The 72,089-nt window shown below is 42.1% G+C and overlaps 2 protein-coding genes across 6 annotated transcripts in view; one reads left to right on the top strand and one right to left on the bottom strand.

The window, feature by feature from the left end:
- Window positions 1-23,782, top strand: part of DENND1A (DENN domain containing 1A) — a 214,828-nt gene extending 191,046 nt beyond the window's left edge. Inside the window, exons 20-24 of one of the 5 annotated variants that reach the window (XM_059828993.1) lie at window positions 3,755-3,814; window positions 8,373-8,461; window positions 18,325-18,453; window positions 20,976-21,231; window positions 22,147-23,782. In XM_059828993.1, the coding sequence (XP_059684976.1) occupies window positions 3,755-3,814; window positions 8,373-8,461; window positions 18,325-18,453; window positions 20,976-21,231; window positions 22,147-23,469 (1,857 nt within the window). In that variant the 3' untranslated portion in view covers window positions 23,470-23,782. The remainder of the gene's footprint in view (window positions 1-3,754; window positions 3,815-8,372; window positions 8,462-18,324; window positions 18,454-20,975; window positions 21,232-22,146) is intronic. The other 4 variants (XM_059828994.1, XM_059828996.1, XM_059828995.1 and 1 more) reach the window with 4 other exon arrangements.
- Window positions 23,783-32,697: 8,915 nt separating this feature from the next.
- On the bottom strand, window positions 32,698-60,161 carry CRB2 (crumbs cell polarity complex component 2). The gene is made up of 12 exons (XM_059829064.1): window positions 59,387-60,161; window positions 56,873-57,068; window positions 56,202-56,341; window positions 55,516-55,698; window positions 54,449-54,562; window positions 42,506-43,453; window positions 41,113-41,669; window positions 40,072-40,237; window positions 38,353-39,220; window positions 36,586-36,702; window positions 35,984-36,110; window positions 32,698-32,925 (listed from the first exon to the last, which is right to left on the bottom strand). Exons 1-12 carry the CDS (start codon window positions 60,159-60,161, stop codon window positions 32,698-32,700), a joined length of 4,419 nt encoding a protein of 1,472 aa, XP_059685047.1.
- Window positions 60,162-72,089: the final 11,928 nt, after the last annotated feature.

Here is a 72,089-nt window from a genome sequence, read left to right as displayed (position 1 = left end):
CAGTATCTTGCCACTTGCAGAGAAAAGTACCAGCTGTTCTGGGGGAGAAACAAGAAACTTTTCAGTACATAGAAGCAGAATTTTAACTGTTGTCTGAGGAAAGCTTCTCAAGATGCTGATGCAACATGACAGTGAAAAAGCAGCTATCCATCCTTTCTTTTGCTGGCAAATCTTGGAGCAAGGTCATGAATTTGAATGATGATTTTTTTTTAGGGTCAATCCATAAGGAGTTTAGATTATGACTCTTCAAAGCTATGGATATATCAATAAATTGTGGCTGGACTGAATTCCACCTGGAATTCAAGATGTCAGTCTGTGTGGCATTGATTTGTCATGTGATCACTTCAGTAAAAGAAGAGTTCAGTCAATGAAAAGGGAAGTTTGGAAGAGCAGCAAGATGAATCAATGCTGATACCAATAGAAAGCTTAGTAAAAAGGAGAATTCTGGGAAGAGATGACTGCAGGTATGACATCATAGTTGAGCTTATGGTTTTAGATTGTGTTAGGAAAAAGGCTATCTGAAACACAAATAATTAAGTAAAGAAATATTTTTTTAAAAAATCTATGCCACTTCACAATCCCCAAATAAAATGGAAGCTGAGGTAACTTCAGTAAGTGTAAATAACTCATGCGTATATAATAAATCTTGAGAAATTCTGTCTTCTGTAGTCCTTGGTCCTGGAGGTGAGTAATGAAATGAGAATCACAGCTCATATTAACAAAGAGAGTTTTTGACCCTCTTGAAATGAGAGAAAAATTGAAAGCAACATGGGCGTACGCTTCTCAGAGACCAAGAGGAAAAAAGAATACGTATATATAGTTTTGAGTTCTAGGCCAACATCATGATGTTTTAAGGTCTGACTTGTAATTGTTGGTCAATTAGGACTAACAGGAGTAAAATATTAGTGCTGGTTGTGGTTTGGCTACAGGCAAGGAGTACACAATGAGACGGTAGTCCTATTAAATGCCTCCACATTGTACTGGAATAGCTAATGCTCTTGCTCTTTTGTGTACTCTCTGACTTGTGTATGGATATTCTTCAGTCCACATTAATAATTCAGCTGAAAAGGGTACTGATACTGGTGACTCTTCTAACACAAAGCGTAGTTTTCAGATACCCCTGAATATTTACAACTTGATTTTATTGCCATTGTCTAATCAAACAGTGATGTGGCAGATAATTAACAAATCCTGTCGCGCATTTTCTCAGAAAAATATTTTTCCTCCAGCGAGTATGTGGGTGGGTAAATACAGTTCAGTTGTACATGTCCTTGCAATGACTATAATCAATGTATTGACCACCTCGCTGGGAGGTAATCCTCAGCTACTGTGTTGTCTGTCTGTCTTGCTCTCCGAAGGGCCTGCCTTTGTCACACTTTCTTCAGAAGCTTTAATAATACTGCCATTGGTTCATCAGTTAACACTGTTGATGCTACAGTCTTGCAGTGTTTCCTGAAAAATTATCCTGGTTTTGCTGTAGAAAGGAAAAACTGATTCCCAAATCAAAGAAGCTTCTAGGGCTATAGTATGGTGTTTGAAACAAAAAATCCATGTTCAGTGATATGAACTAATACTGAAGAAATTATAACATCAACATGTTAAGTAACATCTTGTAATTCTTATATCAATAAAACCAAATTTGTCCAGAATTAAAATAGTAATGGAAAATAAATAGTGCTCAAGACACTGCTAGCCATGGCTTTAGGAAAATACCTAAATTTCCCACCTAAATAACCTACTTGAGAATTTTCTAATGTAGAAATGTGCACAATTTCTAGGTAAGTAAAAGAGAAAAAATAACAAAGGGAAGTATGTATGCAGGAGGCATAAAAAATTGGAAAAAAGAAATGAAAAATAATTACATCTTGTTCTTCTGCTTCATCAAATACTTTGCCTAAGTTGCTAGGTAGTAAGTGAATGTCTTTTAAGTAACTAGAAAAGTGCAAATTTCAGATTTTTCAGCTGTTCCATTATGCTTCTGAAACATAATAGAAAATAAGTATGCTATGTCACATAACAGAAGCTAAATATATTTTAAGGTTGTGCTCTCAGCCTGAGCAGATAAGACAGGAAGATACACAGTGGCATAACTCAACTTCTGTGACTGAATTGAGAAATAGAAGGTACAGAAGAGAAACAGTTCAGTAGGGCTAATGGCAGCCACCTCAGCTCACCACCTTGTCATTTCTCTCTTTGTTCTCTTTGTTTTCATACTTGCTTTCTTGGAAAATACAGAGGAAAGCTATCACATGGAATAATTCTGGCCTCAGCTCTCCATCCCAAGTGTCTTTTTTTTTTTTTTTTAACTTCTCCCTCCCCTCACCCACCCCAAAATCCTGAGCCAAGTACATGTGTGCAGTCTGGCACTCCTTCATTGACAACACAAGTAAGGAGAAATGAACCAATGGATGCAAAAATATACTTTAATGGGCAATTTGAAAGAAAAGTCTGCAGAGATGCAAGAAGAGAATGAAAATAGCGTGAAAAAGGGTAGGCTGGAGTTGTACTGTTACGCAATGTGAGGGTAGTTGATAGAGAATGTGTGTCAATCTAGCATGAACACTATGCTAGTAAGAAGTTAAGACCTGCTGAGACATAAATCTGGAATCTTTTTTGGAGAGAAATACAGTAATCTGTGTAAGCTTTCTTTTTTTTGTCCAAAGAAGCTGACTCCCACTGCCAGTTCCTATCCCTTCTCTGTATGGCTGATGGGTTTTTGTCTATGGAAGCCACCATGGGCTGCGGGCAGTGATGCAGTCGCCGTCGTCTGGTCGAGCAAGTGTTCAGAAACGTTCCCACGTACTCCTCTACTTCTCTCTTGAAGTGCTAATATGTGTACATAAGCTGCCACAGAAAGGACACTAACTTTAATCCTCCTCTCAATATCAGAGTTGTACTTTAGGATGGTTTTATTTAGAATCTCGTTAATTGTCAGTGGATTCCTTGTCTAACAGACTATACCTTAAGATGCCATCTGTGTGAGGAGAGTCATGCTGCTGGCTCAGTCAAAAGCAACTGGGTTGGAATAGCTCCAGTGCTGTTACAAAGCAATGAGTTGGCCAACTGCTAATTTAAAAAAATGAGAGACCAAAATAGGCATCTTAATGCACTGTTCTGTCTTCATTAGAACTGTTGACGATGGGGCTTTCAGTTTTCTTTACAATGACGGCATGTAAATGCATTTAAACTTCGATCCAATACAGTATCTAAACATGTGCTCATCTTTAAGTGTATGGAAAGTTTAATTGACTTAGGGGTTTTTCCCATGCTCTTAAATGTCTTTGCTGGTTTGAGGCCTTTACCATAAGTTTTCACAAGCACTAAAATCACTCCTGAGATTTTAGTGAAAGTTTTTTTGAATACCCTGCTTTGCAGGATTCTTTCCATTTGCATAAATGTTGTGTAGAACACTTGGACCTCAAGGTCCAAGAATCCACCTTGAGCATCTTTGTCGTCTCAGTAAATTTTGGATGATCTGGTCTGGAGTGCTGATCGTGCTACCTTTGGTTTAACATAAGCTATGTTAAGCCTACGTCAACAGGCAGATATAGCTACCTTTCCTATTGTGGCACTTTGCAGGCCATGAGGTTTGTCACTGTTTTGGAAAAAAAAGAAAAGAAAAATTTCATTTTGTGAGGTGAGTATGAAGTTAAGGTAAATCATTGTGTTGTCATCCACTCATACTGCTTTTGCCACAAAATCAGAGGTGTTTTCATGTAGGTGACTATTTAATTTAGTTTCCACTTTGATACAGCAGCAAAGACTCCGTCCACCTCGGCCACCGCCTCCAAAGATACAGCGTTCATCTAGGCCCGTGAGTAGCTGGTAGTTTTGTTTCACTGCCACAGCTTAACACTGCCTGAATTACGCTCTTAGTAGCATTACTAAACCTTGGTAGTTTGGATTGTCAAACTTTGCAAAAAAGCAATGTGTGAATTATGCTCCTAAACTCACTTCTTCTCTGCTGCGGCACAGCCCTGGGACCTGCATTTATTCTGCTTTTCTTTGATGAGTTCTGCAGCTTTCAGTCAGTTCTGCAGGTAACTGATGCTGCTGTTGCAACATTTGTTTTTACTCATTTGCGGTGATTTCTTAAACAAAAAGTCTTGCTAGGCTGGCATAAGTTTTTAGCCAGTGAGCTTTTGAAGACTTGCACTAAACTCAAATATGAAAGGAAGCAGAAGTCTGAAGAGAAAGTATTTATTGTCTGCAAGTTATGCTTTAAATTAATTTGAGACACTTAATTTTTCTCCATGGAATAGATGAGTGAATACATATGAAGAAAGCAAAGTCTATATTTGGGCAGTAGAACATTAGTACCACATTATGGATGATATACATATATACTTTATGTTCGTTTAAAATGCAAGCTGGGACTCTATGTAATTACATAGTATAAAAAATGTAGGCATGGCATGTTGGCCGGAGGAAGTGACTCTTCCAGAGAAGAACTACACAGAAATTATTCTCAGTGCAATACCTGTACTTTATTAGGCAGGGATACCTTATCTCAGCAGTTTTTCATTCAAAACACTATCTGTAGGACAATTGTTATATACTAACTATGCCAGATGACTTTAAAGCTGGAGACTGTGCTGGATCTGCACTAGTGAATTTTTTTTTTTTTTTTCAGTAGTACAGGAAAGTGGTACCAGTTTAGAAGGGGTGTTGTTTTTTGCAACAGCCTTGGGAGATACTTAGCGCTTGCTATTCAGGACTTTTGCTTTATGAATATAGTTCCCCCAAAAGGCAAATCCATCTTACTCCTTGCTTCCTTATACATACATGTATGTGCATAAGAAAGAGAGAGATGCAAGTTTTCAAATCTAATCTTGCTAAAACTTGTTAAAAATATGTTTCGGATGAGCAGGCCACTGGTTAACAAGTGCACTTGGGTGTGTGTTAACTTTGGATCTTTGGTGCATGTTCCTGTGTTACATGTCAATAGCATGCGTTTCTTTTCCTCCCTCTTTTTAACTCTGGGTGTTTAGCTTAACAGAGTAATTTTTATGGATTTCTGCACTGAAGATTTGTTTTCTGTGTTAAAAGATAGCATTGACTATGCTCATATGTGTTCTTTTAAAGGTAATTGATATGGGAGAGGCTCCCAGATATGTTACACTAGGAACAAACTTTCCATGGTACTATGGGGTTCCCATAGTGCTTCATAGCCCTCTTGGTTTGTGTTTGTCATGTGTATGAGGGCGCATTGCGATTCCTCTGTACAAAAGTTGCTAAACGGTATTGTTCAGATTGAGTAATTTATTACATCAAAGTCTTACTAAGACTGTCTAATCTCCCAGCTGTAGTGCATTAATAGTCCTCGCTATGTGTGTCAACTGTCTTTGCTCCCAATGTGATTGATAAAAGGTTGGAAATGTACTAATAAAAGCTCCTGTTGCATTCATCTAGCTCTGTCAGTAAGTGGAACAGAAATGCTTCGTTCATCAAGAGGAAATTCAAGATAAATGTAAATTATTATAATCACTCCCAAAAATATGCTTGTACCAAATATACATAAATTTGTTGTTGTTCAGAACTGTTATTTGGCTTTTAATAGTTGAAACACATTTTTGTGTGTGTAAATAATACTTTGTGCAGGCTGCTTTTTCCCCTCTCTTAGCCTTGGCATCTATTACAGAGGTGGGTATCGGCAAGTAATTTATCCTAGCCTTTTACAGCAAGCACTGAAAGAGGAGACCAGGTCCCTCTGCTTTTCCAACCAAGTCCACATAATACCAGAATGCCTTAGAAATACTTCCTGTTTTGAGAATATATCTGTTATGAGGAGGAATCCATGGGCACTAGTCCTTGCAATATGAGTCATTGCTAATAATAAAAACAAAAACACAGACCAAAGGAAGGTTAAGGAAGCAGAGCAGGTACGTTCTTTACATTCTGCTGTTTTGGAAATGAGTTATGGTGGTATCATGAAAGAGAGAGGGTTGTTGCTTATAATTAATAGAAATCTGTTTGGATTAATAGTGGCTGTTTGGAAACTTCATTCAATTAGAAAAAGTTAAAATATAATAATTATGCATAAAGTTGATGGTGACAGTAATAAGCACATTTAACCCTTCTGTACTGGATGTTTACCTTTATTCTTTTGGCTGTGTGCTCATGTAATTGGATTTCTTTCATACTTTTGCATTTGATAAGCATTTAACCCTGCCTATTTGGCTACATAAGGCTCAAAATCCAGCAAGGAATTGGCTTGATTCCTGGCTTTTCCCTGCAGTCCCCCAGGAACAATGCCCTAAATCCTACTTAGCATGTCACCCTGCACTTTACTGGTCTGGGGGCCCCCTGGAGCCATCCAAAACTCTCGTCTCTCTCCCTCATCACCATCACTCCCCCAGGGTACCACCCAAAAGGTGAAAGTGTTCACAGCATGATGACAAGCCAGCTTTACACATCATCTTCCAGCTCGGATTTAATTAAATAGGTTTCTTTCTTCCTCTCTTTTTCTCTTTCTCCTTCTCGCTCTTTTCTCCCCCCAATTCCTCTCACTTCTCTCCCCCTCTCTTGCATGCACTCGCTCTCTCTTGCTCTCTCTCTCTCTCTCTGTTTTATCAACCCTAATGAAGCAGTATTCTTCATCGATCCTGCTGATTGCCAGCCCATTCCTTTTGTTTGTTGGCACCGAGCCATTCAGCCGCACTCTGACAGCTCAGCTCGTCTAATTAGCTCTGTTGTTCTTTTCCCCATGTTTCACCACGTTGCAAGTTCAGTTGAAGTTGCCACAAACTTAATCCTTCCATTCCTGCCATAAATTCACATTCTTAAGCCGTCTTTATTGTAGAGAGGAGCAGCCTTGTGTGGGGACTGATCTTCGAGACCTTAACATCTGACCTTTTTATAAGCCCTTTTTCCTAAGAAATAGTGGCAACACATCTCTGGATTTCTTCATCATATCTGCTGTAGACCATTTCCTTTGAAATGAAAATTCAATACAATAATCCTGCTACTATCTTCTGCATACTGTTGCGTAGTGCGGAATCACTACACACAATTCGGTGACTTTTTCCTGGCAAGAAAATTTGAGGTTTATATGCTTGGGGGGGGGAGCCCAGAAACACCCCACCCTCCAACAAGTCATAATTAAACAACAACGAAAACTTGCTGAGTTGGGGGGAAATCTGCATCTATTATATCGTTGCAAACAAATTCATTAGTCATGCAAAGAGCACTTAGGTTGTAGCTTTTAACAGCTTCCTTTATGTTGTGGCTGTTAAGGGAGCACAAGCTCAGGGAGGTCAGAAGTTGAGTTGTATTCCTAACTTTATTTCATGGCTTTGGGGATTTCTGTTGAAACTAGCATTCAGCTAAGCCAACAAATCAGACTCCATTTCAGGTAAGGAAGTTCTTTCCTAATAAAAAATGGAAAGCTTGTTTGTACAGCCTGACCCTGATGCTGCAAATGTTCATTCCCACATTTGACTCACAGGGATAAATAAGTTCATCAATGGGATTACTCACTAGTATAGGTAGGCACATACGTAAACTTTGCCTATATAGTGATCACATGTGCTTATTCCTTTCCATGAAGTAAAGCTTGTTTGCTTGGGGAGTTAATGCAAGTAAATTAAGCTTGATTTCTCAACATTAGAAGGTGATGGATATGTTATTTAAGATTGGATTGGCAGCATCATCATCTTCCACAGAAAACCTTTGGATTTTATTATAGACAACAAAAGATACACTAACATAACATTAGTGGTGATAATGATAATATGTCTGGCAAGGGTTTCTGTTCAGCTGCTGAAAGGAAGCAAATTTTTAATGAAGAATGAGCTATGTTTTTCATGTTATAACAGTTATTCTAAGTACAAATTTTCGATGTTCCCTTTCACACAAGTCTTCACTTGAGAAGCTGGGTTCCTATGAACAAGAGGACAAAAGGATCATGATGTCAGAGCGGAACTCCACTTTTCAATATAACGTACAGCAACACACAGGATTTTCCAACTTTATCAACCAGCTGTATAAGGGGAAGCTCACGTTTAGGGAATCTTTTGTCAGAAATTTAGCCTGTACCAAACTGGACAGTGGAACAAATTTTTGTTGTTTTGCTAATAGCTAACCGTCAATGACAAGCAAAGTTTCATTTGCTATTCGAAAACATGTGGGTTTTTTGTCCTTAAACAAGCTGTGGGTCCCTTTAGTTTATATTCATACTCTATGTTCATTGGTATATTTATATTCATTTGTAGCATTGCTGTGGCACAAAAAATAAAGAAGTTTAAAAGCAATTCTAAATGGAAGATACCTTTAAGATAACGGTGGTTATGCATATTTTGTTGTTTATGTCTGTTGATTGATCAGCCTGAAGTATTTGATGAAATTTCTGTGTGTGTGTGTGTATGTAATAGGTTCGCCCACCAAGACCTCATGTTGTTAAGAGACCCAAGAGCAATATTGCTGTGGAAGGGCGAAGGACTTCAGTTTCTAGTCCAGAACAGTAAGTATTTTGCTGCTCTGTTTCTCTCTAGTTGCGCTGTTGTCAACAAACAATGCATACAGAACTGGAACTAGCCAAAGGAGACATTAAAAATACTACAGATGAAAGTAATTTTTTAATTAACAAAAAATTTGGGTTTTAATTTTTGGAGCATTTTAGAGGAAGTGTGAAAAAGCAAGAAACCAAAGTTTACTTATTGGAAAATTCTGGTTTGCCAAGTTAGACATAATCTGATCAGGCTGTTGAGTGAAAGTTTTCAGGTTTTGGAGTTTTGTTCATTTCTTTGTTGTTTTGTTTCATTTTGAACAATGCTTTAAATGAAATTGTTAGTCACATCCCTGCAAATCCACTGTTCTTGCCAGGCTTTACCTGGAAGGTATAGAATTGTTTGGTTTATAGTGATGGCAGTAAGGGTTGTGTCTCATGCTTGTTAGAGTCCCATTAACAGAAGGTCTGTAATGAGCTCTATAGTGAAGGCTTGTAGAGCTTAACTGTCTTGCAAAGTACTAGCAAATTTATCATCTCTTTAGATTTGACTATGAAGAAAACAGGGGTAGCGTGCCAAGTAAGTTGTACTGCTGTAGCCTACTGCTTGTGTAGAAAATATTTTGGTTTCCAGCATCTCTCCTGTTCATATGAACACTATATTCTGTTACCCCAGAGAGATTTTTTTCAGAGTGTTTCATGAATGTCATATATTAATGTACTTTTTACAAAGACAACAATACTGTGTATTGTTGCAGATACTCTTAATGCGTTGCATTAGCTGAGTTAAACAACAGGCCATCAAGTGAAAATCTAAAAAGAGAATGGATATATTGAACCTTGCCAACAGAGCCCAAAAGACACTACTGTGTCTGACAAATATACGTGTAGGCTGCATCAATATCATCAATATGCGTTTTGGATTTAAAATTATTTGGATTCTTTGGAGTGTGGCTACTTCAACTGTTCAGAAGTACGAAAGATTCAACAGCACTAAGTTCTGATTGGATACAGAGAATGGTAATAGCTGCACTTCTTAAGGGTCCGAATAAGCAGGTTGCCTCCTGTCACTTCGGAATTCGGGAAGCTTAAGAACTGTGCATTTTGCCTGGGGCAGTTGATCTTAGAAGAAGGTGTTGTGAAAAACGTGGCTAGAGTAGGGACAGACCTGCTTGGCACTCCAGAGGAAACCACTGAGCAGTGAGGTAAGAACAGCAGGCAACAGAACCAGTATACATTTTCCAAGTCCCATGGCAAGATTAAACTGGTATTCCCCACATGTCAAGCATCTTTGATGCTGTCCTTGAACAATGAGTGGAATAACATTTTCCAAATGTCCAGTGTTGTGGCAGTGCAGCCTTAGCATGGGAAGTCACGCTGGAACTGCTCACAGACTACAAGCAAAAGACTCGGGGGCCACGAGATGGTTGCACTGATCTAATCTGTCACAGAGATTTCTGCGTCATTCATCTCTACCTGCAGCACAAACTGATTGCTTACGTCGTGGCCACTTCACATTATGTGTTAAATGTCCCAGCCTGTGGTGGCTTTATTGTCAGTAAAGTGAACTGCTTTAGCTGGTGCCCAAGATTACAGAATATTTGTTGTATCTGAAGATACTAAAATCCCGTAAAAAGAAAAATGGTCCGTTTCTTTAAACACACCTTTTTCCCCACATGTGTGCCAGTTCCCTGTCACCACTGTTTATGAGGGAAAAAGAGGTGGAGGTTGAGTTTCCCCCCGTCCCCTAAAGTTAAGTGCGTGGCTAGCTTTTTCCCAGCCACCCTACGATGGGGAGATATTCTGGCTTGCAGCTAAAATGAAGGGTCACTTTTAAATTCTACAGGTTTATTTATCCATTTTATAGTGGAATTTGGTTGCCCTCTTGTGGAGTAGATTGCAAATCCTGCAGAAGGGTTTGTGCTGTTACGGGGCGGTAGCTGTCCCTGCACAAGGACTATAGGAATTTTTAAAATAAAAGTTTTTCTTAATATTTAACATGATGGCTCACTGCATGTAGGTGAAGGATAATTGAGTCAATTTAACCATTATGTGTGTTTCATATGAAGGATTATGTATATTTGGATTTGAAAGCTGCTTGATATTCCAGTGTGGCTTACTGCTAACATGTATTTTCAATTCCTGCCAGTATCAGAACAGAAATAAACATAAACATGAATGAGAAACATAATATTTATACTAATGCTAGTAATACATTGAATTACAATTATTTTACTTGGGTTTAATTTACTGCTGTTAATTTTAGTGAGTCTTTACAATTCAGCTGTTTTCACAGAGTAAACTATGAAAATTTTTTTGTGAAAATGATTGACAGTAATCTACAAAAGATAATGAAGATGTTTTGTAGCTGTAAACAGACTCATTTTTCTTCATGACCGTTTTACCAATTTTTTCCATCTTTTAAATGTGGAAGAAAACCAGGTAATGTTGCTAACACCACTGACACTTGCTATGTGGTACCAGTTGTGGTCTCTTCCTGATGTTTCACAGCTTCAATACTTCATCCGGTTCAAATGCTGAGTCACAGCAGGAACTGATGTATTTTCATTCTTTCCTGTCGTCAGCTTCAAGTGGCAAAACAAACTTTGACATAACTGCTTCCAGACAGTTAATTGTAGAATATTGCACTCAACCAGATCTCCTGTAAGGTGTCTGGTTAGAGTGTTTTAATAAAAACAAGTTGGGGCAGGGGGGGAGATGGGACACTCGCCACGCACCAATGATGGCACTGACACTACAGCTGTGATTTCAGAAGTACAAGTGGAGGAAATATGGAACCTTGTGCTTAACTAAAGCTCAAATAAATGGTCAGTAATCCTGACCTTTTTCCTTACTATTTATCTCAAAATGACATTTTGAATAAAGGAAAAATATTTTATTCAATAGTAATTAAAGATAGGATTTTCAAGAAATTTTTCACAAACTTTCTTTTTCTGTTCCAGTAAGAAATAATCTTCCTATATTGTTCTGAAATGAAAACATACTTGTCTCTAATTTGCATTGTCTTCTGTCTCTTGGATAATACTGAAATGAATGAAATCACCAGAATGTGTATTTTCACTCGTGTTACTTGGTAGCATTGGAGTACCCTTACTGCAGATCAGAGGAGATTCCATGAAAGCAGCAGCAGCGCTGAGAGGGTGCTTTTCTTAAACTAACCAAAATATTTAGCTAAATTGCACTGGTTCCAAAACTAATTATTAGCCAGTTACTTCTCTCAGGTGCTCATGTGTGTGGGAGATGTTTGTGAGGAGGAGCTTCTGTTCTATGAGAAGTTTCTTTCTGTATTTAAAACTAACACTAACTTTTTGGTCTTGAATGACTCCATGAAGGCTTCAGGGGCGTTTCCCAGCGTATCTGACTGATTAGCTCAGACTGTAACTTTGGCATCCTCCTCCCAGCCGGTGGAGGCAGGATCCCCAGGGCAGCGTGCCACTAACCGCTCCGCCAGCCTGACACCCAGTGAACTCATTTCATAGGGCGGCCTCTTTTCATTCGTAATGTTGCACATCATCTCTGAAAAGTAAGCCATTATGTAGGCATCCTTTCAGTTGTTACATTTATTAATGCATTTCTTATGATATTAGAAATCTGAATCTTCAGTTACATGAGGTAATTTTTTTAATGTGTGTAAAAGAAAAACATTGTTTTGGGGGTATATGTGCTCATTTTCTAGTCAGTCTTCAATTAAAACACAGGAGGGCAGGAGCAGTGACTTCAAACAACACCCAAGATTATTGCTCATGTCTGTTTTTAAACCATTATATTTAGAAGAGCTGGTGGAAGAACTATTGTTTCCCCCATCAAACTTTTCAGTGAATTTTTTTTCTATTTCAATAGAAAGTTTATTTTTTTACAATTTTATCAATAATTCAAGGTTTGTGATGTTTATGATTCTTAAAAATCTGTCATTAAAGCTAAAATGTTTAATTTTTTAAAAAACTTTTTTAGTCATAAGGTAACAGGAAGAATTTGTAGATGAGAGCTCAGAAAATGCTGGATTACCACCTGGGGCAATCCTACACACGTGGGACCTGCCTCCTTAAACACAAATTAGGTGTTCACAGAAATAAGATGTTGCATTTTTAACAGATAGGCAGTTTTTTGAGGGCTCTCTTTTACACCTCAGCAAGATTTCCTATTAAATGTAGAATAGGCTTCCAGAGTGCTCTATAGGATCCGTCTTCTGTAACTACTGACTAGCTGGCTTCCAGGGCATGCAGAGTGGGAGAAAATTAAAATAGGAAATCAGAGGGTCAGGCTCACAATTAACAGCATGTCAAAAGGCTCTTGGGCTGGCTAAAGCCATGTCAGTGCTGCAGCAGTTCATTATGGCTTTCCAGAAGTCATGTAGGACTTAGTAGAGAAGCTAATGGCTTTCCCTTATATCATATGAATGAAAATAGGCTGCCGTGCAATAGTGGGTTATTACCCTGAATTTAGTACGAAGTCAGCATGATGGCTGTGTTAAATGATACAGGCTCGTAAAGCACATTAAATTCCAGTTGTTGTAACCAGGCTCTCAGAGCTCTGCCACACAGCATTTGTGTATGGTAAAGGTTTTCCATGGCACCACTGCAAGCAAGGATCTCTGCTTAGGAAGAAAGCTAAGCCAGCAAGTACCTGTATGAACAAGGATGGCTGGCCTCGGAAAGAAATACTGGAGGCTATAGCAGACAAGGCTTGCTGCGTACCCTTTGGTTCCTCTGCCTTGGGAAAACTGGTGTAGAGGAAGCTAGGTACGATGAAGGTGGTGCCAAGAAAGCAGATGCCCAGCAAAGGGACAGCAAACGGGAAAAAACTGTGCGGAGGGCAGTCAGGTTTTGTGGCAGGTCTTGCCAAACAAGAACTGTAGCACAAGGCTGGCAGGGCTGCCCTTTGGGAACCCCAGTCTTCCCGGCTCTCCCACCTTTCCAGTATGATGGTTTACAAGAAACTTTAATTTTGGGGCCTATTTCTGCTGGCTGCTTTGGAGTGAACCTACTGAATGTATGCAGCTTGCCTTCGAAAAGAGATACGATATCTGCAGGGGAAATTGGTGAATAGATCCTTAGTACCCAGTAATAGGACAAAAATATGAAATGACTTTGTAGAATCTTACATCTAGATCTGTCAGAGCAGGCAGAGGTGTGATCCAGCTTGTTCCCACTTTAATTTCTTTGTTAATGTTTTCGACACTCTAGAAAATTTGTAAAAAGTTCATTAAAACTATAAAACAATTAGCTACCTTCCTTTACTGGGTGTAGTGATCACAAGCTGTTGGTTTTGTTGGATGACTTGTGGTATGAATTTTTTTGTTGTTTTAATTTAAAATAGCCTTTATGCTAATGTTTTTGGTTTTTTGGAAATCTCCTGCTCCTGTGAACATTCACAGTATACGAAGTGACACTTTAAAAATCAAGTAGATATTTTAAGATTTTTGTTAGCTCACACTCGGATGTACTAACTATTCAGAATACGCAGGAAGGAATTCCAGTGATAGGTCTGTGCTTTGTTCAGATTGAATAGTTACTAGGTAATCCCCTCAGTCCCAAGCCTCCTAGTTTACCCTGGCAAGAAAAAGCCCATGCATCCAAATCCCTCATTCTCTTCATTCTACTGTCTAAGAGGGACAAATTCCTTAATTCCCTAGAGCTGCTGTATAGCTATTCTTTAAAAATATATAGTAATAAAAAAAAAAAATCCTCCCTCAAATTTGGGAAGCCTTTTTTAGGGGGATAATGACAAGAAGTCCATACTACCCCTTTGTACCATAATCTCTATAATCAGGAAAAAGCAACACGGTTAATAAAATACACAAATTTAATTTTCTCACAACTAGAATATCTTTAAAAATTATTACAGAATTCTCCTTATTAATTCCCATATCCTGTACTCACATTTTCTCTATGTATTTTTTCTATCTCAAGTACATTTAGGTGTCAATTAAATTTGAAATATCTACATTTGTCAGCATTTCATTTTTGGCCAGTGTGATGTGCTGCTGATTTGTCCATGCATCCTGACACATGAAAAAAGCTCCTGAGATGCAGATCTTCCTCATTAAAAAAGAAACCCATACTATCATAATGGTACGCAGAGCCATGGAGCGCATCCCCAGCTTTATTGCACTGTGTTTCTGACATGATATTTAAAAAGGAACAGCCACGGCTGTCAGTACTGTCATATGCTAGTGCTAACCGAAGACATGTTAAACTAAACATTAGAAAGAGATCAGCAAGTCATCTGCATGGTAACTCAACGAAGAGATTAGGTAGGCAGGAGCTGGTGCAGTCATGTGGAGATGATGAGGGTTGTAGCTGTGACGGACACATCCTTTTTTCCCTCTAAGGCTGCAGCAGCGCCTGCCTTGTAGCCGGGCTTGCTGTGACCTGCCTTTTCAGAGACAGCTCTTTGTGTATGAAATTCTAGCAAGTGGTGGGTGGCAGACTGCAGGAGAGTTGCCGAACTGGGTTAATGAGGGAATAGGCACTTTTTTGGGATTCTACTGCCTCAAGCTAATAAAAAATTTAAACATGGACAATTTTAGATTGTTCATCCCTTATCGTGGACCAAAATCTCTCACACAGCACCCCAACAGTGAAACTTAAGTGCTTGCTTTTTTTCTAATTATGAGATCCCACTTTCATTTAAGGAGTCTGCAACAGCAACAAAACCGGTGCATATTAACTTGCTATATATTTAACCTTGTTTGCACTGAGCTGCACTGAAGTGCAATTGATGAGCTAGCCAACAAGATCCTACCTTGTTTCTTCATAGTCTGTTCCCAGTTTATTTAATATGTGCACACAGACACAATGCATTTGAATTTAGCATAGTGTGAAGGCAAACAAAAGGTATCAGAGGCAGTTCTTTAAGGGCAACTGCACCAATACATTTGTTATATGCAGTTACCAAATGTTTAGTGTATCAGCAAGATATGCGGAAATTCAGTATCGCTCTTGATGTCTGGAAATAAGTTAGAATTTCTGGAATCAAGCTAAATGGTAATTTACTCTCCTAAGACAAAAAGACGTGTATATAAGTTCAAAAAAGAAATATTTTTAAAGTACCTTTGATTTCTGATTTATTTTAGGTGGAGCCCTTTGTTAATGCAAATTGAAATTTTTGGATAATAGTCACTTTCTTAAAAAAACAAAGTTAAAAAAAATGTTACAGCAAATTTTTCCTAATGCAGTGGCACTACCTCACTTTCCCTGGATGCCTATTATAGCAGAAGAGAGGAAAAGAACAGCTATACAACAGCTTTAATTGGAGTACCACAGACTATGATTTAACACTATCAGCTGCATCCACTGCCACCACGACTTTAGACTTTTTATTAATTAGCTCTGACCTGATTGTGAATAAACATTTATTCACAGTGGCAGCTCGGGCCCTCTTGAGCTGTCAGTTGCAGTGTCCAGCTTCTCTTTTTCTGACCTAATCTTTTAGACTGATCTTTATAACTTTATTATGTAGTTATTTAGTGATTGAGACAAAAAACTAAAAGAGTGAAGGCTGATTAGGAATTCAAGTGCCACTAGAGGTAGTTTGTTAGTATGTCTGTACTATAAGGCAACAAATCAAATTCTTTCTTTCTATCCATGCTTTTGGTCCTGTTCTGATTTCAGTATATCCTCATCTTATCTATAATGTACATAGTGGTGTGGTACATTTGCATTGCTCTACAATGTCTACAGGATCAGGACCTATCCTTTGCTTACACTGAAATAACAAATTTCATTCTGGACCTCAGTAGGAGCAAAATTAGGATCCCATCTCAGTTGTGTATTGCTTTGTGTCATTCACAATGTGTGTTTTGATTCACTGCAATAACTAGGATATTATCAGTGATACGTGGTTGATAAAATGAAGATGTTTGGGAAGAGACCTCATTCGGATGGCTAGAAACAATGTTGGCTTTTATGATCCTAGTGATTTCTTTTCCGTTGTTCTAGTCATGTGGGGAAGAAAAGAGAGACCTGTAAATGATGCTCTCTAGCAACATCTATCAGTGTTCATCAGTGTTTGTCTGTCCATCAGACAGATAAAGGTGGTTTATAATGCCGTTGAAAAGAGGTTTTCTTGGGTTTTTTTCATTTCCACTCACACACACTTAGATACGCCAGAATGCAACTGGAATGGGGAGAATAAATAAGAAACAATAAATAACTGTTAAAAATTGAGTATATGTTTTATTGTAAGTGCAGATAATTTTGGTGGCTCTACACAATGTTGTCCTAGAGTTTTAGTAGATTGAAAAGCCCTGGGCTGTGTGTAGAGGCCTCTGATTAGTACTGGTAAATCTTGATGTGCTTTTACTGCTTTCAGTTAGTTGTGAAGCATTTGTCTTAATATTTAATTTGTGAGAATATGTTTTCTATAAGGTCTTTTGCCATCCAGAGCTTCAGTGTTTCAGAGGGGAATGAACAGTGGCCCTTGCTTCATACTTTCCTAAAGATTAGGATATTTTAGCATTACAAATGAGGCGATACTTGCTATTAATTCCTTCATAATCTTCAACCTCTTTGTTCCAGTATATCTCTGCTTAAGTACCCTGCTCCTGTACTCTTTCCTCTTCTGCTAAAGCTGATAGTGCATTTAATTGTTTAAAGCAGTGATATAGCCACTTCTGAATTTGCTCCAGTGGGAACAGTGAATCTTCTGCTTCACCAAATCGCAGAACCACAGAACGATAGGGGTTGGAAGGGACCTCTGGAGATCATCTAGTCCAACTAGATGCAGTTGACTAGATCATCTAGTGCAACTTCATGCAGAAAAGAGTAATTTACTGGGTTTTTGGTTACAATGAAGTGAAGCAACTGATAGCTACAATAAATAATAGAAAAAAAAAATTCATAAATTCAGCAAGCTTTTTCTTTTATCCCCCAACCAGTGTATGTTTACCCAGATCTACCTAGGCATGCACAGTTAGTTTTACATTCACTAAAAATTCAGGCATTGTCTGCATTAGGTACAAGAACAAATCCTGCAGATCTGACCTCTGTGTATCAAATAAAGATGACTAATATGTTCTTGTCAAAAGTCTGCTGAAATGCTTTTGGTGGTGGTTGGGTGTTTTTTGTTCTGAGTTTTGGGTTTTTTTGTTTCTTTGTTTGTTTGTTTTTAATTACAGCTAAAGTGTGTTTCCAGAGGCACTTCTGATTTTAAGAAGTTTTCATCTGAAAGGATTTTTGTTCCAGGCTGCTGCTAACGAGTTCGTAGATTGATAGTTACCATCCTGCGGTGCAGGAGAAATTAGCTTGAGTCTCTTTTCTGCCAGACTTTGAAAGTAGCTAACCATTGAGGAAAGAAACATATGCACCTTTCTTGACAAACTGCATTTCATATAAATCCTCGGACAGTTTTGGTTTTATTCTAGTGTGAAGCTATTTCAGATCTCAAAAACTGATACAAGTAGGGATTGTTACCCTCACGTCAGCACCCCTCATGTATCAGACTGTCAGTCTAAGTATCTATAAAGCAGAGAGGTAGATCTAATATTTGTTTGCTTGTAGTCAGAGCTCAGAGAATCTGAGGAGCAAAGATGTATTTCTAAAGAACTAAAAGATGCCCAACTCTCTAGAAAATGTAGTGGGGAAAAGGTGGGTTTCCATACTGGCTTCTTTTGCAATATGGGTGTGATTGCAGGTCTCAGTACCTTTCTCGACTAAGCGGCACCCTAGACATTTTTAGGGGAGTTGTATTTTCTGCCTGGAAAGTAGAGCTCAACTCTTACCTGCAGAGCTCTTTCCGGTGGCAGGCAGTCACGTTCAGGAATGATTTAGAGCCTACGAATCACTCGCTTTCTCTCTCCTCTGGAGCTTTGAATGTGACAACGTGATAACTTCCTTTTCTCTTCCTGTTTCCCTCAGCCTTGTAAAGCCTATGCGACACTATACAGTCTTCCTCTCTGAGGACTCTTCTGATGATGAATTTCAGCAGGAAGAGGATCCTGTCTCTGGCTTCTCTGAAAACTTTTTCTTCTCTGCTCCTTTTGAATGGTCTATCCTTTATTCTTTCATTGTATTAACTCAGTCTTCGAACAGCGGGTTTTGCATTGGTCAGGGTGCCTGCTCCTGTACTTGGAATTTTGGAAATGCTCCTGCAGTCTCTGTACGGCACTTGATGAATGTTCAACATTTCTCCTGCTTGTTTGTTTTGATATTTAGCGGCATGCAAAAGCATACTCCTGCATGAAACACTATGCAGCAATGCACAGCTTATGGTTTTACATCGACTCGAGCTCTGTGGGATGTAACCCTTCCACCTGCCCTTTGTTCCTTTGTGCTGCTTGTGTTCCTGCCCAAACCTTCTGCCGTTCTTCCTTGTGCAGTGCTAGCTGTGCTTTTTGGATTGTCCTGTGAGCCTTATTTCAGTGCAGTTATTGGCTTTTTCTAGTTTCACTTGCTTGATCCCAGCCTCTCTGTTCTGTCAAGTACCGCATCCCCAGTGACTACGGGGAGTCGCCATGTCCTCCGAGGGTTTTGAGTGCAATCTGACCTAAAAGTATACAAGACACAGGAAGCTGTTGGGTTTACTCACTGTGCTATTTGTATCTGACTTTTTAATTTGTAAATTGTTGTAAATTCCCAAACCTCTGTAACTTAGTCTTGCCTAGTTTTGAAACACCGTGCTGAGCAGCTTGGCCATATCGCAACTACCAGTTTGCAAGACCTGTACGTTTAAGCGCTGGCTGCAGGATTCTGCCACCTGCCCAAGGTACCCGTGTTAGGGGAGCGAGTGTTGCCTGTCAGCTCCTGTCTACCTGGCCAGTCTTCCCAGGGGCCCAAGCTATCTTTCTGAGATGAGAGTAATGCTGTCACGGGGAGGGAGGTGCACACGGACTGAGCTGTACTAAATACCTCCTACTGCGTATTTGAACATACCAACCCCGGAGGCCAGTCTTGAGCTAAGGCCTCACTGCATGTCATCCAGAGGGTTTGGTCTTTCCTGACCTCACCTGCCTGAGGGTTTCTAGGGGAAGAAAGGGAGATAAATTGCACAGAATTACACTCATTCTTTTAACAAATGCAGTAATTGGCTTGACGGGAGCCTGTAGGAGGAGGTGCCAGGGTACTGTGAGCTGCTGCTTCAGAAATCTGTGTGATGGCAGGTGCGGGCAGTGCTGGGTGCTGGGAGGCGGATGCCCAGTCACATCTGGGCGACTGGCGCCTGCCCGGATGCAGTGGTGTTAGAGAGAGAGGCTGCCAGTTTGACAGTGGAGTCTCCAATTGCTAAAATTCATTGTGTGATGCAGAAGGCAGGTTCAGAGACTGACAGGGAAGGGACATGACAGCAGGCAGTTGGGCATGGGGAGACAGACATGCAGGTCCAGTAGCAAAGGGCCAGAAAAGTGTTCTCACACTCTTGTGTTCAGGGTGGAGGAGGCCAGGCCACTAAAATGGTTTGTTTGCAGAATATTCCTCAGGGGTGTTTTGCAGTGTGATCTAATGCTTAGCAGATGAGCACATACTATGTGAGAGACTAAAGATACAACCAAGATTTGCAAGATTACCCTCTTCCTAAGGACATGTACCCTCAGCTGCCTGTCTTGTACTTGCATTATTACGTTCTTGTGTTGCTAGCTGAATGCCTGCTATTTACATGTTGATGAATGGAGTAGGATGGGCTGTTTATAAATTTGCATGGTATGATATAGATGTATTGTAATAAAATATGGAAAGAGGAAGAGGGTTCTTCCATAGTATCTGTTTTTGCAGGTCTCAAATATTTTCTTTTAATTGAAACCTTGTTTAAATGCCACAGTAAAGCTGGCTGCCAGTCAAATGCCAATCACCACAGATATGTATGGCACTTCTTGTTATTAATTGGATGCGCATTATGCTGCTGTTCTCTGAACACAGAACCAATATGCAAATCTGCTCGTGTTCATTTTTTTGCTGAGGTATGTGCAAGAAAAGCATCCTGCTACCTCGGCCTTGACTGTAAATGTAAAATAGGTGTCTCCATAATAGATTGTGTTGTTTCTTGGTAAGATGACACCAGTGTAATCATTGGCACTCTGCACAGTGTTCCCAATTATTGCAGGAAAACACTGAAGTATGTTCTGTGCTGAGTTAGCTTGAAGCAAAGCAATGTAAGTGCCTGCAAAACACAGGGCCCTTTGCAGTGCGCTTGCTCTGACTTTTGTGTAACAGGACTGAGCACAGGAGCAGTGGTCTGCTGAGGAGAAGGGCCAGACTGTCAAAATGGAGCGCTAGCATCCCGTTATTCCTGCTCCGAGTTCCCTCAACAGCCTGCCCGTAACTGCATGATCACAGCTTTCCTCTGAGCACTTCCCACTTCTGTCTTTTTCCTTTCTGAAAACCCCTTGAGTGCCGAGTCATCTTTGTATGTCCTTCTGCCCTGGTCACTTTGCTCATGCACCTGCTTTTCACAAGGCAATGTAAGCTGTATTTTGCCACCCAAAAGCTTTTTGTAAAGCCATCCTGTTCCTTAGTAATTACTTGTTTAAAAAAAAATTAGACAGTCATTTGCAACATGATTTTTGTTTCTCTCCTAGGCCTCAGCCCTACCGGGCCCTGAAAGAATCTGATAGTGCTGACGGGGAAGAGGCGGCCAGTCCAGAAAAATCAAAAGAGCCTCTGCCTCCAAGCCCTCTGCCCTCAAGCAAGGCCCCAGAAATCAACCTCCTTGAAGACATTTTCCCTAACTTAGAAGTAGAAACACAGCCTCAGCCTCTCAGCCAAGCTAAGAGCCTAGAAGACCTGCGGACTCCCAAGGAGGAAGGAGATCAGCGATGCACATTTGATTACCAGGTTTGGGCAGGGTTTCATGTACACTGGGGGTTTTTGCGCAGAACTAGGTCGGGCTGTCTGTCTTCCGTTATTCTCTGAGGAACGTTTTCATATTATTGGGTGGATGCATCCGTTTTCCAGCCATTTGTTCATGCGTTTCAAAGTTCATTTCTGAATTAAGAAATTATTGGAACGGGACTCAGTTACAAGACAGTAACTTTTTCCACTAAAACTACAGTCTTTACTTCTAAAGGAGGAAATATTTGCCCTGTTCCTCAGGATCTGTTTTGTCCATCAGCTATCACACACAGTTATCTTTGAAGCTGATGCTCAGCAGTGAGAATGAATACCTGGGAATTTTCAGGTCCCCTCCAAACTGCATGTTTTTTAAATGACCTTCTTTTAATCTGGCCATTTTAGTCTAGGCATCATTTGAACAATCTAGATTGTAGAAGAGAGATTCTTTTATGAAGAACTTCACTGAATATATGCAACTTAGAAAGTGCCAAACTAAAGCAGACTCTTGAGGTCTTCATGTGACATGAAAGAAAATAATGCCATTTCTACCTTATGATAATATTTAATGTAGTCTTATATCTAGATATTTCATTTGACAGCTTTTTCCATACAGCAATTAAGGCTTCTCAATTTCTGTACCTTAGATATAGGTAGATGCTCCTTACTTGGCTAACAACAGATGCCACAATATGTCACAGATGAACAACTCATTAGAGGCAGAGCTGGAATTAAAACTGAAGAGTCCTGCTTCTGATTTCCTGTCTGTCCTTCTAGGCTGCATGCTGTTGTCCCTCTCCAGTGTGCACTGTCTGCAGACAGATCCTCTTCACTCATAGCTCAGCAGCCTGTCTTCACGTCATGCTCTATGTTGTGAGGAGATCAGTGAAAAGTCAACATTTTTTTAATGCTTTCTTGCAGAGAATGGATCTTCATGTGTCTGAGAGAAACAGGATTGTGCCAACCATGAAGCTGCCTCACCCCTACAACAAGCTGTGGAGTATGGGTCATGATGATATGGCTATTCCTACCAAGTATTCCCAAAGCTCACCAGAAAGGCCCTTGACTGCACTTGGTAACATGCCACCGATCACAAGGAGACCCCGCAGCAGAGACAGCATTCTGGCTCCTGCAGAAAAGGATGAACCAAATCCTGCCATTCAAGGGAACATCACCATTCCTAGGCCACAGGGAAGAAAGACTCCTGAACTGGGGATAGTGCCACCACCACCAGCACCCAGGGCTTCCAAGCATCAGACTCCAGCTGGGCCAACAGAAATTCTCACCACCCACGCTACAGGACGTAGCCATTTGGTTTCAGATCTTATCCCAGAGCCCTTTGGAGTTGGCAGTGTGTCCTTAGACCCTGAAATCCAGCAGTCTGTAAATTATTCCTCTCATCCGTCTCAGCTTTTGTCCAGTGCTACCAGCACTGCTGAGATGCTCCAACCTGTCAAGGTGAAGACAGATAATACAGGTAATGAAAGCGACTACCTTCTTAATCTCCTGGATCCGTTAAAAACAGCCAGCTGGCAAAGCAGTGGCCCACAGCAAGGTCCCCACAGCCTGCAAAGCTCATCCACTCCACCTTCTGCAGCTAGCTTTGTCTCAGTGGCAAGTGACTTTGTGCCTCCTCCAGCTGCACCATTTGTCCAGCCGCTTGGTTATCCTTCCCCAGCACCACTGCCTTTTTTACAGCCATCTCCTAATCCATTTACACAAACAGTGCCAGGAGCCCTTTCGGTGTCTCTAGTTAGACCCCCAAGGGGCTCTTTCACCCCCTCTTTAGGTCATGCTTATAGCTCTAGCTTCATAACGCCTAATTCTAGCTTCTACCCACCACAAAGACCTCAACCAAACATTTCAACACTATCCATGCCCAACTTGTTTAGCCAGGCTCCAGCTGTGCCACCCGCTAGCTCCTTACTGCTGCAGAGCCACAGCCCTTCTCCAACAAGCTCTCTACAGCCAGCATGTTTAAGTGGTCCTTCTAAAACCAGAACATTACAGGTGGGCCAGTCCAGCTCAAAGGTAGATCCCAAGCAAGCACTAGCTCTCCTGAAAAATGAACCCCCTTTGATCCCTTCCAGGCCAGCTAAGGGCTTAGAGTCAGTGTTACTATCCTCAAAATCTGAGGAGACAAAAGATCCATTTGAAGATTTGTTAAAAAAGACAAAGCAAGACGTGTCATCCACACCAGGTAAGGTTGAACAGCTCAGAAGGCGATGGGAAACCTTCGAGTAATGCTCCCAATGGCCTTTTGATGCCTTTGGAATTGACAGAGGGGTTTTTTTGTTTTTTGAGCCAGCATAAAACCAAGCATTTCTTTTATGGAAGGCTGAGCCAGGATAGCTGCAGGACCATCACCGTGCTGCAATTCACACACGAGTGCTTTTTGCCCAGAGTTCAGAGTCCCCCCCATTGTCCTGGTCCCTGCAACTGCTTCCTCACTCTCCACCGCTGAAAGCCCCGGTGACTCTTGCGCTGACCAAAGCAGGAAGGTAGTTGGGTTTGGGTTTTGGGTTTGGTTTTCCACACATCATAGCTTTTCAGACAATGCTACTGATGCAGAAGTTACTCCTTCCCATGTATTTTCAATCCTTAGCACAGCCGGGAGCATGACACGGCACATTGTACTAGTGATTTTTTTCCTGCCTGTGTGAATGGTGTTCAGTTTTTCTTGCATTACACATGTAGCTATAATGTTTTGCTTTCGTATGTAAAGGTGCAGCAAACAAACCCAGACTTGTGGGCTGCGCTGCATTAATCCATTAGGCTCTGATTTTGTCCTGTTTTGAAATACAGACATTCATTTAGGTTATACTCTTGGATGAGTTTTTGTTGCAGGTTTTTGATTTCCCTCCCCCAGTACACTGACACCGAGAGGTAACAGGGACATCTCTGGTGCGGAATTGTCATAACTCCTTGTTGCAACAAAACCATCACACAGAGCAGTTGCTCAGGGTTTGGTCCTGCATCTCCGCTGGGAAACTGGAAACACCAGCAATTTATTTTCTTTTTTTGGTTTTTTGTTTGTTTTTGTTAAATACATCAGCAAGTAGAGGCCATAAAGAGTATCCTAGTTCTTACATATGTGTATGTTAATATTATATATAAATATTATAGATGGCAGTATATGATTGGGATGTAACAATATCTTACTTGATTATTGGGGGGGAAAAAAGAGAGAGAGAAAAAAAAATGGGGAATAAAAGTTCCCAGCTCATGAGTTCAAGTTAAATGCCAGTGTGGTGTGCTGACAAAAGGGCCTGAGTGCAGATAGATTAAAGCTGCAGTGCGTGTCTGTACAGGCAGAATCCAGACTCCAAGCCGAGCTGCGTCGGTGCTGGATGCCGGGAGGCCAGAGCCTGACGGCCGCCTGTCACTGTGGGGCTGCACAAGTGCTAATTGCTGCCTTGAAGCAACTGGGATTTCATTCTGCTCTGCAAGGCGCTCGGCTGCGTCAGCCTGTCTGGAAATCCACAGTCTTTATCCCGCTTTTGACGAGAACCGTTCGCTGGGTAACAAGACATTAACTGGACCATGGAATGGGCCATGAGGCCATGAAGTACAAAAAGGCAATGAAGAGGTTGAAGGGTACGTTCATTTGGATTTTCTAAGACACTTAGGTGTGGCAATAGTATTCTTACAAAATTTCATCTTAATCTTAGCATCCCTTATAAAACCTGCTGTCTTCACAGTCATCTTTTTTGGTTTCCTTAAGTGGTGCTTTTTTTTGTTTTGTTTTGTGTTTGGGCACAATCTGATGTAAAACATGTTACTCTAGAAGAGGTAATGACATCACCATTAAGCCTTTGATAAAGGAAATCATTTTGGACACATGGGGAAATTCTTGTAAAGCTTTATCTGATTTCCAATGTATCTATTTTATGCATATAATCTCGGAAGTTTTCTTACTCTAGTGTATGAAAATGGCTGTCTATGCGTTTGAGTCTGTGCAATACAAAAGAAAAATACTCTTAATATCTGAAATGCCAACAGTTCGGGAAAGACGATAGTATCACATTAATATTCTATTTCTGTAAAGTACTGTTTCTCTGACAAGCCATTCAGTTGGATTTGTATTTTCTTTTTGTGTTGGAAGACAGATGGTTTTAGTATTGCATAGTAAAATATTTAAAGTCTAAGATAATAGCTCCACTTTATTTTATACAGTTCAGAATATGAACTTTATATATAAATTCAGTCTGGAATTTCAGATTTCCTTTGCTATGAGCTAGATGATAAAACTTTCTCGGTTATGGTGGATACGTACAGGCACCAGAAAGTTCTGCGTACGACATGCTATTTGAATTTCACACACTCTTTTTTTAAAATTTTTAATGATGTCACACAGTGATTACACATGCATAACTAAATAGAAAAAACCCACTCAGGTAATTCTGTATCACTGCAAGTCATTTTCCATCTTTGATTATTTTGCTCTGCCCATATTATGGAACATTTTATGCAGTTGATTTTTAGACAAACAAGGACACTTGGATTTTTTTTTAAGTCAGTTTTGAGGCATTGAAAAGTATTAACAGGTAACACAAATGGCATTACTCACCCTTCACTTTATTTTGAAGGGGGGAAGGTTGAAGGCACCTCTGAGATCCAGGAGGATGAGGCAGCACTCTCCTGGAGTTTGTGACCTTCCTCACTTCTTGAATAGAATTTGCAAGCGGGAGACTGTTCTACGTGCTTCTCATAATAAAGGAATCGAACTCTCCCTAGGGCAGTATTTAGGGTTTTGTCTTATTTAAACTCAGGAATTCCTAACATGATTCATTCCTAATAGTGCCAGATGTAAACAAAGTGTGCTTGTCTGGGAGAGCAAGCTTGGCTGTAAAACGTATCTCTTTTTCAGATGTAGAAGTATTGTCAATGTTTTTACTTAACCTAGTGTAAGAAGTGTTCCTTTTACTTCTTGTCTGATATTACTCATTAATGACTTTATATTCAGCTTTGTACATTTTCCTGTACTCACTGTACTTGCTTGGTAACGCTTTGCTTATTTACAGAGGCTTTCTTCCATTAGAAATAACTTTTATTTAAAAAAAAACAAACACAAAACCTCTTTGAAGTTTCTGATGCATCTGAGGCTGTACAGATGGTAAAACCATTTTTTTATCTTGTTCACTCACTAGGTTAGAAACATTTTAGACAGTGGAATTAGAAGCTGTTGAGACACAGAAGAATTTTGTTGCTGCAGACCTTTCTCTCATTGCCATACATAAACATTCATTACAAGAGGCTTGTGATGTCTCTGCACCTACTAGGGGTTTTTTTTCTAACCTGCAATGAATGGTCTGAGCTGCTTAGATATTCCCCCCCCCTTTCTGTGTGTGTGGAAAAAGTCAAGCAGGAGATCAACATCTGCCCAGTTGTCTTTCCAGCTGGGAGGTGGTTAGAGTCTGTCAATGAGAAATGACTGCACTATTCAGGGGAAATGAATCGCCCTTTAACCAACCAGAGGAAACCACCAATTCAATGACACCCTGAAGGAAGAAGTGTGTGCAGTAACATTTCTTTTGTTAAATAGGACTGTTTCACGCACTGTCTTCAAAAGAGCATGTAAGCAGACGATAGCTAACTGCTTCCTAAACTCTGGCCATTTGCACTGCGGGATTTATTCTAGTCTACTTGGAATATTTCTTTTTAATGTGTTTTGCTCCTCGTACACTGCCATACGGGCTTTATGAGCAAAGTGATTCTTCCAACATCAGCATATTAAATTGGTTAATAGTGAACAAGAAGCACGTTAGCAGCTGCTTCTTACAACATCCACGTTTGGAAAAAAATCTTTTTACTTTGTTTCTAACTGTTGGAGATTAACAGCTTTAGGTATTTAAAAAGTGAACCAGTGAAGACAAGAGCTGCTGCAGTCCCACCCTGTCCTTCGGGAACAGTGGTAGGTCGTGGCCATGTCTGCGACAGATTGCTGACAATGGGAACTGCCACGTTCCGCTGCAACTGAGCACAGGTCTGTGACAATCCTGTACCCGTGTTTAAGTGACTCTGTGGAATAGCATCATAAAAACAGAAGTGAGCTTGTGGATCTTTTTGTAGCACTGTAAAATTAATTGCTTGACAAGGGTTACAAACTCTTGCAGAGGAGTGGCTCTATATAATCTCACCATTCTTTCCTGGAATGGAGGAAGGCCACTTGACTATAGGCAGAGTTCACTTTGCACTTCGAGTGACGTATAGATTTCCTGTGGCAAGTTTGCTTAGGTTATTGCCAGAAACCTCGCTCATTTTCCCAGAAGGCTTAGGAATTGTGTTCCCGGGGACATAAACTGAATTGCCTGCTGTCTTTTGTAAACTGAACCCAGTTAGTCTTGGCCCATTGCACTCTAGCGTGCGTTTCAATTAACTGGCTCTGGTTTCAGGCTTACCTGGCTGGTTTTAGCGCAGCAGTTCTCTCGGTGCCAAAGTGACTGTTACACCCCGTGATGTAGACGTCTTGCCGTATGTGGCAGCAGAACGGATGTGCACTGGCTGTGGAGCTGGTGCTATTTCTGTGAGCACTGTGGGCATAGGCTTTTATTTCACTGCACACGGACATCTCCAGTTCCCTGCAGTCAGTGCAGCCGTTGGAATGACATTCAAGTCATTTATTCCCACATTCTAATCTCCTTTCCGTCTGCTGCTCCGATCAACAGGCTGCTTGCACTAAGCTCTGTCCATGTGACAGCACTCCTGCCAGGAAACGGCTCCCAGCTTGTCCGGCAGCTCGGCTAGCGTGGTGAAGCACGAGACATGCATCCACTCTAGCTTCTTCCCTGCTGCTGGAGAGCGCTGTCCCCCGTTCCTCTAGAAGAGGATTCCTGCTGCTGCCACCGAAATCTGTCCTGACTCGTGCCACAGGATCCAATGGCTGTTGGGTATTCCACAGCTCTAACCACAGTCTGATTTTTGCCTCTTTGCTCATAAGAAGGGATTAAAGGTACAATGTAGCAGCACATGCTTCAGTACAGGTGAACGGAAAATGCAGCAGGTTTTGACAGCCCCCATCTATGTTTCTACAACAGATCTTTACTGGCTGCTGCGCAGGTCTGCTTCGTTCAGGTCTGTGCTTAGAGCTCCGGTGTGCAACAAATGAAAAGAGTCAGAAAATGAATAAAATTTTAACTGTAAAAGAGGCATTGAGGTTTGCAGCTGTGCAAACTGTGTGTTACAGACCAAAATCAGCCATCTAGTCCTCAAGTTACTCTTCAGAAAAAAATCAATCACAAGTCAAGGTAACTAGGTCTCTTTTTAACCAAATTTTATTGTAAATTTCTTTCAAAAGACATTCTAACTTTTTACAAATTATAAAATTTACAATTACAAAAGAAATCAGGATCATGATCATTAACTACAACACATCCAGTTTTGTGAAAAAATATATTCAAAAATTAAATATCAAAAGAAAGTTAAGTTCATTACTGAAAAAAAAAACTTTCATAAATTATTTTTCAGAAATGCTCAAGACACTGACAAAGTATTTTAACACTTTTGCTAGTACTGGCTTTGGGTGCTCGAAGCAAAAACATCTGCTCTGCTAATCCTGTAAAGCGACTGAGCAGGAGCCCTCCTGCTGCTGCCCGGGAACAGCAGGGATGCAGACAGACTCACTGCTTGCACTTTGCTGTTTTTTAGATGTCTTTACTGTTGTGGGTTTTGTAGCTTCTTGTTGCCTTTCAGGATATTTCAGTAGCTTAGTAATAGTCAGTTTTTACAACACAATTCTGGTTTTCTTCTGAAAATAATACAGGCTGGAGTAACATTGGTTCATTTAGATCCTGTTGCTGCCTTCATTTTTCTACAATTTAAACACAAAAAATGGAGTGGAGCTAAAAAGTGAAAGTACACGCCTCTCCTGGCAATGACCTGGAGGTTAATCAGGTCTGAGTTTCCAGAAACCCAAAGCATGTTCTAAGCTTGCTGTAGGTTTATTACAAGTCGTTACGGGATGAGGAAAAACACACCTACCTTTGCACTGAAGTAAAGGCTACACAGCAGGGCTCTGGCAGGACGTGGGGTGCTCTGCCCCGGGCTTCCGGACCAGCCTGCTGATGCCGCCCTGGGGTCTGCGAGTCCTCGCTCACCAGGAGATAACCCCACCCTTAAGACAGGGACAGACTCAGACCAAGGGTAAATCTTTGTTTCTCCAGAGACACAGTAACCAGCCCAGCGTCTGGGGCCTGCCCCTTCAGACCTGCTCTCCCCAAAAAGCTCTGCCTGCCTCGTTTGTTTGTTCTCCTGTTGCACAAATGCTGCTGAGCAAAACTCCACACCCCCTTTTCCTAAGGTATGCAGTTTAACTAGTCCCACTGCAGGAAGGTGACTGGGCAGCGTAACTGTCTCTATTCTGAAAGTATATTAGACCTTTCTAAATGGCATCTAGAAAATACACAGAGCAAATCATTCATATTAGAAGTAACAGCAGTGTTATTACCAATAAATAAAGAAAAGCGCTAGCAAGCTCCCCGAACTGAAGTTAGGTCATTTCTTGCTTGATCAGGACTATGTCCAGCTCCTTTCCAAACTATAGCCAGGGTGGGATCACCACTTGCTCTTTCAGCTGTTCCTCAGTTTAGAGGCAAGGTATCTTTCTTACACACAAAATACTGTCTTGTCTCCCAATGGTTTGGGTTTTTTTTATTTTCCAAAATTTTCATTCTTCATCTTTTACCAGCAGTTGCATGCGTGCAGAAGACCTGGTCTTAATCTGACAGACCTGATCAGTAGTTTTGTACTCTTCCCTTTGCTTAGAATTACAGAAAAATTTACAGCTACAGTAAAAAAAAATAAATATCCAAGAGCAAAACCGAATAGCATTTTCTTCTGGTGGCGATTAGCTATGGTGGGCAGATTCACACCCTGCTTATTAATAGTATTTTGGAGATTAAAAAGCAGATACTGTTTTCTAAAGTATTTGTCATTGATAGTTGTAGTAATTATCCTGAAACACTAATGATTTTAGACCTTACTTGGCCTGCTGTGCTGCATTTCTTTCCACAGGCTCTGCCACATTATGCTAAAGAAGTAACACACTCAACAGCTAAAACAGTAACAAAGGAGAAGTAAAGCCACAAAATAAATATTGTTTTTAGGGCAATGTGGAAGATGAATGCTGTGTCTCAATACAACACAAAAGTCGTGTTAAAGGTCACTCTATTAGTTAACTAAATTCCACTCTTCTGTATTGACAAGCCCAAACCCGTCTGTCCCAAGGTGCGGGTCTTGAAATCTCTCCTTCTCCCCTCCTCACACAACCAAGTACCACCTGGTGTTCAAACATTAAATCTCTTACTAAGGCCGCTCTGTGGTCATGCTGCCTCGTGCCAGCCCCTGACCTGGCGCCAGCCCGCTCTGGGTGGAGGGCAGACGCTACAGCTGTGAACAGACGGGGAAAAATGTCCAGCCTGCTAATACCGGCCTTGTTGCAAAGTCTGATCAAAGAAAGTGATCATTTTTTCATCATACAAACATCCTCCTTTCACAAAAGTTAATACTGTAACTGGCAACTCAGTCTTAGGAAGGCACTTAAAATATTGCCATGGTTTAGTGTAGTCTCAGGAACAGATTTAGTAGAAGCATCTAATAGAGCAGAGTGGTACTTATCCTCTGGCAATGTAACGCTAACTCTGGCCTAGCTATGGAAGGACAGCAGCAGCTCCGGCCAGTCACCTGTCTTAGCTTTGCAGAGGAGGCACAGGCACGTGTTTTTTGAAACAACCACATTATTGCTTAATACAGGGGGGTAATTCCCATTAATTAGACCTGCCTCACTTATTTGCATGGTGCTGTGTACGCTGACTGCGTGGCAGTGACAGTTCCGAGGGCCATGAGCCCCTGCCTGACTGCGGGCGAGGCAGAAGCAGTAAGGCTGAGCAGTGCACAAACAGCCCGGCCGCCTCTCTTGCCGGTGACACGCGGTGTTGCATTATTAGCAGGTCTGCATACCCTCCCGCTGCTGCCACAGCCCCCGCGTCCTTCACTGGCCCCTCCAGAACTTTTGTTTCCTGCCAGACTTTACTGCTCTTGTTGGCAGACCAAGTTTATACAAATCTCTTACGGGATGAGCTGCAATAACCAAGCTCATTCAAGCAGTTGACTCTTACTGCCAAGTAACAGCAGGCAGTTGCCTGTAGCCTATGAAGTAGCTTAAAGCAGTACAGACCTGTCCTACAGAAGCACATCTCAATACCTACGACAGAGACACTGCAGCAGTTCCACGATAGTTAAAGGATGACACGGCACCTGCTGTGTGACCCCAGTTCTTATATCAGCCTCTCGGTCGGTGGCATCTTGATGACGTTCCACATTTCCACTCGAGCCCCATCTTTTTCTTGGCGGCTTGGGCTGTATGTTCCCTGAGTTGCTCTCCTCCTCTTCATGGCAATCGCCGTGGCTGCAACAACTGCAAGGAGAAGGGCAGCCCCTGCAGCCCCGACTGCTCCCACAACGGAGGAGTTGCTAAGACGTGCCCACACTGGCTGCTGCGGTAGAACAGTGTGTTACTCAGAGCTTCCACGTGGACAATGCTGCATTTCACATCCTCATCCCCATCCCCAGCGCCTCTCTCTAAGCTGCACTGTGCAGACAGCAGTGCCAGGCAGGAGCTTCCCCCCTTTCACTGTCCCCTCCACCTCACACAAGAGCCCAGGGAATACAGAAGCAGTCTGGCCACCCTTTTCCTGCTCCCCTCTCCCCCCCCCCACAAGCCGCAAGTTCAGCATTTGCCAACAGGCACTGCCAAGAGCTCCAGCGCTGGCCCACGAACCCACAGAGGTCTGCACCTTTCCTGTGCGGTACCCGTGGGAATGTCTAACAGAGACCACTTCATAAAACATTGATTGGTACAAGGATTTCGGTAATTCCCGACAATTCCCTGTGACACGGTGGCTGTCACAGGGCAGGAGTTCACAGCTGCTGTTGCTGTTGAAGACTGACTGCTTGTGAAAACCTCATACACCTGAGCTGAGAAAGCTTTGAGTGTGTTTCAGTTGTTGACAAAAACAGAACAGTATATACAAACCAATCATAAATACCCTCTATACAATGCTCCTTAGAAGTATATATAGATCTTAATCTGGAAATTAGTGCCTAATTTAACCTGCCTTTTAAAGCAGATTTAACTATGCCATTGTTGCCTGAAAGGTGGGCTGGAGCCAGAGCAACTTCAAAGCAGGTGCACCTCAACAGCTCCTGCTGAGGTGAGCATATGGGGCAGCCCATGGGGCAGGAAAGAAGGGAGTAAAGAGGCTCACTTTGAGCCAGGGGTGTGCAATTGACTCAATTCACTGAACCCAGCTAGAACAGCTATTGCGTACACAGTCTGCCTCGTACTTCTAAGTCCATGTCTTCATTACCATGCCTTAAGGAAACTGAGATAGGGCGGATCTGCTGCTGCAAGTGCTGGAAAGAGCTCAAGGTCAAAGCAGACCTTGCAGGTGCATCTCCTTGTCATGGTAGTGCCTATATTAACCGCTCTTCAGGTGGCACCTTTAGGACACTGTCCATCTCCAGCCGAGCTCCTGCCACTTCTTGCTGGCTCGGACTGTAGGTTCCCTCTGATTGGCGCCTCTTCCTTGCAGTGAGAATCATGAATATGAGACCAATACTGAGTAGCAGTAAAGAGCCACAGGCTACAGGGACAGCTACTTCAATTAGTGGGGAGGGGAAGAGAGCACCTGGAGTCCCTTTCTGTAAAACAAATTAATGGAGAAACAATGAAACTCCAGTGGTTACAATAACTTAACTCTAAGAACCCAAAATGGTCAGATTAGAGGAAAAAAAAAGTTTTAAAAAGCAGAAGATCTGTACCTGAATGGAAAAGGACAAGCAAGGAACGCATACAGGGCTTGAGGGCACCTGCACAGAGAATGTTTACGTTCATTCTTTAATCTCTCAGCAAAACACTATCAAACTTTTTTTTTTTTTAAATGGACTATTTTTAATACAAAGATCAGACAGTAACACGTTCTGAATTTTTCTTTCCAATTCCAAACTAGTAACACTCGTCAATGACACTTGAACTGGCAGCTTTGGCGAAGCTGATCTCAACAGGGCAGAGTTATAAACAGAGACTGACTGATGAACAGTTAATGCCATTACAATAATTCATGCAGGGCACACGGACAGAATTACCACAAGGAAGAAAAGAGAGGATTTACTGAGGTGGGCAGCTAACCGGCATGGAGACAGCAAAACTAAACACAGACAATTTATGGGACCAACCCTGGAGCTACAAAATCGCTACAAAGCAAGCTGTCCCTTGCACGCCGCTTGCTAATGAAGATATCACATAGCTGTTCGCTACAGTTAGAAGAACAGCAGTGAAGAGTCTGAGCGACACTTCAGACATGGTTAGATGAGGTGAAACTGTCCAAATAATATCGCATGCTCCATATTCTCCTCTCTGCTTACGGTTTTTCACAGCAGGACAGCCCCTTAAGTTTTAAATGCCAGTACATCCAGCTTCCACAGTGGAAATCTTTTAAGGGGTCTCCTTACCAATATCAGACTAAAATACGTTGGTGTCACTAGGAAAGATCTAACCAGTGTTGCAAAAAAAAAAAATTTCAAACTATAAAGTTAATGCAGAGTAATGTGAATTTTCAGTAACTCCAGAAAATTTCCCCGAGCAGGGGAATGATACTAAAAAAAAAAAGTTCAATGATGCCTCCGATGGCAAGGTAGAGAATTTATTTAGCTATTAAACTATCCATCGCAGCAAGACTGTATGCAGACTTGTGATTCAGCACTTCCTTGAAGATCTTGGGACAGGGAGGTGCAGTAAGTTTCAGGCTTAACAGTTAATGAATCTCAAAGCCAGAGGAGAGACAAGGACACAAAACCAAGACCCGACATACCTTGCAGGAACTTTATGAAATCCTAGGGCAAAAGATTTTAAATAATTTAAATAGTGAATGGCAAATACTAGATTCATTGAATTTCTAGCTCAAAACTCTTAAATTACAGAGGCACATACTTTAATGCCCACACTATATAAAAATGCTATGAAAGAGACCTGAAGACAACTTGCAGCAGGAAGGGGAGGATGTTAGAAAGGTCAGTACGTGGATGGGAGATGGAGACGATACAAGGCCCAAGTACTGAGAAGGGAAATGTACCCGAATGAGTATTCTTTAGATTCTGGTGGAATTAAGGATGGTGTGGAACACAACAACAAAGAATTTAAAAAATTACGGAATTTTTGTCATTAAAGAAAGCTTTAAAATTACAATAAGCCTAAAAATAAGAAGTATTTCTTATTGCTAACGATAGTATCTGCCACCTTACAGGTAAAAACAAAAGAATTCAAGCTTGATTATTTACAGCTTTTGGATGCCATACAGTCTATGCTGATGTCACAAAGCAACACAGCACAGAAGGAATATTCCCACAGTACCTGGATGTCCTTCTGCCATTTTCAAATGGCTGAAGTTCAAGCTGATTCTCTGGGCCTGCCAAAACTCAAGCGATGGGCTAGGGGTTAGTTCTAGTTTTGCACAGCATGCCGATTAGTCACACAGTACCAACACTACAGGAGTTTTTAGCAGTGCACCCTACTGCCTGCTGCATGCTCTGTACTTGCTGCTGGTGGTGGGAGGGAGAAAGAGCACAAGGGCGCAGCTAACAGCCCTGCGCTTCTATAGCTATCGTCAATAGCAAACACGGCCAACAGCCATACCATGTCCTCCTCCCAGCCCCCCACCACAGGCCCTGGCCTTTTTCGAGGGAAAAGACAGACAGTTCTGCAAAAAGTAATGGGGATGATGAAAACGGATATGAGGAATCTACAAGAAATGCCCTGGGACAGAGGAGACAGAGATGCCTGAAGGAGTCTATGCATGCAAACGGCAAATGTCAGGAGTGACCTCGTGGCACGTGCATTACAGAACCCTTAGTAACAGCAACAGCAGCAAACCCCACCTCGGCACACAGCCTTTTCCATGCAGTATGGGTTAGTACATTCCCAGGTTACCAGACAAGCTACCTCTCCATGCAATAGCTTTACAGAGAAAAAGCAAGTGTATGGTTTAACAGCTTCCACAGAGGAAGGATTTCAGCCTCAAACAGCAATGCTTTGCCTACGCAGAAAAGGAAAAGCACCACTGGGACTGCCCATCCACCAGGCCCATCAGGTCAGAAGCAGACTCAGCAGATGAAGGATGCTACTTTTTTACTTGTACTTGAATCACTTTTAGCTTGACTTCACCTGACTTCCCTTCTCCAAACACACCCATTCCTGCCCAGGTGACTTTTGGAGAGGGAAGGTGCTTTGTACCTATCTCATCCAAGATAAAATGCCAGCTGAAATTCCATTCTCCGGGAAACTGTGGGGGAGATATTACTTATATCTCCTTTCTACAGGTCCAACTGCAATACTTTGATTACTGTCCAAGGAATCATAAAACCTAAGGAAAGTTGCAGAGACAGCCCTGAAAAGTATAAGGCAGCCCACGCAGATACTGCAAAGTATTTGCTGCAGTTGGTTATATGCTGGAGACTGACGTGCAACAGCATTGCAAAGAAAACATAATTTCCCACTTCAGGTTTCTTTGGTAGCAGCTGATTTCCTCGCTGTGCTTACCAGCGTGCGTTAGCCAAGACACATGCAGGGGACTATGTAACATGCAGGCAGAGTCACTAACACCCCGGTACCCAAGGGCTCTGCTAAGCCTATTTCTGCTGCTCCTCACAACGCACAGGTTGGAAGAATAGACAGGGGCTTCCACGAGTGAAGGGAAGTGCTTACATTAATGTCACAGCGCTCTCCCGTGTAGCTGGCACTGCACAAACACTCGTATTTGTTCTCAGAGTCTTGACACGTACCTCCGTTCTGGCAAGGGTTTGGCTCACACTCGTTTATATTAATTTGACAACTGGAAAGGAAAAGTGATTTAGAATTAAACGAAATTTCTCAGATATAGTTCTTCTGCCACAGAACACAAGATCATACAGCCTACAAATGCCCCATTTACTTGAAAAGTTCCTGTTGCATCTTTTTCAGGTGCTTTCTCCAGGGTCCAACAACATGAAAGTTTTACCCATTCATACCAATCCTCCTTTTGTCATTTCTGTATGATTGAAGCCAGTATGGGTCTCTAGCACAGTTAATGAATTCCCATGAGGCACAAGAATGACTTGGAAGCAGTTCACGCTGCAAAAATTGGTATTGTCAGCAGGATCATATCAAGGCCCCCTCTTCTAAAAATAACAGCTAGTTTACAGTTTTGGAGCAGTTGTTTGAATGGCAAAAGGATATGTAAGAGGATGATTCAAACCTGCTCAGTTATCCCACCGATGTAAGAATCGGAGCACTAGCCCCTTTGCAGGCATCAGAAAAACAGCACTTACTTCCTTCCAGTGAAACCTGGCTTGCAAGTGCAGTTGGCTCCCCAGGTCTCGGTGACGCACTTGCCACCATTCAGGCAGGTGAAGTTCTTACCACATTGCTGAGGTGGGAACGGCCACCTGGGAAAAGCAAGAGACGGCCTTTAAAGCAACCGGTTTCTGGGGAAGGCGAAAGTGTACTCAGGCTCAGTGGAGACTGGGCTGGCGAGGGTCGTAAGCACAGTCATTGGAAGTTCTAGGAAGGAGTTTGGCACAAATGGAGAAGGGAATAGTCTCAGAAATCATCCATAATATCAGAGCATTACTTTGAGTGTGCCCAGAGAATATGCAGGAGCTGTATCAGTACTAGGACTTTTCTCACATAGTTGCCTATTCTTGCTGATGAAAATACAGAGGTGGGATACTGTTGGAATACCAAACTGCAGCACAGCTAGGCCACAAAACGGATAATGCAAGTACAGGATAACTGTCAACACCAGAATGAAATAAGAACAACAGGAAATTCAACCTGGGTATATTGGATAACTGAAGCTCAGCCACGTTAAGTATTTATCTCAATGTTCAATTTGAACATGCACAAGTAGATGGAAGTCGAAGTAACATGTCGATTCCTATTTCCTTTACTGATATGAGACATACATTTGTGACTAAAATATGCTGGACTTTTTCCAAACTAATACAAATGTTATAAATATAGACCTTATCAAAAAAACCCAGCCCTCCTCCTGATTCCGTATGGATTTCCCACCAAATTTTACATGAGCTCCATGGAGGGATCATGAAATGTGCACTGCTAAGCAGTACTGGCAGTAAGGTGATGGGTAAAGAAACTTTTTTCTCCCGGTACGCATTTGATAAGGAGCAGGATACTCAAACAGACTTTTTTTTAACCAATACACAGAAACAATGCCTTTAGTCTTAGGGCCAATGTCACAAAATACAACCAAGCCCTTGGCTGAAGGAATGCTGTTAATCAGTCTAGGACTGCATATGTATTTTTACCTATAATATTACAGGAAAATATTTGTCAGGGTAAGGCTTGTTTTTGCAGAGGTAGTAGCTATGGGCACCTTCATTAGCACTGGCAGCATCCTGCTCACAGGCAGGCCAAGTATCGTTTGAAAGTTGGCTGTGTACCACTAGTAGCAAAAATAACGCAATTAGGAACTCCTGCTACAGGTAATCTCTATAAACCCAGCATCAAAGGTTTATCAAAAACAGCATTCTCAGCAGAGATTAGATTGTCCCTCTTCTGCACTCTGCCCAGGAACCCATCCTCGCTGGGACCATTTGTATCACTCCAGGACATTCAGTGCACCTGAAACTTCAGAATAGGGCCTGCTCCATCGTCCCGGGGGCTGGGAGGCTCCTTTCATTTCATAAGCAGGCCAGTGGGGTTTTTTTTGTTCTGTTTTCTTTTAAATCAATACAGGAATACGCCAGAGGGGAGACAAATCCTGGAGAAGATGATTTTCTTAGGGAATGCAAGAGGGAAGTGACAACATGCTACAGTACTTGCAACTTTAAACAGCTCTTAAATGTAGCACGGGGATAACCCACACAAAAGGAAAGGATCCTTATCCTATATGAGGCTGAGACCTTTCAGTGAGGATTCGGACCTGGGCAGCACCTTCCAGTTCAGAGTGGAATTTAAGTGCTTTACCCACCAGACACTTGAAATGAAAAATTTTCCCAAAGTGTCCCAAAGTAAAACTGCAACTTATATGGGGGCTCCTCTGACCCCTGCATCAAACCAACCAGGGCACTTACTCGCAGCGAGGTCCCGAGTACTGAGGAGGGCACTTGCAGGAGTAGCCATAAACACCATCAACGCAGGTAGCTCCATTTCGGCACTGGTGCCGCACACAGTCATCAACGTTGATGTCACACTTCTTCCCAATGAATCCCCGGAAGCATTCACACTGAAAATCTGCTACTGCGTCGACACAGTCCCCGTGAACACATGGGCTTGACTGGCAGTCATCAATGTTAGACTCACACAGCAGCCCCCCCCAGCCAGCACTGCAGGCACAGCTGAAGGAATTGAACAAGTCCTCGCAGGTGCCGGCATTGAGGCAAGGGCTAGAAGCACAAACATCGGCCCCAGTGCAGCCCAGCTGGATGGTCCTTCTGCTGGACTGCTGGAACTGTTCTGGCTGGGGGTACGAGAGGTGGGCAGTGAACGGCAGGTAGATCCCCCCTATCTTCACTTGTCCTAGGCAGCCAGTGAAATTTTCAGCTAGAACAATCAGTGCATTGTTCTTTAGGAAGTCCAAGTTCCCAGCGTTTCCCTGCAGAGTCATATTAACAGACCCATCCAAACGAACCAGCCATCTAGAAGAAAGTGCAGATGGCTCTTCCATAGACACAGAGATGGTGTGCCAGGCACCGTCCGTGACAGACTTCTGACTCAGGAAGCTGATACCTTCGATGCTATTCCCACTCCTGATGTCAACAAGCAGGGAGGAGTTCTTAATGGCTATCTGGAGGGAATCCACTTCTTCCACAGCCCGAAGCAAAACAGCATCTTCATCCCTGGTTCTGAAATCCACATGGAGGCTGCTCAGAGTTCTAGTCACTGATGCATTGGTGGTAAATTCAATGGCAGCATAACTATTAAATGTTGCATTAGCCAGACCTATAAATAAAGGGGTAGAGCATGAGGGATTTGAAAGACAGTTGGTGTCATGTTTGAGACAGACCAATGGCAAACTCCTGGCAGGTTCTCTCCCTTAAGAATCATGTAAGCTTAGTGTGAGTAGGATTACAGGCCTAGCTGCTGGCATCCTTAAAGCTCTTCCTGTTTACAATTTTACCTCTAATAATATCCAGCTCTCGTGTAGCGATTTTTACTCATCAGTCTCACAGCACTGCACAAAAATACAACTATTCCCCTTTTACTGCTAGAAAAACTAGAACGTTAAGTCAGGAAAGCAATACCTCCAAAGCTGCTGAGGCGGCCAGTGGCAGAGCTGGGAACACCCCAACATCCTGAGTTCCAGGACACTTTCTAGCCACTAGACAACACTCCCTCCACGTCAGGGCCTCATTAGCTAACTAGTTTTCTTCATTCACCATGGTTCTGTCTTAGGAGAAAGCTGAGACACATTTGCAATACTTAATTGGGTCCTACTTGCTGAAATAACCTGAGAGTCTAAAAATGGCTGAACAATACAGAGAGCAGGATGGTCCTTGCACAGCAATGATAATAAGGTCGGCAATCACTCCACAAAAGTGGACAGGTTCCTCCCCGATCAAGTCAAAGTAACAGAAGAAAACATCTTTTTGTACCATTTTGCTCTATCAGAACCTGGTGGTAAATGCATAAAGTGCCTGCTGCCTGCAAGTGCGTGTACCTGGACATCATTCCCAGTTTCCTTTTCGCAGCCTGTGTTTATATTTATTGCAACAGTACAAACTAGGAATACTGCTTATAGACAGTGAACATTAAGGATTTTACCAACACATAAGCAGGAGAACAGTACTTACACACATATCCTGCTACAACATCTATACAGGTGGTAGCTTCAGGACACGGGTCACTTTCACACCAGACTCTCTCTTCACAAAATTTCCCAGTGAAATTTGCTGGACAGCTGCAATGGAAATCATTCCAAGTGACAATGCATCTGCCACCATTCTGACATGGTTCAGACTGAAAAACAAAATAGTGGAATTTAGGAGCAGCATAATTCATCTTCAGATCTGAGAGAATTTGGTAGAAGGAAATGTGACAACGAAGGTAAGTACAAGCAGTGCTTGAATCAGGAAAGAAGGGTAAATAAAATAGTGACTCAACACAGCGAAGGAAGCAGAAGGGTCTCTGTACAAGCAGTTCCTGAGACCCTGCCTCTCCCTGTGTGCACTGCTGATGAACAGAAACTCCCTAGGCAGAGCTCCATCAATTTGGAAAAAAACAAAGCACAAAAGCAAAGGTGAGAAACAGATGAAACAAGCTGCAATGCTCCTGAAAACCTCACAAAGTTCTGGCACTAGGAGGACACACCTAATACCAGAGGCGTGACAATACTTTATAGCACCATGAGCAAGAAGGGCAAAATTAGGGAGTATGGCCTCCCCGTCTTCAGGTGTGGCATAAAGGAGAGACAGCTTCTGATCTAAGGGCACCATGGAGATGTTTCCTTGAACTGTTGTTACCAAAGCGAGGAATTCCTGGGGGAAGAGGTTGTTGTGCAATTGATACAGGATGACGGGAGGAGCTGGAAAGGTTACTGGTTAGAGGGTGGAGTCTGGGAAGCACGTGTGGGCTTGGCAAAACAGAGGTAGGCAGCACAAGAGCAGGACTGCCCAAGTTCTACAAACTACAAAAAGTACAGGGGAGCTAGAGAAAACTTGGTGCTTAAGTTGCATGTAGAATATTGAGTGAAGTAGGAGCATATGGGACCACTGTCCTTCAATACTTAAAAAACTTCTCATCTTCCCGATATCAGCAGGAGTCAAAGTGTTCTGTAATTGCAGAACTATACTAAACAACTGCACGCATGTAGAGACAAACCAGAGACATCGTACCTTGCAGGTGTTGTCAGAGATGCAACCATTCACAAGATTACCATTTTGAGTCCTATTGAGTTCCTGTAGCAGACTGTCATTCTCAACCTGAAGAAACTGTATTTGGTGGCTGTTCAGTTGGATGTCTTGTAAACAGCCTTTAAAATAGCCTCCCCACATATCAGCGCTGTCTGCGTTAGGATGTCCACCAATATAGACTTCATAACCAGCTAAAAGAGGTCCTGCTACGAGCTGTCCTAGCTCCAGATATGCGTCTGATTGGTGTGTACCAACAATTCCTCCTTGGAAAGAGAGAGCTACCAGATGTCTTCTCCCATCAACTAAATTTTCTGGAAACGTCACAGTATCTGTAGATAACATCTCTATCTTCAGCTTGCCATTCTTCAAGTATATAGTGAGGCAGGGGTCAGTTTCATTGCTGATTTGCAACAGCAAACCGTTAGGTTTCCGACTACGAATGAAAAAGGAGATGTTGAAGTTTGCACCAAGGCTATCAGAAAGGGTGAAAGAGGCAAAGCTGGTGGAATTCTCTAGGCCAAATGTCACTGCTGGGCGCTCTGGAAGAGAAAAGAAACACACATCAGTTCAATGACAAGGGGAATGCAACTGGCACAGGGATATTCTAAGCTGCAACTCCGTATAAATGGGGCAAGACCTTTTCGTCCCAACATTTTCAACATGCATCACTGTAATTATGCTCTCTCCCCAGAGAGGTCTGCGAAATTAAGTAGGTCAATGTGTCCTCGCTTTCTCTGGAGTCCATGAATTCAAGCACCCAAGTAGCAGAAGAGGGAAAAAACAGGTCTAGCAGAGTCCTTGCCACCTAGCAGATTTACTCAAGGACTTTTAAGCTACAAAGTTGCTTTTAAAATTTGTAAATTTGGTGGTAACAGCAGAACAACTTTGTACTTCCCATGTTTAGGGCTCAGGAGTGAAACAAAAACTGGAAAATGTAAGCCTTGCAGGAACAAAAAAATGCAAATAGATACGATTCTAACTCAAAATTATCAAAGAGCTTCCTTTAACACTTTGCTTTTTATCTATAAAGCAATACATTCCTATTCATCCTTAACTCAGAAGCTCAAGATCAACTTTTCACAGTAAAACAACTTCCCTGCCCTCCTGCAATCACATAGATCTGATACAAAGATGAAGTCAGAGCCTCTGGCTCAACAAGGAATAATATCTGCACCATAAAACTGACAATCATTCCTGCAGGAGCAAGTGACAGAAAAGGGATCAATAGGAATTTTATTTACAGAGGGTTTTACTTTAGTTTTCTCACTGGTCAAGTAGAAAACACTGCTTCCAGAGCTAGCACCAGTGCTTATGCAGTGTTTTGGAAGCACTGATGGACAGAGAAGCTGGCAGATGTACATCATGCGGCACTTACCGTATGAGCAAGCTGAGCCTCCGTAAGGCCTGGAACAGTCGCACCTGAAGGTTGCCCAAAGATCCACACAGAGCCCGCCATGAAAGCAGGGCTGGGAGAGGCACCACTCTGTCCGGTCACAGCCCCGCTTCACTGGGGAGGACTCACCCTCAGGCAGATCCACCGGGAGCACAGCTTCAGCGTCCACCTGAAAGTCTTCCAGGCAGCCGACAAAGCCTTGCTGGCTACGTGTGTTGTTGGCCATTGGATCCTCAGCACCTCCAACATACGTGTTCCGGAAGGCATGCGGGATCAAAGCAGTGCCATGTGGGACTGGAGAGTTCTGCAGGCAGACACCTGCATCACAAGAGTCATGCCAGAGCTTTAGCTGCACAGTGCTGTGCAGAACAACTTCAACATTATGCCACTGGCCATCATCAACTCTCAGCCCCTCCAGGAGCAGCGTATACCCAACATCGTCCCTCTTCAGTCCTGCATGCAGAATGCCATCAAAGAGCTCCAGGAACAAGTATTCAGTTTCATGGCCTCGGTAAAAAAGGATAGCGCTGGGCAAGGTGGTTCGGAACCGGAGGGACACGCTGGCAAGCTGATCTCCTGCTACGTCCCTCCTGCTCTGATTGTTCACGGGCAGCTCAATGAGGAGATACCCTCTGGAAGCAAAGGAAAACGTTGTTGGTGTTGAGCATGTGGCATCATAGAAACCAGGCTGGCACTGGCACAGGTGGCCATGGCTCTCAGCTTGGTAGGTTGGGATGCACAAGGCCTCATTTTGGCAGTCATGTGTCTGGCACCCAGTCAGCTTGACAGAGCAGTTCTTCCCTCCCCATACAATGCCATCCTGGCTAGGGGCACAGTGGCAGGTATAGTCAGCAATGCCATCCTCACAGACAGCTCCATTCTTGCAGGGACCCTCATCACACTCATTGATGTTAACAGCACATTCCACACCTGCGAAAGAGATTTAGAAACGGGATCTGACTGCAGGGGATTGTGACTCCCTTCCCCAGAGCAAGCCTGCTAGGCACAGACCGCCCTCCCCAGCACCGCTGCTCTCTAAGCCGTTCTCTTCAGGAAACCACCAAAAGACCAAGAACTGCCAGCAAGAAGCCCCGTGCTCACTACAGAGTGGCCTACCACTAACGTAAGAGCAAGAAAAACATTCTTCTGTGCTGTCCTCCCAAATGCTGCAAAGAAGGTGCTATTTACAGAGCTTCAGCCAGTCAGCCTACATTATCCAACAGACTCTACTGTCCTCTCCCAGACAGTCTCAAACACCACAAGTAATCAACATGCAGAGGATATTAAAGGGACAAAATAGCACAGACAAGGATTTTATGCTTCTTTCGTACACAGATTTGGTATGTTGAAACTCAAATTAAGTCTATAGATCTGACTGGAGCATGTTCCAGGCACCATTGCTGCAGACAGCATCAAAATGGATCACTAGCCAGGGTAGTTATTGGAATGCCTCAGTTAAGAAAATTCAAATCCCCAGAAAAACCCTCCAGTTGTAAAACACTCACAAAACATTACCAAACCAAACAACAAACAAAACATGGTGCACAGGCACTTTGCCATACTTGCACTAAGCTGGTTTCAGTTCTGTCCAGTCCTGCAGAAGTGAACTGGGTAAGAAGTACTGCATTGCAGTTCGTCCATCTCCTTGAGGCACATGTATCCCAAACAGGGCTCAAGTAAATTACAAGACATTACACTCAAATCTGGTTAATGAAAATCTGCTGTCATTTTCCTGAGCATCTCCAGACTGACAGAAGAGCCCTTCTGAACCAGTTCACTTTATCTAGCCCATAACATTGGTTTTCACTAATCTTCAGAGACAGTCACACAGATAAACCAAGCATGGATTATCCCAATCTAATAGCATTACATGCTGCATCTAGCTAGCAAGCACAACGAGGACAGCAGAAAGAAAAAGAAGGAATTCACACACAAAGGAGGGGAATCAAAACACAAAAGACATTTGTAAAGAAAAGCCACTAGACAGAATGTGCGTGTCAAAGAGATTAGAGAGTTGCCTGAGGGAAAGAGATGAGGGGAGATGGGGCATTAGGAGCACTGGAGCTGGACTTGATGTGTTATTTAAAAAAAAACAAACCAAAAAAACCCCAAAAAAACCCCAAACCCACACACCTTAGCAAAGATACAGGCTTTCTGAATATATGCGTTGATTGATTGTCCACCCTCATGCTCCAGCAATGCCTCACAGGCAGTCTTGCACAAACACCTAGTACCCGGCTGTCTAACCAAGTTGCTTTACTCTTTTCAGACCCAGTGTTTAGTTCCTGTTACCAGCACTATCTCTGCAGATAGGCGAAGACTCAACACCAGCTTCCAGCTCCAAAATGTCGGTTTGTATCAGTGTAGGGACATAACACGTATGAAGCTCTGAGAAGCACTGAAAGAGAAATGGAAGGCGCTGGTAATTCTGCGCTTTCCAGCTATGCTAGAGCTGTTCTGTAGGCAACACTACCTTGGATTCCTCTAGGACATAGCTCTCTACTGACATAAACTAGAAGAGAACTGCTCTGTTTAGTGCCTGTGGAAAAGCGCTGGATTTGGCCAATAAAGTCTGCCTTGAAGAAAAGCTCAGCTGATGGACAGATTCAGAGTAGCTAATACTACCTCAGCACAGCCTTTTTTCTCCAGCTATTAATGCTGGGCTTGCTCAGCACACAGAACCTGGGGTGTGATCTTACCCGTAAAGGAAGCGGCAAGGATAGAATTAAGATTTCAGCACAAAGCTATGGCCACACTTGAAGGAAATGTGCTGAAATAAATAGAATATAATGGACATCTCTGGGCCTGGAGAATCCCAGTCTGGGAGAAGACGGGAAGACTTCAACTAGAATTAAGAAAATATCAGTAGAGCAGTAGAACTATGTGGAGTGGGTTTTCTGAGTTATCAGTGGATGGGAGGGCTCTCAAAACTAAGAGGCAAGTTTGCAGTCAGATTTAAGGGGAGAGGCTGTTGAATGGCGTCAGAAAGGTAGGTTTGGTATAGTCCCAGATCCTTGAGATGCTGCTCATTTCAGATCAGAGTTGCTGATATTTACCAGGGCAATGAGAAGATAGCATTGGTTTGGATAACAAAGAAGAGATGCCGTGAATTTTTGCATTTCCGAGAAGGGTGGGAGGCAGGGTGGAGAGCCCCATTTTCCCAAATCACATTCCTAGCCTGACCGTGTCTCCTCCGGCCGGTGTGCGCTCTCCAGTGAACAGCAGCAGGAACACCTGCCTAGGCTGTTTCCCAGCCTCCCAGCCGACACCTGTGGGGTGAGCGCTTCACACCAGGTGGCAAATTAGTCCCTACGGTGAGTGCACAACCCCAGGCTGGTGGCTAATTAAACACCAAGCTTTCCCATGGGATGCAGCTGGTTTGATTTCTCAGATTATTTGTTTGAAATGGGTGAAAAGAATAAGCTCACACTTCAGGTCTTTACACACTGCTGTCTAACCTCACAGCTTACAAACAGGCAAAGGAAATGTTCAGCAGCAGAAAGAGAGGAGGGCAGCTCTTCCTAGAGGAACCAAAAACACAAGCATCATCTTTATTGCTGTCATTGTTTCTGCCAGCAAACAGCTGGCCTTCACAGGACTAAAAGGAAAGGGCCTCTAAAACGACACCTAATATATTCTTGCTCTCCTAGAAACCAGTGCAGTGCCAGATTTGAATTTGAAGCAGTTTTTAAAACAAACAGACAACAGAGGAGACTGTGCAAGAGTTCTAAAAATCTGGCTAACAACAATTCTTTTCGTGGAAGCCAATGTCACCCCTTGCTGAACAGTTACCTGGTGCTACATCACTAACTCCTTACATGCCTCACAGTGACCATACCCTTCTTCAGCCAGCTCTCTTGCTGTCTCCTCCTCCATTATCACCAATTATTTTTGTCAATTTTGTTCGAACATCTCTGGTTTGTCAAATTCTTCAGTTACACCAAAACATGGCAGAAGGAGATTTCTGTTGCATATTGCTTCCTTGATGCTCATTCCAGTGCCACAGAGGGGTCTGTAATTTTGGGTTTTGGCTGCAGATGACAGAGTGTAAATGAAGAAGGGGATGCCAGCAAAAAAAAGGAACTTTTCCCTACTTCAGAAAAAATAAGATTTTTGCCATAGGCCATTACAGTATCCAGAAGTACAGATCATTTCTCGGATATCCATTATTCCAATCTTCTCCAAGACATCAACAGTTGCGTCTTTGCAAACCTGCTAGAAAGCGGATTTTAAAAAGAAGTTCAAAACTAATTTGTTTCTCCAAGAGAAGCTTAGGCACCCCTTTTCAGGAAGATTTAAAAAAAAAAAAGGGGGGGTGGGGGCAAACAACTCCATTTGACAAAACCAAGTTACTCCTAGGCAGTCTTCTCCGTTCCCTCTAAATTTCTTAAGTCAAACATTTACTATCATTTGAACTATCAATAGTGAGAACAATGTTGCCAATCTGATTCATTACATCATCAGGAGACTAAAATGTTTAACGAGCTTCTTATCTAGTTAAAGACTAACAAATGCAAATCAGTGGAACTTGTTATCTGAAAATCAGACAAGTGTTATTTAAAAGGCTGCTATCTGGAGACAAGTATTTTCAATCATTCCAGTTAATTTAGCAGCGTTTAAGCTAACAGTCCCAAGCTAACAACCCACAGGGGCTGGGTCAGAAACAGACACTCAGAAGTCGCTGAGCTTTAACAGCCTGCAGTATTTTCACGTACAAAGTCTATTCACTAGATTCTAAAGTGTTACCGATGTGGTGAGAGCAGTCTTGTTTCATAGATGCAGGTGTTATTAAAATCCATACAGCTCGCCATTCCCTGAATGAAGGTAATGATTTACTGACTGCTAACCAATGATTCATTGTATACAGTTTAAGAATCATATACTTCAACAGACACATATGTTAGAAGAATAAGCACACACGAAGAGAGATACTCTAATTTAGCTGTCCAATACCAAAAAAACTTGAAGGACGAGGTCTATTCATGGGCCCAGTCTTGAAACGTGCGAGTTCAGTGGGGCTTCCCGGCCAGCACCGGCTTGCCCTCTCCCGTAAGACAGCTGAATTCCTAGCAACCTTTCCCCGGTGCATCCTAATTAGGGTTTGTATTATTATTATCAAAAGAAAAAAGGAAGGGAGGGAGAGAGGGGGGAGAGAGAGGATTAGCTGCAACAAACGGACCCCAACACAATTATAATTTGCACAATTACTGCCATTTCCATGGCAACACACTGCTTTGACCTCTCTCCCACCGTGCACTACTACTCAAGGAGATGGTGGGGGAGGAGATGGAGAAGTGCATAGGTCAGCAAAGGGTTTGTCCTCTGAGTTAAAACAAAAACTATTTCTCAATATTTAGATCATTAAAGGAAAAAGGAAAATTGTGAAAACATCTGTAAAAAGCAAAACTAATGTTTCACAGAACTAACAGGGAGACAGCTGTGTGTTTACACAGTACACCTGGGTACAAAACAAGGACCCATGCCTTGGAACACCCCGGATTTGATTACTGCGCAGAGCAAGGCGGAATCGTAGCAAAGATGCACACGGAGTGTGCTGACAGCTCTGCATTCATCTTGTGGCAACAAGGAAATTCCTTGCCCTAAAGTTTCCAAAACAAAACTTTAGGTCTCTTCAAAATAAAAACATTCTTCCTTTCTAGTCAATTCTTGTTCCTTCTCATGCCTCCAGCCACCACTAATCACACAACCAGCTCCCTGCCCCAGGCAGGCACGCAAACATTCAGGACACATTGCAATTACTGTATAGATCTCATTACCTGCTAGCAGAAAAATTCCCTTCAGGATCACGCCAATCAGCACAGATTTCATGGCCGACTCCTTGTGGACATTTGTGACAGTAAAGGGAAAAAAAATGGGGGTGAATGGGGGGAGGAATGACAAAAAAGGCTGGACTGAAACAGCAGAATGTGTGTAAGCGCTCCCTGATGCCAGTCAGACAGAAAGGGATTGGAGATGAAACTAGCCAATATAGAAGAGACCTGCGCTGTAGTGAGATCTAATCCAGCCCTGCTCTAACCCTCCCCAGCTGGCCTCTGTCAGTGCTGACACGAAGAATGCGTACTCGCAGTGTATTCTCACTCAGTGCATTACAGTAATACCCTGCAGTATCCACGGCATTAGCTCCAACAGTAAAAAGCGAAGAGACAATCTCTTGCCCTTGCCACCTCCCAGGTGAATCTGCCAAATTCCATGAATAAGGCCAAAATATGGATTTTTCTTTTTATAGCCTAAGCCAAAAAGCTGCATTTCCACCAATGTAATACCCAAACCATACGAATACGGAGAGCTCCAAATGCAGAGTACAACCTGGGCCCTGCTGTACATTCAATACTGACTTAATCAGGGATCAGCACTTCATGTAGTTTTCTTCCTCCACGTGCCCTATTCTGTGCGTTTGTGAGCACAAGCATTTCCACTCTGCAATATTCACGAAGAGAAGTCTCAAGTTTAACTACCGCGATCTGTTTCTCTGAAGTCAAACTGAACGGAAGGAAATTGCCTGCATTATGCTGACTGTACTGGTTCAAACATGGGACTGCAGAATCAAAACTCTCTCTTTCCTCATTAGCAACCTTATAAAATTAGCTGTTTCAATCTCATTTTTTTCTCATGGTTCTGGTTTTTTGTTTGTTTGTTTTAAAAATGTGGTTACTTTCATATTGTAAAGTTCCTGGAGGCAGAATTGTACTTTCATTTGTAAGGAACCCAGAGAAGATTTTTATTTCTGTGAAGAAATGTTATCTGGGAACGTTTCCCCTAACTTGGAGTCTCTGTTAGTATCAATGTCAGGTCCAAGCAAACAAAAACTCCCACATGTCAGAGTCTGGAATCTGCATTAGCAGTTATCACTAAGGTATTAAAAGAAAGCATTCCAACAACTCTTGTAGCTATTTTACTTTCTTCATGTCACTCAATCCAAACATGCCAGTCAATTTTACAGATATTTTAAGTGGGAGGGATGTGGTGAGTGTTTGTTTGGAGTCAAAACTTCTCAGTCAGTCACATCCGGGTCCTATGCATGCATAGGCCTATCCTGGCACAGATTTTAAATATATCTATATTAATTAAGTATGGCCCTTCTGTTACTGTTCAAGAGAAGACAAATGCATAGCTTGTGCCCATTCAACTGCCTACTGCAACAATAAAGTATAACAACTGTGAAGACTGAAGAACATTAAAGCCCTTTAAAAAGATCCACATTTTGATTTATACACACACACAGAGTCTATCTGTATACTGCTGATTGGAAATATATTGTACCCAAATCCATGTAGCATAAGTCAGCACAGATTCTGACTCCCTACTGCATCTTTTCAAATTCATTACATGAAATATCACTAATTAGAAACTGTGATTGCTTCTTTTCCCAGGATCAGTTTAAGAATATATACAGACTAGGGTTCTCTTAGAGAAACAGAATGAGGATGGAGAAATACACAGTCATGACAATTCTAAATAGTACATATATATGCAAGATAAAATACTTAAATAAGACCTCTTATAAGCCAAAATGGTGGATCACTGAATATCTGTTTCAAACTACACAACTGAGGAGTAACTGCTCAGGTTCTTTGAAACTAGAGGATTCTAAAGAAATTAAAAGGATCAGAGGATTCATTTTCCAGAGGTTTTAATTCCCCGTTCTTACACACACTGGCAATCATGCAAGTTACAAGATTCAGTCATGGGGTTTAAATTCAGAGAATTATTTTGTTCCTAACCATTCGTAAAACTTTTTGGAGAAGGTCAAGATAAAGAACACTAAATATATCAGAGGGTTCTTAGCAGAAAAACGTCACAAACTGGAGACTGAACTTTGGATAGAAATTCCCAAATTTCACACATGTTCTTTGGATAGGGTTCCTGACTGTGTTGGTAAATGAGTCCCAGAAATTGAGGGATTTCTTTCCAGGCTTCAGAGACATGCATCCTAGTCTCAAGAGCTAGCCTTCCCTTAAGGAAAGGAAATGAAACTTTGGTCTGCCTAAAGTGTATAAAGTTCACATACTGCAAGCAGTGGCCTCCTGGCAAGCAAATCCATTATCACTGAAAATAATAAACGTTGCTGATAAGGATTTTATGTGAAAATCACCACACTGAATCTAGTCTAATATCTGACATATTGAAGTCATCTCTCCAGGTAGACACCATTAGAAGGCAGCCATCTCGCCATACCTATGCACAGGAGAATTCTTCTGCCTCTCTGGGACACTGCTCTGCCCAAGTACTTGCCTGGCCTGATTCTAAAGATGACGTTAAGCCGGGCTTCACCAGTTTTGATTAGTAAGGAAGTCAAATTTAATTCATCAGAGTTGCTCCACCACTAATAATCCTCTCAAAAGTCTTTAACCATGGTGAGCTGGCATACCTCAGGCTGTCCGTAGTCAGAAAAATCTATGCAAAGGGCTAGTTCAAAACAGATGGTGCAGTCACAAACATCAGAATCTCAGAGGACACTTTTGATCAAAACTCACCTGACACCTAGACACAAGCAGGATCTAGACTGAAGCATATGCTCTTGCAGCATTCCAATCAGATAACAGGAAAGTCAAACGGTCTCATTAACCACGGAGCTATGATGCAGAAGGGAGATGCAATGTGGAATGGAAGGGAAGCAGGGTGGGGGGTGTCTCAAAAAGTGTTCCCTAGCTCCCTTCAGCTGTATTTACCAAAAGGGATTCTGTTGAAGGGGTTACAGTCCTCTAATCTCTTTACTATCTTAACATTTTAGCTGTCCTTTCTGTAGAGGCTACATCTCAAAACAAACCTGACATCAAGAAATACCTGCACAAAAAAATTAAATCTATCCAAAGGTGGTTAGAAGGAAGAAGCATCTCCTGTTTATTTCATGACCCATGACCCAGGAATTCAAGCCTATTTGATCTGGGTTAGCACACTTACAGAGTAAACATTTACAGCTAGCTACACAGAAGGTATCCTACTTCTTTAAGGAAAATTGACAAAGACATTATGGCTGAACAAAGTAAAACGGTCAATAAGCACTCCAATTCTTTTGAGACACATTCACAGTCACATTCCCTCCCAAATTTACCACCACATCACCTTCCGATTTCTCATGAAAGTAGAAGCATTCCTCAGCCATGTACAAAAAAGCTCAGATTTTTACCATCATCACAAGATGCCACTGCCAAGGGATGTCTGCAACTGAAATGATGGTGCTCTTCCCCTCTCATTGAGGCTGACCAATGCCACAGCACTGTGTTTTAGGACACTGCCTTTCTAAAGGCAACTTTAGCAGGAGTGGAAATATGAGTGGGAGTGCTCAGGCCGTTTAAAAATTTTTTAAAGAATGAGTGAGCCAAATTCCACTTAAATGATTGCATTCTTGCAGGTTAAAAATCGGTTCCCGTTCCAAATGGAGGTACCTGTCTTTTTCACATCCTGGCCTAAACTATTGCCTTGTATATACATGATGGACTGAAACCATTCCTATGAATAAAGAATTAATTTTGGGTTTTTTTTTCCTAAAAGACAGACTTTTCCTAATATGCCTTTTCTCTTGACCACAGTTGACATCATTTCCACAACCATGCAAGATTCATTCTCCTTCTCACTTCATTTAGTACCCATGCAATCTTTTGATTCATACTTCTTACATCCTCTCAGGGTACACCCTCAAACAAAGCACCAACTGAACAGACTCTTCAGGACCCATTATGTAGTTCTCTCAGGAATGAGGGACCACTTTTGCAACAACTACATTTCAGAGAGAGCTGGCTTATCTCCCTGCACTGCCTTAGCCTGAGACAGCACTGAGGTAGTTAATTTGCAAAGAAAGAATTTCTCCTGACTCACATTGTTATCCCAACACTCCCCAAATTCCTCAGACTGAAGGGGAAAAAAAAACCCCAAACCCACACCAAACCACAGAAAGAACCCCCTGCCGCCCCAAGAAAGCATTCTTCATCAGAGTAGCAAGTTCACTTTAATCAGCGGAGGCAGCTTAAACCCAAGTTCACGACAGATCTAAGCTGCCACAGAAATGTGTTTTGAACAGAAACATTATGGGAAGCTTCACAAAGTTGTTCTGTGATCCTAATATGAAGTAATAAGCTGTTTACCCAGCATGACTGTACTGGGATTAATTGACAAAGGAGGGGAGATTAATTGCTATTATTTCCCTGTCAGCTTCACTCCTCCACATGCACTCACTGATCTCACAGACTGCTCCCAGCCTTTCACTGTGTTAATGTGTCAGAACTACCTCAGCTGAGACAAAGTCCTTTAGCAAAAGCAATATCCAGAAGAGCAACCTGCTTCTAATCCCCTTCAAGTACTAATGAACCCAAATTTAATGCCACAGAATGAACTCTAGCACTCCTTTGCCCATCATCCTGTGTTTCTGTCAGCTTTTCTGCCCATAAGCACACTAAGAATTGGAAAGGATTAAACAGATCTGCAGTTTGGCAAAGCAAAATGAAATTCTGAACTCTGTCAGGGTGCTGGGGCACTGAAGGAGGGAAAGGGAACAGGGCACATATGTGAGTGGGAATTCTGACAAGTAGGATAAACTTTAAACCATCCTTCGGACAAGATCTCAGTTCATCAGTACAGCATTGTAACTACCCAAGAAAGTAGCAATAAAGAGCTTAGATAAAAGACTATTTTCAAAGACCTCAGCTACAAAAGCAAATTTTCCTTGGCCTAGCCTAAATTAGGAATCCAAAGCAAACGAGACAGGCAAGAATACCCCACAAAGAATTCAGCCCAGTTACAGAAGGTGTTAACTAGGAGTTGATTTGAGATTCTGGGAGTGAAAGTACCTGTGTAGTGGGTCTTCCCAGGAAAGAGCTGGGCAGAGTTACACCAACATAGCTCAACCACTATGACCACAGAAGGAAAACAGAAAAGTCCCATGCAATAAAGGCCTAAGACAGTCTCTGGAATGCTGCTACCTGCTGTTGCAAGAAGTTAAAGGGACAAGGTTTTCTTCTGGCTTCAAGTTTTTCTCTTTCCCACGAGATGGCAGCCTAGTAACACTGCGGAACGGTTACATCCACCTCAAAAATACATAAATACAAGATTGTGCTGGGCACCACCTATCTTATAAACTACTTTTTGATGTTAAGTTACTCAAAACAGAGAGTACATACGGAATTTAAAGATGCAGAAGACTGAGAACGAGTATTTTAAACTAAGATGAAGTTTAGTATCAGTCAGCAGTGTACCTTCCCAACAGAGTTGATGTGCAATATTCACTATCCCCTAGTTTCTCAGCTAGAAAACTGAGACGCATTAGGGTCAGGCAGGGCATTTGTGTAAGAATCCAGTCTCCCCATTCCCTTGTAAACAGAGAAGGCTTCGTTCGCTCACATCACAAAGACCTTTTGACCTCTTAACATAGCAGATTACTGCCTTCAGCCAAAAATCACTGGCTCTTATCATCCAGGGGTGTTAGGGAATGGAGATGTTTTACAGATGTTTCATGTGCTGGTGATCCAATCTGCTAGAGTCAGTAGACTGGGACAACTAGAATGTTAAGCACCCCTTTTTTTATTTGAAGGCTGGTTTTGTTCACCTTCGCAGTATGTGTATAAAAAACCCCACAGTTCTCCCAGTGAACTTTCACTCCAGGATACAGAGCCCCTAGATACTCTGATCTTAGACTCTACGACATAGTTGATCTTATGTCTCATAACCTAGTTCATAACCTATCAACTTACTTGACCAAAATCACATAGCTTTCCCATGGCATTTAAGCCCTGAACTGCAGACATCCTGCTGCACCACTACTGCACTCCCCACAGCTCATCTCAGTCCTTCTCAGCAGCCTGGGCTACCCAGCGCTGGAATCCAGTCCTGCAGCCAGGCAGTAATGCAGCAGCTCAGCATTAGTTAACCAGAAGGACCTGATTCCAGCCACCCCCCCTTCACCAATGTTACCTGAATAACCTGGTAGGCAATGACAAAGGAAGCCATTAATAAGGTCCACGCAGAGCCCTCCATTCTGACACGGCTGGGACTCACACTCATCAATGTTAGTAAAGCAGGTCTCCCCTTTAAAGTGGAAACACAAATAGGCATCTTAAGCGCACACGTGTATCAGCAAAGGAAAGAATCTGAATGACAACAGCATTCATAATTTTTTGCACTACTTTTCTGTCATCTAAAAATGCAAAAGAATTTCTTGAACTGTACCATGTCTCTCCAGACACGCTGGCAAATAGATACTATCACTGAAACAATTAGGGAAAATGAAGTATGGAAAGGTCAAATGATTTTCCAGTGTCATGAAAGGGAGCAGTGGCAGGATCAGAACTTCTGAACCATTCCCGTCTGTGCAATACTGGACCAAACTCCCATTTTTCTCTCAAAAAAGAATAAAGCATTATTATTTAAGCCCCTCCTACCAGGGAATTTACCTGGCTGCTAAATCTAGCCTTTTATACATATCTATAAACCAGGGAAAGGGTGATATTTCAGTTTAACATCCACAGAGCTTCTGGCTCCAAGGGCAAGATATCAAGAACCCCCTCATCTCCTACCCACTCTGATTATACAGTTACTGTCATGAGAGTCATCTCATCAAGGAAACATGTAGAACAGTTTTTTGGGACTCCAGGGAATTATTTTCCTCTGATGAGGAGTTTCACAGCTATCCTGTAGGGACGAATTCTGCCATATGCATGAGAGACTGACAAAGAGAAACCACCCTGGCATCTGCACAGCCAGAGGACATTCATCAAAGCACTTGGAAAGTGCATAGGCTGTTGCCTCAGCCTTGAGACAGGCTTGCTGGACAGAGAATGACATTCGGACAGCTGTCTGCAATATATTCATACAGTATGTGAACAGCAGCACATTCCTGATGCATCAGGATGCCCCCCCCCCCGAAGTACCAGTCATTAAGTGATTTTTGTTGGACAGATAACATTGCTCCATTCCTAAATACTCAAACCATGCAGCATCTATCAGAGGCAGACAGGATGAACATTTACTGCAGAGCTCACCTGCAAAGCCTGGCTGGCACCAACAGAGGAAACCAGCTGCTTGGCTATAGCTGAAATTACTGGGGAAGTCAGGTCGTGTTCCATAATAGGCTTGGTTGGATCGCTCAAAGCATACACCTCCGTTGTGACAGGGATCTGTTGCACACTCATCCACATCCTTTTCACAGTGCTGCCCTGTGTAACCTGCCGGGAGACGTCAGTGTCAACATCACACACAACTTCACTGGAACTAGTCTCCCAAATATTGTGGCTGCCTTGAAGGTGAGAATAAGACCCAGAAGACGCTGCAGCTCATCTAGTAGGGAGTCCCAGGGCACTCCACTTTCTCCACTATGTCAAACGCAGAAGCCAAATAATCAATTCGCAGGAAAGCATTACCTCATGATAGAAAAACACATGATGGAAAATGGCAGAAAAGAGAAAGAAAATTTTATGGTTGAGAATCACGGTGCATTTCCCAGCAATGAGGTCAACTGGATCTTGGAATGGCCTGTAAAGGGCAGCAGTGGCAGCCTCACTGTTTCAGACAATGGAGGGGGAAAAAAAAAAAGGAAAAAGAAAAAAAATCACACTGGACCACGCAGTATGATCATTAATTCTTTATTTCTTCAACACAGCAATTTAGCATGTGCTCTCCATTGCAGTGTGCCTACACGCCAGCATAGCAAAATAGATTTCTAACCTACCTGGCCAACAGGCACAGCTGTAGTTTTTGATTCCCTCCACACATGTGGCACTGTTCAGACAGGGTTCAGAGGCACACTCCAGGATATCCAACTCACAGTGGTCCCCCTCGAAGCCCGTGTCACTGCAGTCACAATGGTAGCTGTGGGGCAGCAAAACAGAGCAATGCATAAGTTCTTAATTTGACTGCAAAGCCCAGTATGAGGAAATAGCAAACAGAGCTAAGCTGTCAGTCCTCATATCCACTTGTGGGGCAGAGGAAAAAGTTCCATCTGCACAAACAGACGACACTAATGACACAGCAGACAATCCTCAGCAGTCTCTGAGTTCACACCTTACCTGTGAAAAGGTAAATTCAGACACACAGGTATGTTCTCAGCAGTTGGCTTTGCTGTTCATGCTCTGCAAATCACCTCTCTTTGTATCTGATATGTCAGCTGGAAGCAATAACAGGAATCTCTTCCTACCTTCCTTTAAGCATCCTAGGAGTTCTGCTGCTGGGAGGGGCCTTCTCACTTATTGCCATAAATCACTCTGTTACTGCCACTGGGACGTACAAAACACTATATCCAATTCCTCCCATAGATTTCTACTCTAATTTTCACAGGTTACACTAAGTAGACCTGTAGCTCAGTTCTGGTATCTAATTGCCCAAACAACACTGATTTCTCACCTGTTAATGAGGTCATGACATGTCCCATTGTGCTGGCACGGCTGGCTCACACATTCATTTATGTCCACCTCACATTGGCTTCCTTGGTAACCTGGTGCACAGGTGCAGGTGTAGAACCCAACATGATCATTGCACAGGGCCCCATTCTGGCAAGGGTCTGAATCACATTCATCTATTTCAGCATCACAGTTCATACCTTTGTTACAAAACAGAGAAATATCTGTGTTACAAATCCAGAAAAGTATATCTGTGCTGCCTGGACTTCTGAGCTGGAATCACAAAAGCCATGTTATCAAACCAAACTACCTAGCATAGTGATCTGTTCTAATTTTGCCATAAGAATACTGGGAGTTCATGAACAGTATATGATTCTTACAAATTAAGGACATTTAATTTTTGTTTGCAAACAATATTATTTTGCCTAGACTTTTGGATTTTAGTCTTCTATCAAAACTAAAAAACAGTTTCCAGTATTTGCAAAGCTTTAGTCTCTTTCATTCAGGTTTGTTGAAGTAGCCAATCAGTCAGCACTTCACAAATAACATCCATTTTCTGAGTAAGCCATAAAATCTTGATCTTACATACAGCTCTTAAAAATCGAATGATAGCTGTTTTGGTTTGGGATCCTTTGAGGGCAGGGAGCACAGGGATGGAAAAAGAAGAATCACACTGTTGGTCAGTGTTATTTAAATTTTTATATATGCTATAGCTCTTACAGTTTTAGTTAGACATGGTACTCTTCACTTGTGTTGCGTTGCTATTAATCATATCCAGTGTTCTACATCAGAGGCAGCTGCATTCTGGGTATGGGAAAAGTGATCTCTACCTGCTTCTCCAAAACATTGTTCCATTTGTTTAAAAAATATTTTCAACTTGCTTTGAGATACCTAGAAAAAAAGCATTAAAGCAGTGCAAAATGCTAATTACAGTGATGCTAGATATTAGTACGTAATTTTATTACGACACGCTAATAAAAATTAGGTGTTAGCTCCAACACTACTAGTGAAGATAACAGCAAGTCATGCATTTTTGGTCCAAAGTCTCAACTTTCCTTGACAGAATAAGACCTCCTGCACGACTTCTATGCAACTGTCTTACCATACTACATTCCATTTTGAGTTGTCTGTGGCCTGGCATCACCTCTAAACCTTAGTCATTACAGTGGCACCTGCCAATCCATCTAATCTCCCCTTCCTGGCAAAAGCTCACCACATAGTGGACATGGCCATCCTAATCCTGACGGAATGTGGGCCCCCTAATCTGCTGGTTCAAACCCGTCAATACCCATGAAAAACTTCCTTCACCCAAATTCCAGCTGCAAGCACCAGGAAACAACCTGGCCTTGCTAGCCAGTGGTGCTAGAACCTCCGGATGAGGCTTTGCCTTATGATCTAGTGCTTCATATTTGACATCAGAATAACTTGAAGCACAACAAGCTCCTCCAGCTGCCTGGGTCATTTTGTCGCTTCCTTGGCAGGGGAATCCCACAATCCTGAATTGAGGATTCAGCATAAAGATAAAAAAGAAACTGATTTGCAAAGACAGAATTATGCTTGATACACAAAATCAGTAGTAATCTTAAGGCCTACACAGAAATTCTGCTTTTTTCCCTCTTTCATCTCTGTTCATTTTTATCAGAGAGTGAGTCAGCATCAGGGACTGCATTCCTGATGTTGTAACTTCTCCTCATTCCACTGTTAATCAGCAGCATTCCTTCACAGCAACCTAACTCTTTAAACACTTCAGTCTGTGACAACGAAGAAGGCTGAGAAAGTTCATGTGCTAGGTGGTACCAGGCAGTCATGGGCGCAGTACAATTGCATTCCACTCTGATAAGCAGGGCTGGAGAAAAGAGAACCCCCCACTGCCTCCCTCACAGATAACTCACAGGTGTAGATTAGTCTCTGACTCACCATTAGCACAGATGCACAAAAAAGAGATACTTATGTCACACGCCAAAAACCATTTGTCAGGCGTGAAAGAATTGGAGAAGATATCTCCAATTAAAAGCCACTTTATTCCAAAAAGACTACTTCCCTCAGAGAAATCCTGCAAGACTAGAACTACAGGGCTGATAGGCAGAGATAAGTTATACCTGGAAACACTAAGTATACATTTCCTGATAATAAATCTCTTTATTTGCACATCTCCCTTAATTTCATACAGAGAGCTAATCACATCTACTTTGTATGTAGTACTCAAGTCTCAGACAGTCCACCCACTTCCACTCTTAGATCCATGTCCCTCAACATCTACACCATCCATGGAAATCAAAGCCTCAGCTATTGCCTGGAAGCTGCGACAGCAAGCCCTACACCATTATTCACACACAGTACCAAACACTCCAGAAATACGAGTCGTGCAACAGAGATTTAGTCTCATAGCTGTAAAACAACAGCTTCTCAGGACAGCTACTAACACTACAAGAGACAGCAGCAGCAGGCAAATTGTGGAACTACATAAACAGTGAGACGTAACCCAACCACCCGGCTAGTACACGAGCATGAAAGGTACCTGTGTAGCCGGGGACGCACTTGCACAAATAGTGATCCATCTCATTCAGGCAGGTGCCATTGTTTTTACAGGGCCGGGACGCACACTCGTTGATGTCTATTTCACAGTTGTATCCTTGGAACCCAGGCACACAGAAACAGCTATACTCATTCACCCTGTCTCGGCAGATGGCTCCGTTCTGGCAGGGGTTGGAGGCGCACTCATCAATGTTGTCGCTGCAGTTGGCCCCGGTGAAGCCAGGCAGGCAGATGCAGGTATAGTCCCCAGGACCCTCGACACATGTCCCGTTATTTAGGCAGGGGTGGCTAGAGCACACAGAGCTTTCTGTTTGGCAGCCTTCTCCATTCAGTCCTGTTTGGCATTTACAGATGTATCCATTTACACTATCTACACATTCAAAACGAGGATCTTTACAAGGGTTGCTCTCACACTCATTAATGTTAATGTCACAGTCAATACCTGTGAAGCCAGGCATACAGGCGCATTCATATTCCAGGAGTCCTGGGGTCCCGTTGCAAGTCGTATGGGCAGGACACTCATGTTTAATGCACGCGTCATAGAGGAGTTCACAGTTTATGCCCGTGTAGGCTACAGGCTCCAAGGGGCAGGTGCACTGGTAACCCACTTCCAAATTCTTACAGCTCCCACCATTTTCACAGGGGGATGAGGAACAGCTGCTATCATTTTCAGAGTATGAAGTTCCTGTTGAGAAAAGAGACTTTTCGTTAGTCAGCATTCGTAGCCCCAAAGAAGAAAGTTCTGCCGATGACCGCATACAACTCAGAGATTGCCCACCTAAATTCCACGCTGCAAGGAGCTGTTCTAGCCATTAGCTGAGAAGGATCCTGGAGAATCAAACATTTACTCTAAAGAAGACAAGACAACACACCTTTATATGATGGGATTCGGGAATTTCTTGCTAAGTCAGGTGACTAGATGCCTGTTTTTTAGGAGGCACTCACAAACCAACCATTTTACTTGTGCTTATTCATCCCTAAGTCCTAAGTCACTTTGAGAGCAGTGAAACATATCAGCTTAAATCCATTCACAAGATGAACTTTGTGTAAAATTCAGCGACCCCTTTCACTGGCAGGGCACAAGACTGGTGCTTTGAAATCCAGAGAGACAGACGGTACGTTTTAAAATATTGGCTGTGCCTCTTAATGTCCCAGCTGCTCCTTCTGGGGGTATGATTTTTTCTCAGCTAATCCACCAGTGATTTGAAGATGCTGCCGTAAACAGTCCAGCCTGAACTCCAAGCTGGCACACTTCACACAGCCTCCGATTACATGGAGCAGCTCAAAGTTTGATAATCACTGGCCAGGCACGCTCTCCCCACAGGTTAGACATGTCCATTTAGATAGCAGAAAATTTTTAGGTGTTGTAAGAACAGCAAAGAAGATCAGAGACTGATGAGATTCACAGTACTGATGGCATTTTAGATCCAAACTCTTACTATATGCAAAGCCAAAACATCCATCTAATATCCAGATACTAGCAACTAATGTTGAGACCAGATTCCCTTAAATCTGGGAGCATTTGGGTGTGATCAGTTTATTCACACCCAGGCACAATGCCTTGCTGTCCCAAAAATGTCAGTGTTTAAAAGGGTCTTGCCCCATTAAGCAATTCCACCATCCAGAAATGTCATGGGACACACCCATGGGACTGCAAATTTAACTCATATAAATGAGATTATACAGGATACATGATATAAAAAATGAGAAAGTGTTCAATTTAGGTATTTGTCAATGGAGCAGAATGGAAGAATTGGAGGAATCCTCATTTCTTTTCCAAAAGAAATTTCAAATTCATTTTGTGAAACAATCTGGTCAAAGGGCAGAACAGCCCAGGGGACAGGTTATAGTTGCCTTGATATTAGAATTAGGATACATGCCCTGAACTAAATGACACAATTATACACTTTCCGAAGAAAAAAAACCCAAAAATAGCATAAAGGAACAAAGGCAATGCAAACAGAGAACTTCTCCCTTCACAAAGGCAGCAGTCATTAGCCCCTCATCCCACTGCGGCTTTCTGATGTCAGAGTTTTTTATTCTGCTCCATTCCAGGACGCGCAGGAGAGAAGCTGTGGGGTAGAGATACCCCAGACTGATGCCTGCGTAAGTGTTACGAAACTTCCAAACTTGGAAGTAACTCTGCAAACAACTACATATCAGATGTTTTGAAAATGTCTATGAAAAATGGCCACAAAGCAGAGGTAAAGCTCATGAAATAGCAAATGGTATCTGAGAAATAGCTACTGCTTCTGGTGAGACAATCCTGACTTTGCCTAGCATTAGAAGTCAAGCAATCACTAGCATTTAACCTTGCTTTCAGATGCCATTGTGTAAGCAGCTCTTTGCCCTTTCTGCTGCCTTCTGTATGTAACTGTGGGCCAGCTAGTGACAGGAATCAGTCTCTGGGGAACTCCACAAAACTGCAGGTGGAGAATGGACAGTTACTCTGACACTACCCACAGCTCACCACCCTTCGCCCACATGGCATTACTGCTAGTTGAGAAATGTTGTTTTAATGTGCCATGCTCCGTGCTAAGGATTTGCCAGGATCACACAACACAGTATCACTTCTCAGCTGACATTATGCAGTCTCTCATTCATGCCATCATTATCCCAGCCCATTTTTGGTCATGTTCGCCTTGCTTTGGGGTGCACCTTCTATGCACCCGGTAGTTAATCTGTGTCAGTGGTTTTCTATCAACTCACTGCCCCATGGGCTCCTCAGTCTCTTTGTACCTGAAGGTGGAGGCATCCGACTTCAGGGCCTGAAAGGGATTTATAGGAGACTTTGGTTTACAAAAGCCTGCCCCTGCCCTGACCTCCCCCAAATTCCTCCCACCAAAAGACTGTAGTGTTTCTAAGTCTTCTTTTAAGAGGCAGTGTTGATGGGGGAGGGAGGGTGCTCACGGATTTAGACAGCCCTTTCTCTTCCCAGCATCATCTCTATGGCCCACCCCTCCCTTCCTCTCTCATGTGATGCTGGGGAGAGTTGCTGAGCATTGCACTGTCCAGCAATCTCATTATTCTGCCATCAACCCTTTTATTCTCAGATTCCCAGTCAGGCAGAAAACAAGGATGACGGAATCTGCCTGGAATCTCTGTAGCAATTAGAGCGGGAGCCCAGGAAACTATTCGCAAAAGAGCTTTACTAGACAGGAGATACGAGCCTTTGTACGCTTAATGAGTAACCAGTCCTAGCTTGCACTTTCCACAGGCCAGAAGAACACTCTGATAAAAAAAAGAGACCAAGTCCACTGCATGTTAGGAACAACTTCTCCGATTGCAGCAGGCTCCATCTGCAAAGAAATTCACATTTCAACAGAATCACCAAGCACTACTAGTGTAGACAGGCTGACATAATTTCAAAGGCTACATGTATAGTTTTCTGCTTCCACTATAAGTAGACGGTCTAAATGCTTCTTGCAAATAAAGATAAACATCAAATCCCTTCGCTATTTCCTGTCTTTTCCAAAGTTCTTTCACAACAGACATACCTTTTTGCACCTTCTCTATTTTGGTTAATCATATGACTGCAATACTCAATAATCTGTATTAGTCATTAATGCCTGTCCATTACAAAAAGATTTGGTGACAAATACATGGGCCCATAGTCACACACAAACTTGCAGACACAACAGGGCTTCACTACACACAGATACCAAGTCAAGCAAACACAAAGCTTCACTAAGAAGTCAAAAGGCCCTCTTGGCTTATAAAAGAACAATCTCCTCTAAACTCACTATGATCACGAACAATGGCAGTGGTTAACTAGTTACATGTACTCATAATCTGTGGTGAATAGCTAGTTATGTACAGGACTGCACAGAGAAAAGCTGAATGCCTGCATTGTTACTGTATTAGTTTTAGCTACTTTCTACGACCAAATGTTACCTTAGTTATGTCTAAAAGTGATGACTTCAGCAGGACCTCATTTTGGAGGAAAATGTTCCTTTTTTTGGAATAAACATCCTGAAGTAACACAGCGTTGCTCATAAGGCGTGCATAGAGCAGGCTGAGAAGCCTGCAGTGTAAATCACAAGAAATGAAACAGTATCTAAATAACTTAAAATTATTCTGTGAGCTGCAGCTTGCAGAAAACTACCCATGTGTTTGCCCTACTCAATAGAGGTTACAGGCATATTAACAACACCAACTCCAAGATTATATCATATATTCCCCTGTACATAGCATGCCTATACTAATACTGGAATATTTCCCAAGGATAAAACATGCCCCTGTGTAAATATAGTATAACCCTAATATTCACTCAGTGACAGTGCTAAACTTCTGGCTAAATAATTCCACAGATGAGACACTAATTCAAAACAGAATTTGTTACAGAGTGATGTCAGAAAGGGGGATTTCAGCAGTGAGAAGCGACTACAACACTTGTGACATCGCCAGGAAGTTGAACACAGCGTCTACAAGATTTCAGTGTACTAAATGGGTATCAAAGACTTAGACTACCACCTAGCTTGAGAAAGAACACATATGACATTTTTATCTCTGTTTTTGTTATTTTCATCCCTCAGTCCTAGGGCATACAATAATTCCCCTCATTTTGGAATAGATTATCATATGAATGTGAATAGCATATGAACATGCACCAAATGCTAATACGCATAATGAATAAATTAGCTTTTCCTGCTGCACAATATACCACCCATGAAAACATGTAATTCAGACTATGCTGTTTCATGAAAATGGTGAAAATCAGGTCAAAGAAGTTGTCGAATGACAAGAGTTTATAGTTTTCCACAAAAGCAGTTGTTGCTGGATTAACAATTACATTCAGGATCTTTCCTTTACATTTCACAAGAAGAGCATATATCAGTGATGCTTGTAAGCGAAAAAAAACATGAAAAAAATATATTACAGTCATACTATCCTGCAACCCTACTCTGAAATGAAACAGGAGAAGACTACCGTTTCTTTGAAGAATACGTTCCAGGCGTTTAGGGGTGGATTAGGAGGAACTTCAAAGGCTAACAGAGTCACATATAAAGCATTTATTGAGCTCTGTCAGGAGAGTTCTGGTTTTATACTTTAAAGGTAGCTGACAAAGATTTTCCTTAAAAGATGAGATTTGTGACCTTTTGTATCACTTTAAGGCAAACAAGCTGCATTACCAGGCTTTGTTTTAATAATTAGCTTTAATAATTTTATACTTTATACCTTTACTAAATGATCTTGTGAAAGGGCAGTTGCAACAGCAAGTTTTCTAGCCATAGAAAGAGAAATCAGAAATCAATGAGATACTGGGCAATCCAAGATCCCCCTGGTAGTGGTACTTTTCCCCACAACATGAGTCGCACTGAAGTAACTTCTTTCACAGCCTTCCCTCTCCATCCTGACATTATGTTAGCACTGCTGGCAGAAGGTTTTATTAGACATCAATTATGAGTTGCTAAGACAACATACAGGACAAGGACCTTCAGTCACTTTACTGCTTCACCGCTTGTGAGATGCTGCTTTAGCATTACTCACTGGTTTTGCTTTTTACAGGTTTGTTTTTCAAAGTCTTGGGAAACCATGATAGAGGATGGATGCCCTCAAGCTAGGGGTACACATGACCTCAGGGAAGATGCCCAGTGCTTCTCTGATAACTACCTTAAGGGTGCTCTTAACAGTCACTTGAAATTCCAACAGGAAAGTGGCAGCATTGGGGTTATCAGCCCAGAGATTACCTTGTATCCTTCAGTATGAAGGACAATTTTGACAACTGATTAATGGGTTTTTTAAAGTTATATTTAATGTGTTATTCAAATGGAACAATATAATCTCCACAAACACAAAAAAATTCTAAGCAAAGTCAGTGGTACTTACTGAAAATATCCATCTCTGAATAGCTGTTCATGCATGTGCACTGCACTCAGAGTACATTTTCATCTTTTCACTATCTCTTGTGTACAATCTCTCAGCAAAATGCTCACAATCACAGACACAACTGCCAGAAGAGTCAGGATGCCATAATGTTATTTCCTGGCCTAGCAAAAACTTAAGGTGAGCTTGGATGAGCCAGTTCCACTTTGTGTATCAGTTTGTCCAACTTAAAAAAAAATAGTTACAGGCAGCTCACAAGTGTCTTGTAAGATGAAATTATTCAAAGCCTTTAATACTTTACATTAGAGGTATTACAGAACCAGAAGGTTAGATTTTTCCAGTCTCTATAACATGGAGGTGCTTTATTTCAGCACATAATAGAAATACTACAACTGTCTAGGAAAAGGAAAGACAATAAAAGAAAAGGGTATATTTTATTTCTGGATTCCCACTGACAACATGAAATATATTTCCCCAAGTTCTAGGCTCTGAAAACTTGTCCAATTTTACACATTCCAGATGTGGCTTTGATCATTCCTAGATGCCTGAATCATCTCAGGGAGCAGAGAATACCTAGCAGGAGATGGTAGGCTCTAAAGTGGTATAGGATGTCAGATTGGGCACTTGTCCAGACTATGGGAACACTGATGATAAAAGGAATTGTGTCTTTCCTGTCTTTGGGTCAATCAGAAGTGGGGCTTTCTGAGACAACAGGATGACAAAAGGATGAGAATCAGGTGTGCATAGGTCCAACTTTTCTCATCCCTTCAGCTTCTCTCTCCCAGAAAATCAGCACAATTCACATTGCCCACAGTCCAGTTTAAAAAAAAAGGCAGAAAAACAGAGGATGTAAAATATCAGACTGAAGCTGCAATGCTTTTAGGTAACCAGGCTACACGTATGCCCAACAGTGTTTCCCCATAACATGAACCAAGCTGAGTAAAGGGATGTGTACTCTTCTCAAGAACCTACTACCATGAAGGATTCCCAAGAAGAGGAGAAAAGAGCTTACATACCGCATCTCCTAGCATAGCACTTCTGTTTTCTGTTAAACAAGTTGCAACAGACAGGACTCTAGCACATTCTCCTCTTGGTTTAGTGACATACTTTGGGAAAAGACTGCTTCATACTTACGAGTATTTATTTATGTTTCCAAAATTATGACCCAGTTATGACATATTAAGTACCTTTTGTGCATGGATTTGTTATTGAGTTCCTTGACTTCCATGCTATCTTAAATCTTGCTCCCTATGACTATCTTTACAAAAAGACACGGCAGGCTTGTGGAGAAAGAGGCTTCCTTCAGGTGTATTTCACCTTCCCTACTTACTACAACTGGAAAAAAGACAATTTACAACCAAGAGGTGAGAACAGCAGGCTTCCCAGCAGCAGCCTCCAACTGCATCACAATAATAGAGCTAGAGGAATCTTCAAGTGCCTAAACTGTGAATGCTCAAAACCCCAGCCTGATGCAATTCTTACCAGTCAGCCTGTGCTCCTGCTGATCACCCCAGCACATTTTCCCGCTAGAGAAAGATACCGAGGGCAAGGGTAGAAAGGGAACCCCTCCAAGTATCAGAGTAACACAACTACTAAATAAACTCTGAATAAAGGAATGGAAAGAGTTATGTATCCATGACAACAGGATGGCATGTGCTTATATTAGTAAATCCCTGCTGACCTCTGCTGATCTTTCCCTATCCTGGTCAGTGTAAAGGATTAGTGAAAGGGTACACACTATGGCCTGTTCCCAGGATCCACACACCAGGAAGACTGGGCAGGTCTGAAAAGCGGCTTTCATGCTGTTCACCCTCTCTTCCCCACCCTTGCTAACTTTGGAAGGATAGCGTATCTGCTATGGAAGGTAATGGCAGAATAAAATCAAATCTTTCTTTAGGAAGTACCTTCAGTGTACTTGTCCAGGGAACGTACAAGGCCTTTTTAGGTGGCTTTATGCATTCTAGGGCTTTACAAGTCTCATTTCCTTCTTGACACAGAGAGATTAAACCCTTTCTTCCCAGACCTGAGTAAAGCACCTGCTCCTAGTAATACTAACATCAGAAAACAAGACCCTGAAATTCTCTGAGACTACTGACAAGCTCATGAAATGCTAATGATTGGCACTGATTTTTCACCTAGCCTAAAATATTCCATAACCTGTATTCCTTGTCCTGTTTAACATGGTAACGGGCATCTTTTGACAGCTACTTTAACGGTGGGCTTTTCTATTCATATCAGAAAATCGGATGTGGTCATGGGAAACTTTCCAAAATACCGATGTTTGATCACAAATACTAAGACATCAAGCTGCAGCAGCTCACCAGCTCTGCCATCCATCAGGAGAAGCTCTGTTGAAGTAGCTTTCTCACACCTACCAGCTGCTCCCACTCCCCCCAACCGCTTCCCATCAGCTTTCGTTTGGATTTCCTGGTCTCATGCTCAGGTGATATCACCACTAGAATCAGGTATATTCAATTCACCTCAAGATCCTGGTGCCCAGAATCAAGTTATTCCCCTCCTTTATTCCATAGCAACTATTAATTTTTTTTTTATTGTTGCACAAAGGGAGAAATGATACTTCAGTGAAAACACAGGCTGAGATACTATCTGCTGGCTGAATCTAAACATCACCATTATCATCTCAGGTTAACAGCTTATCAGATCTGACAATCTCTGTGAAGCAAGACATGACACTATGACCAAAAAAACCCCTCAAAATAAAGATTAGATAATCAAAAAGCAATGTTGGTGTTCAGCAGGTAGTACCTCTAAGACCATACTGAATAAATGGCTCAGCAAGACCCAAGGGACCCTAGCAATGCCTATAGCATCTTTTAGAAGAGTCATTTTAAAAAGAGCCTTACTATTCATGGCTTTGATATATCTTGTAGAGTTTTGGTACATTAAGCACCCAAGTCCAGTATCTTAGCCAACTACCAGTTTAGATACTAATTTAAAAAACTCTAGTGAAGTCCCTGCACACAGTTCAGATTGCAGTTTTTCCTATCCAAAGTTTTAGACAGCTATTTACGTTCATCACTTTCCAGCCTATTTCTTACGTTGTTTTTCTTTGTTACTGGAAACCAACACATTCAGACCACAACATTTGCATACTAGATTTTTGATGTGACAGAGCTTTTTCATGCCAGAGATTATGTACACACTCTACTAGTGTAAAATAATTATAAAGAATTTATAAAGGCCTTGACCACTAGACTACCATTAAGACAGGCATAAGAAGATGTGGCTCAGTTTCCCCTTGTGAAATCTGCAGAATATTTACCCCCTCAAAGAAGCAGAAGGCTGAGCAGTGCCAATATTATGATCAGAGGCATTAACAGCACTAATCAGAAATACCACTTCAGGGAATTAAACTTACCCTTAACACAGAACAAGTAGCCAGCTAGCTTGTTTTCATTATCTGTTCACTGTTTTAATGCAGATTTGAAGATGTAACTCCTATTATCATGCTTTTAGAACTTGGAGAAAGACAGGAACTATAAATCCATGTTTTATGATAGTATTGCATATATTGCCACAGTAACTCTTTGATCTTCTGTGCTTATGACACCCCAGTATTTTCCCTTAATAAACACTCCTCCAAGCTGACCTTCGTGGTTTACACATTCTCTGATCTCTCAGCCATTTCCACAGATCAAACACTGAGACAGGGGGTTTCCTGTGTATTCAGTTAATCAGATTGAGTCACAAGCTTTAATTTCCAATTCTTATTTAAATATACTGACAATCAACAAAACAGCTGAAAAGATTGTATTTCTTTGTTTCCATGTTTTGAAGCGAGTAAGATTTAAACTGTCTGTATGTCCGAGCTAATCTCAAGAGCTTGCATTAGAGCAGATAGCAAACTGCCAGAAAAAAGGTTGTCTGCACATGTTCCCTCTCAATAGGCGTCCAAAGCATTTTCCAGGCCAAAGGTATGTGAATTACTGTGCTCATTGCTGGCTAGAGTTGTGGGAACAGAAATGAGTGGACACGCAGTTCTGTCCTCCAGAATCTCCTTTAGAACGTACCAAATTAAGCTGAGAGCTGTTCTGCCCATTACACAGACAGCAGCAGTAAAACTGGAGTCTGTACCACCGTCCCTCTGGAGTTTATTTCAAACAATTGGAGATAGTGTGGATCTGGCTGCAGGATGGTCTTATGGCTACAGCTTGCAACAGGGCATCTGGATAATTAGAATTTTATCAAAAATTTTGAACAAGTAACTTAGACACTCTTATGCTTCAATGACATTTAGATTCAGTCAATTAGAAATAAAAGTAGTCATATGCCTCACAAGGGCAAGAAAAGGCATTTCCTTATGGCCTTAAAATTCTACAAGTGCTACATAAATACCACGATTCACTACAGTTAAAATCTGGCAGAATTCCCCTTGCAAAATAGGAGCAGGTGGAAAGACTATGGAAATTACTGCTTCCCTTGAGCTTTGCTGGCTATATCAAGATGTGTCATCCACCTGCACTCAAAAAGAAAACAATGTTCTCAGTAAATCACTGTTCCAGAAAAGAGCTTTACCCAAGAGTGAAAAGCTATCAGTGCAATGGTCAAACAGCACAAATCCCCAGAAACATGCCAGCTCTCTGGCAGCTTCATACTGAGCAATACCGTATATGCAACGGGCCTTCCTTCTGCCCAGTACAAAGCCACCATAATTGCTTCACACTCCAAACCAGTAGCTATGGTTACTAGATACAAAAGACAGTCCTGCTGCTTCCCTGTGGCCAGAGGAATTCCAGGCACTTGGAGTGAATGCACCAGACAAAGAAGCTGGCACAAGGAAGAGAAAAAATAAAAATAAAATAAAAAAAAAAAAATCAGACAAAAATCAAAACATATTTTGACTTTCATATTCATAGCCTGAGGTGATCAGAGCAAAGGAAGTTTAGGGAGGGTTCAGAGGGAAAAAAAGTTTATTGGGGAATCAAAGGAAAAGCTGAAAACTTTCTCCAACCCTCAAGAAGTACACAAACATCACCCACTAATGTGATAAAATGCCAAATGCAGTTCAGCAGATATTAGCAGAGAAAAGGCACTTTTGGCTGTATTTTCCACGTGTTCCCCATATTTTACCTCCACCTCATGTCATTGATCATTCCTGTCCTAGGCTCAGTGGAAATGAAACGGGACTTTTATATACAGATACTGGCCTGGCAGTGCCGACGAGAGGATAAGGAGGCTGGTTCAATCCCAATCATACTTTTCAGTAAAAGGTTGGACATGTTCCTGACATGACCTTATAATCCCTAGATGACTAAAACAGATGTCTAGGCCCAGAAGATCTCCAGGCACCCATTCCAGAAGAAACAGGGAAATCTGTTTTTCAGGGAGCATAAGAAATTGTATACTAGGGTGACTTTTGGAGCCCAAAGACGTGTTCATGTGAACTTGAAGAATCCCAGCATACTCAAGTATATATATATATATATCTATATATCTATATATCTATATATATATATATATATATATCTTTGGCTATAAAATAAGTTTTCAATGTGGAAAAAACAAGCCAAAACAACCCCCTCCCATCAGTGTGATAGACTCTTTTGTTACCTCACTTTCAGGATGGGTCTGCTTTCTTCAAAATTTCTAAGTGAGAATACTCATGTACTGTCTTTTTCCTCCACATTTTGTACCAGAGGTATCTGGCACTTCAACGTATTAGTGTACTCCCCTAGGTACACTCCTCTTTTGCCTAAATGTATTCCTAAAGCATATAGAATGGAAATAAAGCTCTACATTTCTTCTGTATGGGGACAACCGTAAAATTCAGAACTTTCCAATGGAGAAAATACTATTAAATATTCCGCTATTATTACATGAAGGTGTGCAGACTTTTGGCTCTTGTGAATAAATGCATACATACACGTGCACAGGGAGAAAGACCAAAGCAGACAAGAAATAAATAGAAGGAAAAACATATCTAGAACGAAATGCCTATTTATCTTCCAAACAAGAATTTCTGACACTTCAAATCTAACTGTGAGAGTGACATTTTGTTCAGTTACCTTTGCAATACAAGAGCAGGTCACAGGTTTGATCCAAAGTTACTGCATAGTATCTGGGTAAGAATCAGGCACAGAAGACAAAAACTTACCCCAAAATAAGAGGAAAAGTGGCAGCAGGAGAGCAGCATTGTACGCCCTGGATGCAGTTTTCTTTAATTCCATGACAAGGCTAAGAGTGGCTGTTCTAAAAACCTCAGGGGAGAAACAGTAGTTGGAAACTAGCAAATACCAGCTCTCCCCACATCACGGACTTTGGCGAATTTTCTCTACTACAGGCACTCGCTCCATGCTCTGCCGAATTGGGGACTAGCACTAACAGAGTGGACAGAGTCCCTGTCCACTCTCGAATGCTTCACTCATGTTCCTGGAACAAAGAGAAAACGCTGCCTGGACTGCACGGATTGAACTGCACAGGGCAAAGCAAGCCGGATTTACAGGCACAGCAGCTGGAGGGCTTACAGGCCTGCGTCTGAAAAAAGCCTAGGCTGTCAGAGGTAGTGAGAAATTGAAGAACTGGGAGATTCACAGTACAAGGCACAAAGGAAAAAGGACCCTGTGTGGTTTTGTGCTTTCTGTTTTTTGAACTCCCCCTACATGATGAAGAAAACAAACCTGGCGTCTCCTCCATAGCTGTGACAGGAGCTCAGAACTGGCTTGGGGACTGGGGCAGCCGGGGGTCATTTCTAGGATTCAGGCTTCTGTATCAGTTCGTATTTGCAAACAAATTCCAGACGAGGATCAATCAGTTTTCTGATAGAGGCTGCTTTGTTCAAAGAGAAAATAAGACAAAAGACACAAAAAGCACACTGTTAATCCCGAAGAGCAGAGTTAGTC

Source organism: Gavia stellata, chromosome 24 (genome assembly GCF_030936135.1).
Source record: "Gavia stellata isolate bGavSte3 chromosome 24, bGavSte3.hap2, whole genome shotgun sequence".
Lineage (NCBI taxonomy): Eukaryota > Metazoa > Chordata > Aves > Gaviiformes > Gaviidae > Gavia > Gavia stellata.
This window is presented reverse-complemented; position numbering and strand designations above follow the sequence as displayed.

What these genes read in the sequence shown, in the direction of transcription:
- CRB2 (XM_059829064.1), bottom strand. Translation starts at nt 60,161, where the DNA reads ATGCGGTCATCGGCAGAACTTTCTTCTTTGGGGCTACGAATGCTGACT. An exon ending in GTGCCAGCCAGGCTTTGCAG is followed by an intron (nt 54,563 to 55,515) that starts GTGAGCTCTGCA and finishes TCCACTTTAAAG; the next exon opens with GGGAGACCTGCTTTACTAAC. An exon ending in TCTCTGACAACACCTGCAAG is followed by an intron (nt 40,238 to 41,112) that starts GTACGATGTCTC and finishes TTTGTTTTTCAG; the next exon opens with TCTGAACCATGTCAGAATGG.